Source organism: Lithobates pipiens, unplaced genomic scaffold, assembly GCF_037356315.1.
Source record: "Lithobates pipiens isolate NorthernLeopardFrog02 unplaced genomic scaffold, aLitPip1_a1.2 Scaffold_27, whole genome shotgun sequence".
Lineage (NCBI taxonomy): Eukaryota > Metazoa > Chordata > Amphibia > Anura > Ranidae > Lithobates > Lithobates pipiens.
The window spans coordinates 17687598-17759686 of record NW_027507788.1 but is presented as its reverse complement, the minus strand read 5'-3'; the positions used below and the strand labels follow the sequence as shown (position 1 = coordinate 17759686).

Below are 72089 nucleotides of genomic sequence, written 5' to 3'. Positions count from 1 at the left end.
AGCGATATTTTGAAAAAAAAAAACAATATTTTTTTACTTTTTGCTATAATAAATATCCCCCAATTTAAAAAAACAAAAAACACATTTCTTCATCAGTTTAGGCCAATATATATACTTCTTCATATTTTTGGTAACATAAAAACGCAATAAGCATATATTGATTGGTTTGCGCAAAAGTTATAGTGTCTACAAACTATGGGAAAGATCTATGGCATTTTTATTATTTTTTTAAAAATTTGAAATTTTTACTAGTAATAGCGGTGATCTGCGATTTTTAGCGGTACTGCGACATTGTGATGGACAGATCGGAGACTTTTGACACTTTTTTGGGAGCGTTGGCATTTATACAGCAATCAGTGCTATAAAAAGGGACCGATTACTATGTAGATGTCACTAGCAGGGAAGGGGTTAACACTAGGGGGCGATCAAGGGGTTAATTGCGTATCCCCTCAGTGTGTTCTAACTGTATGGGGATCGGATTGACTAGGAGAGGAGACATATCGTTTTTCCTACTTAGTAGGAACAACCGATATGGCTCTTCTTCCCTGACTTCACAGGGATTTGTGTGTTTACACACGCAAATCCCTGTGCTGGCGCTCGTGTACGCGATCGCACGTGGGCGGCAATGATCATGCCCGCCGGTCCCGTGTATTGGGTCCCCCCGCCGTGCAGCGGCGCACGCGCACCTTCTGGTAGCCGTAAAAGTGAAAGACGTACCCATACGGGATTTTGCCCAGGGGAACCATTCTGCCGCAGTATATCTGCGTGAGCCAGTTGGGAACTGGTTAATACAACAACAAAAATAATTTGTAATAATAATACAGAAGTGCAAGTATGAAAAATTATATGTCACATCAATAGCATTCCTTAAGGAGGATCTCCAGTCTTCCTCCAAAAAATGTAAAGTCAGCAGCTACAAATACTGTAGTTGCTGACTATTAATATAAGGACACTTACCTGTCCAGGGATCCAGTCGAGCTGATTCTTCAGTTGGCTACGGGTGCAGGCTCCGACATCGTAAGTAAGGGAAACCAGCACTGAAGCCTTCAGAACAGGCTTCACAGCTGGTTCCCTACTGTGCATGCTCACAGTAATTGCTTTGTGGATGGTACCCCCTTCTTCTGGGACCTGTGTGTGTCCCAGAAGACGGGGGGGGGGGGGGGTGAAGGAGTGGCCGGGCATACTCTGACTTGTCAGCTCCCCTCCCAGCCCCCCCGAAATATTTACCTAGGCCCGATCTCAATCCAGCGATGTGCCCAATTGCAGCAACACTGCTCTTCTTATACGAGGCTCGGTAGCAGCAGGAGCCATTGGCTCCACATGGGGGGGTGGGGTTGGGGGGGGTCAATAGACGTATACAGTGTGGTACGGGATGGAGCCCGCACGAGTGCACATCTCAGCAAGTGGCTTGCTTGAGGGGGTACTCAGAAGGCAGGGGGAGTCAGAAGCGCTGGTGGGGGACCCCAGAAGAGGAGAATTGTACAGGGCAGGTAAGTATAAAATTTTTATTATTTTGTAAACAAATTTCTAAACCTTTACAATCACTTTAACTAGTAACAGATAATAGTGAAGCGTCACCCCTGGAGGTGCCACTGGATTATATTGGATTCTTCTGTCCTGTGCCGGTGATAACTTCTCCCAACCTGTAGCTGAGTGGCGACAATACATGGGCTTTTTTGAAGGTTAAAGCCCAGAGAAAACAACATTTATAAGGTAAGTAGGCCTAACTAGGGCAATGTCTACACCACTGGCCAGGGTTATGCCAAGCAGCACTGGGGCCTTTAGTAGGTTCTATTGGGGTGTTTATGTTGGAGAAGATTTGGACTCCAAACAAGGGTGACCTAAAGCAGGCAGCCAACAACCAGTAAGATTTAAGCAAATCAGTTGGCCAGAAACTTCCCACCATCAGCAGGTCTGTTGGTTTCTGGAGATTCCTCCATGGCCAGCACAAGGGTCCTCTCTCAAGCCGGCTTCCTACTACTGTAACTGTTGGTCTTTTGCTTGAGTGTCAGGAAACAACAGGACACTGGACTGCATGGTAGCTTTAACACTGGACATCAGATTTCCAACAGTAGCACCGTAGTGGGAGCCTGTGGTCCTTTGGAGATCCCTATGGCAGCTGCCAGTCTTTGGGCACATGTGGCCTTGAAGCACCTAACATACTCGCCTCACCTGCATAGAAGCCATCTGGCAACACAAAGTGAAGTCCTCTGTTGAACTCTGTTGACACTTCTGCTCTCCCTACGGGTCCCGCACATCAAGGGAACACTTCCTATATCCTCTAGGACACATGCTCGCCATGCAGGTCCCCCAGTTCTGCCATTTATGGGCAGTGAGTTAGGTGTATCTCCCAGGCAACCACAACTCTTTTCTTGGCCCCAGGGCCAATCAGAAGTTTCCTTCCCAGGGTTGCCTGCCAGGGTGTGCTTTCCTGAGTGCACTGGCTGGCAATTAGGGTCCTAGTATCCTCACCACTCTTCCTGGCTTTTCTTCAAAGAGGATGGAGAGAGTAAAACAGTTCTGTGCAGCCCTGGGGGTTCAAGCGCACTACTGGGCAAAAATGGAAAAGCCCAGCTGGCGCTACATCAGCTTACAGTAAATCTTGGGTGGGTGCATTCATTAGCAGGGGACCAACTTACAGGCATCTTGCACTGCATGCTGCTGAGTTCATGATGGCATTTCTCCAATTTAGGAGCCCCTAACCAGTGGTAGCAGGTGCTCCACCGGTTGGGGGGGCGGGGCGGCAGACAGACCTGACCACTGCCCCCCCCCCGTCACTCCAGCCCGCCACCCCACACTAACCCCCCATGTCCGTCAATCCAGCCCACCACCACACACTATTGCCAACTATGCCCACCCCACCCCATTTGCAGGCTTGCCCACCAGGCCCTTGTCAGCCCAGCACTTACCCTGTGCAGTTCACGGGTGTGGTGGCGGCTTCCCTCCTCATCTCCTCTGTGTCCCGGCCATCTCTTCTCCTCCCAGCCAATTGGTTCTTTGAACTCCCGGCCAATGGGGTCTTAGGGTTCCCGCCCAATGGGGTCCCAGGACCTGCTTCCTGATTGGCCGGGAGGAGAAACAGGAAGACATTAGCGAATAATAATTTGCTAGTGTCACACAACAGCGTGGGCTCAGGGCGCAGTGCTCTTTTTTGCCAGAGCCCGGCCTTTTTTGAAAACAGAGCCTCAGTCTCTAATCATGTGCTTCTAAAAAAAAAATCCATAGAGATTCATGCGTCCGGCTCCCTGCATTGAGATTAGGGGGTTGGACGCATGGATTAGGGAGAGCGAGACCCGTGTGCCCTTAATGGACAGCCGACACTGCTCCTAACTGAGCCGGGTGTGAATTGCTGAATTATGTTACTCAAACAAATGACTCCGTATCCACACAGTAGTGTATTGTAATTTATATATTTAGAACAAAGCAATAATTACCCCCAGAAGCTTCAAGCAGTATGAAACCGAGAAGCCAACATTTATTATACTGCAACTTACCAGTTCTTAGCCCCTGTACACACGGTCGGAGATTTCCACAACCAAATCCGTCGGATTTTGCCCGTTGGATTTTGCCCGTCGGATCTTGTCCGAAACTGTTGCATACACACGGTCGGACAAAGTTGGTCGAAAAATCCGATCATTCAGAACGTGATGACGTAATTTCGTTACGATGGGACTACATTCAGACTAGTAGCCAATAGCTTTGATGTAGGAATTTGATCTGAGCATGCGTGGCACTTTGTCCGATCGTAATTCTCTACACATGATCGGAATATGTCCGATCGGCCCAGTTGGTCGGGAAATATTTCCAACATGTTGGAAAATTGGGTCCGACGGATATTCCGACGGAATCAGTTCCGATGCATACCACACACAGTCGGATTATCCGACGACACGGTCCGATAGGACACATTCTGACACATTCTCCGACCGTGTGTACAAGGGCTTAGACGTGATGGCCGCATTCGTTTTCTTTTTAGTCTTTCTTTCCTTTATTTTCATCTGGTGATCCAGCCATCAAGTCTGTTGTTTTTCAACAGTACAAGCTCTCCTGAAAATATAGAAGTTTAAAGCTTTGAGACAAACCTTTTGCCACTGACAGGGGTGCTTACAATGATCAGCTTTTATTTATTCGTATAAAAACTTTTTCCCAAAAGAAGGGGAAAAAAAAGAAAACGTAACTGTAAATGCAGCGTTAGCTGGAATTTGGCTTCCATTTGTTAGTGTATTTAAATCTGCTAGTTCATCTAACACTCCACTCCAGATTGACAATGCTGCTGTCCAAAGGTGTCTCTGTGCTCCTTCATCCAGAGTGGAGGGGGTCTAATACAGGAGGTGTGTTATTGGCCAAATCACCAGGTGAAAACGGAGGGAGCAAAGCCTAAAAAAAGAAAAATTGATGTAGATACGTCATCTAACGATTGGTAAACTGCAATTAATTACATGTTTGCTTTTGGGTTTGATGCCCACCGATCTACATGGTAAACGAGCTGATCATTTCATTCATTAGGCAGTTTTCTATGCAAACTTTATTTCCACTAGGGGTGCTGTTCAAGCTAATAATTGTTACATAAGGATTTGATATCCATCTAGCATTACAAAAGATGGGGTTCAGGAGGGGTTTAGTATAACTGGTCAATTACAAAAGTGATAATACTTATTTTTCTTTTTTTCTTACAGTTTTTACATTCAGAAACAGATATTGAATACTCCACCATCGCCCATACCCACCATGGAAGAAGGAGGCAAGATTTCATTGATGGAGACAATGTCAATTACGCTACTATAAAACATTAAAAATACACAATACAGTTCATTCTTAAGGAGAAAAGGGACACTTTACACAGGGATACATTATATAGATATACACACTCACCAGAACTCACCAGCCACTTTATTACACCTTGCTAGTACCAGGATCAGAGATTATGGTCCATAGTGACATGATGGCATCACACGGTTGCTGCAGATTTGTTGGCTGCACATCCATGATGGGAATATTCCATTCCACCACATCCCAAAGGTGCTTTATTGGATTGAGATCTGGTGAGTGTGGAGACCATTGGATGAGATCTGGTGAGTGTGGAGGCCATTGGATGAGATCTGGTGAGTGTGGAGGCCATTGGATGAGATCTGGTGAGTGTGGAGGCCATTGGATGAGATCTGGTGAGTGTGGAGGCCATTGGATGAGATCTGGTGAGTGTGGAGGCCATTGGATGAGATCTGGTGAGTGTGGAGACCATTGGATGAGATCTGGTGAGTGTGGAGACCATTGGATGAGATCTGGTGAGTGTGGAGGCCATTGGAGTACAGGGACCTCATTGTCTAGTGGTGAGATGATTGGAGCTTTGTGACATGGTGCATTATCCTGCTGGGAGGAGCCATCAGAAGATGGGGACACTGTAGTCATAAAGGGATGGACATGGTCAGCAACAATACTCAGGTAGGCCGTGGCGTTTAATCAATCCTCAATTAGTACTAAAGGGCCCAAAGTGTGCCAAGAAAATATTCCCCTGCACCATTACATCCCCACCACCAGCATGAACCGGTGATACAAGGCAGGATGGATCCATGCTTTCATGTTGTTTACACCAAATTCTGACCCGACCATATGAATGTTGCAGCTGAAATTGAGACTCGTCACACCAGGCAACGTTTTTCCAATCTTCTGTTGTCCAATTTTGGTGATCCTGTGCGAATTGTAGCCTCAGTTTCCTGTTCTTGGCTGACAGGAGTGGCACCCGGTGTGGTCTTCTGCTGCTGTAGCCCATCTCCTTCAAGGTTTGATGTGTTGTGCGTTCAGAGATGGTATTCTGCATACCTTGGATGTAACGAGGGGTTATTTGAGTTACTGTTGCCTTTCTATCATCTGGAACCAGTCTGCCCATTCTCCTCTGACCTCTGACATCAACAAGGCATTTTGCTCCACACGCTCGCTGGATATTTTCTCTTTTTGGGGCCGTTCTCTGTAAACCCGAGAGATGGTTATGTGTGAAAATCCCAGCAGATCAGCAGTTTTTGAAATACTCAGACCAGACCGTCTGGCTCCAACAACCATGCCACCTTCAAAGTCACTTAAATCCCATTTCTTCCCTATTCTGATGCTCGCTTTGAACTTCAGCAAGTCGTCTTCACCACGTCTAGATGCCTAAAGGCATTGAGTTGCTGCCATGCGATTGGCTTATATATATATATATATATATATATATATATATATATATATATATATATATTTATACACATATATAGATAGATAGATAGGTAGATAGATAGATAGATAGATAGATAGATAGATGTGTGCATATATATATATATATATATAGTGTAAATATAGAGAGAGAGCAATAGAGACTATATAGATGTTGCCACTTTTATTTCTAACTTTGTACAAATTTTCTATATTTTTATGATTATTAAGTCAATACAATACAAAAATAAAATGCATATTTCTGGATAAATATCTTTGCCCATGCTGTTTTTCAAATTTAAAGGGTAACTCCACTTTTGTTGAGAAAAAAAACCCTTCCCGCTGGGTGACTTCTGTACATTACAGGGATTTTAACAAACTTTTTTTGCAGATTCTTACCTTTTTGTTATTCTAACAAAATAGCTGGTTGTTTGTCTGTGTCCATGTGAAAAATGAATGGTTATGGGAGTGATTGTATAATTATCAATCAGCTGCTGCACCTGCAGGGTTCTAATGAGGAAAGTGTCAAGGTCTGCATCCCTTTAGATGTGATTTCCCTTTGGGAGTAGCTCACCAAAAAAATAGCATTTTTGTTGCAGAGGATGCCCAAAATCTGACTTGTATCTTGTAATTTGCAGTCTTTGAGCCAATCACAGAAGCAGGAAATTACATTTTCAGGGGGTGCTCTGTACATCATCTGTGTCCAGAGCGCCTCCAGGTGGCCATATTGTATTCTACAGAAAATGACAAGCGGCTGCAGATTGAAAAGGAAAGGACATTTTTAATAAGATTCAAATACAATATGACTTGTGTAGCAATTGTAGTCGCTATATTATTATTATTATTATTATTATTATTAATAATAATAATTTGCTATTTTTGCTATTGTTTCCCCACAAAAGTGGAGTTACCTTATAAAATATAAAGTAATGCAATCTGATAAGGTTGACATCATGCATAGGGTTGCCACCTTTTCATCAAGCCAAACCCGAACACTTTAGCGGTGCACAACAATTTCGTTTTTTCAATTTACACTATAGGGTCGTAAAAGGCCTGGGGCACCTTTGGGTGCCCCGAAAAAGAGTAGCGTCTCATGAGGAACAGTAGGTGTGGCCAAATTGTGTTAATAATGGGAGAAGTTTAAGGAGCATAGGTAAATCAAACAAGGTCAGTCTGTCCCCCAGTGAAGTCCCCCTAGGTCAGTCTTTACCCCAGTACAGTCCCCCTAGGTCAGTCTGTACCCCAGTACAGTCCCCCTAGGTCAGTCTGTACCCCAGTACAGTCCCCCTAGGTCAGTCTGTACCCCAGTACAGTCTCCGTAGGTCAGTCTGTACCTCAGTACAGTCCCCCTAGGTCAGTCTGTACCCCAGTACAGTCCCCCTAGGTCAGTCTGTACCCCAGTACAGTCCCCCTAGGTCAGTCTGTACCCCAGTGCAGTCCCCCTAGGTCAGTCTGTCCCCCAGTGCAGTCCCCCTAGGTCAGTCTTTACCCCAGTACAGTCCCCCTAGGTCAGTCTGTACCCCAGTACAGTCCCCCTAGGTCAGTCTGTACCCCAGTACAGTCCCCCTAGGTCAGTCTGTACCCCAGTGCAGTCCCCCTAGGTCAGTCTGTACCCCAGTACAGTCCCCCTAGGTCAGTCTGTACCCCAGTGCAGTCCCCCTAGGTCAGTCTGTTCCCCAGTACAGTCTTCCTAGGTCAGTCTGTACACCAGTGCAGTCCCTCTAGGTCAGTCTTTACCCCAGTACAGTCCCCCTAGGTCAGTCTGTACACCAGTGCAGTCTCCCTAGGTCAGTCTGTACCCCAGTGCAGTCCCCCTAGGTCAGTCTGTACCCCAGTGCAGTCCCCCTAGGTCAGTCTGTACCCCAGTACAGTCCCCCTAGGTCAGTCTGTACCCAAGTACAGTCTCCCTAGGTCAGTCTGTACCCCAGTACAGTCCCCCTAGGTCAGTCTGTACCCCAGTACATCTCCCCTATGCCGGTCTTTCCTCCAGTCTAATCCCTCTTTAGTCAGCCTGCCCCCCAGTATTACCCCCCCAGGTCAGCCTGTTCCCCAGTATAATAGCCCCCCCCCCACCAAAATAATTAAAAGCACTGAAAACTGACGAGAGAGAAGAGGGGGATAAGAGGTCTGGTTCTGCAGAGCTGTCATTGATGTGTCCAGGTTTCAGGTGGACTGAAACCTGGACACAGGATCTAAAACCCGGACTGTCCGGGTGAATCATGGACAGGTGGCAACCCTAATCGTGCATCGCACTGAACCCCCGCTGGCCAGAAATGTGTGACCGATCTATTTTAATTTATAATTTTACCTGCATGAGTTCTGATTTTAGACCCAAAGCCTTTTATCAACTATCTTAAAGAGGAAAAACAAAGCCATGTGATTTTTTTTTTCTTGTCGCATGGTAAATCCCTGGAAACCCCGCCCCTTGTATATAACAACTGTCAATCACTGGACTTTCTATTCAAAGTGTGTCAAGTGAACAGGCGCAACATGTCATGACGGTGGTGGTTTTTTTTTCCTGGCGGATGTGGATCTGCATCACTGGACAATACGGCCGATGATTGATTTACAACGAGGGACATTTTTTGTGATTTTTTTTTTTTTTTTTTTTTTTTAATAAAAGACTTGTCAAACTGGGTGTCTTCCTTTCTATGGTTACAACATTTTTTTTTTTTTTTTGTGAATGTTCAAAGTTTCCTGGGCCATCCAGGCTACATGTTCTGATTAAGAAATTTGGATAGGGATAGAGAGAGGGGATTTTGATGGTGCCAGAAAAATATAATCGGTACAAGAAATACATAAAAAAATTCTTTATATTTTATTTCATACATTGATAAAAGAACAAAAACATAAATTTCATATACATACATGGGGGTGTGGAGAAAGACAACGCAGGGAATATACAAATGAGAACAAGCCATGATGCTTAACCGCTTCCTGACCGCCTCGGCAGAATCATGTACCTGTACGTTGCCCTTTAACCACTTAAGCCCCGGACCAATTTGCAGCCAAAGGACCAGGCCCCTTTTTGCGATTCGGCACTGCATCGCTTTAACTGACAATTGCGCGGTCGTGCGACGTGGCTCCCAAACAAAATTGGCATCCTTTTTTCCCACAAATAGAGCTTTCTTTTGGTGGTATTTGATCACCTCTGCATTTTTTATGCATAAAACAAAAATAGAGCGACAATTTTGAAATAAATGCAATATTAGGTCCTCCTCCGATCCCTACCTGTGTCCTCCTCCGGTCCCCCTCTGTGTCCTCCTTCGGTCCCTGTCCGTGTCCTCCTCTGGTCACCTTCTGTGTCCTCCTCTGGGTCTCCCTCTGTGTCCTCCTCCGTGTCCCCCTCTGTGTCCTCCTCCGGGTCTCCCTCTGTGTCCTCCTTCGGGCCCTGCCCGTGTCTTCCTCTGGTCACCTTCTGTGTCCTCCTCTGGGTCTCCCTCTGTGTCCTCCTCCGGTCCCCCTCTGTGTCCTCCTTCGGTCCCTGTCCGTGTCCTCCTCTGGTCACCTTCTGTGTCCTCCTCTGGGTCTCCCTCTGTGTCCTCCTCCGGTCCCCCTCTGTGTCCTCCTTCGGTCCATGTCCATGTCCTCCTCTGGTCACCTTCTGTGTCCTCCTCTGGGTCTCCCTCTGTGTCCTCCTCCGGGTCCCCCTCTGTGTCTTCCTCCGGGTCTCCCTCTGTGTCCTCCTCTGTGTCCTTCTCTGGGTCCCCTTCTGTGTCCTCCTCTGGGTCTCCCTCTGTGTCCTCCTCTGGGTCTCCCTCTGTGTCCTCCTCCGGGTCCCCCTCTGTGTCTTCCTTCGGGTCTCCCTCTGTGTCCTCCTCTGTGTCCTCCTCCGGGTCCTCTGTGTCCTCCTCTGATCCCTGTTCGTGTCCTCCTCCGATCCCTGCCTGTGTCCTCCTCCGGGTCCCCTTCTGTGTCCTCCTCTGGGTCTCCCTCTGTGTCCTCCTCTGGGTCTCCCTCTGTGTCCTCCTCCGTATCCCCCTCTGTGTCCTCCTCCGGGTCCCCCTCTGTGTCTTCCTCTGGGTCTCCCTCTGTGTCCTCCTCTGTGTCCTCCTCCGGGTCCTCTGTGTCCTCCTCTGATCCCCGTTGGTGTCCTCCTCCGATCCCTGCCTGTGTCCTCTTCCGGTCCCCGGCAATGTCTTCCTCTGGTCTCTGTCCGTGTCCTCCATCGGCCCCAGTCTGTGTCCTCCTCCAGGTCCCCCTCTGTGTCCTCCTCTGGGTCCCCCTATGTGTCCTCCTCCGGGTCTTCTGTGTCCTCCTCCGGTCCCCGTCCGTGTCTTCCTCCGGTCCCTGTCCATGTTCTCCTTTGGCCCCAGCCTGTGTCCTCCTCCAGGCCCCCCTCTGTGTTCTCCTCTGGGTCTCCCTCTTTGTCCTTCTCTAGGTCCCCCTCTTTGTCCTCCTCCACTCCCCGTCCGTGTCTTCCTCCAGTCCCCGTCCATGTTCTCATTCGGCCCCAGGATGTGTCCTCCTCCAGGCCCCCCTCTGTGTCCTCCTCCGGGTCCCCCTCTGTGCTCCCCGGGTCCTCTGTGTCCTTCTTTGGTCCCCCACCCCTCCAGATCTGTTAGGATGGAGAGCGAAGGAAGGAGCCAGTAAATATGTCAATTACCGGCTCCTTCCTTTTCTGAATGCACAGTCAGTGAGCACTGCCTCTGTCCATTCATAACTGAGCATCGTAAACTGTGTTCATCACTTCCCTTTCTCAGCAGCCTCAGCTGCACTGAAGCTTTACCTCTTGCAGAATGCACAGTCTATTTACCTTTACTAAATCAACTCCTTTGAGTTTAGGTCTACTTTAACCACTTACCCACCAGGCAAATACCAGCACTCATCTCCTACACGTGAAAATCATAATTTGTTTGGTAGAAAGTTACTCAGAACCCCCAAACATGATATATATATATATTTTTTAGCAGACACTCTAGGGAATAAAATGGCGGTCATTGCAGCTCTTTTTGTCACACGATATTTACGCAGCAATTTTTCTAACGTTTTTGGAAAAAAAAATTCATGAATAAAAAAAAAAACAGGATTCTATTCTTTCTATTTTATTCTGTTCTATTTTTTTTATTATTCTATTCTATTCTTTTTTTTTCATTCCATTCTTTTCTATCCTATTCTTTTCTTATGTATACAAATTCAATTTTATTCAAATTCGAATTTCAGAAGATGGTTATATTATTTCTATTTTATTCTATTTTTTTATTATATATTTTTATATTTTTTTTATTCTACTCTATTCTATTATTTTCTATTCTGTCCTGTTCTTTTATTTTCTATTCTATTTTGTTCTATTCTATTCTAATATATATTCTATTCTATTTAGTTCTGTAAAGTTAGCCCAATTTCTTTGTATAATGTGAAGTGTGATGTTACGCCAAGTAAATAGATACCTCACATGTCACGCTTTAAAATTGCGCACACTTGTGGTATGGCGCCTACAAAATAGGGGATAGTTTTATGGCATTTTTATTATTATTTTCTTTTTCTTTTTTTTTACTAGTAATGGTGGCGTTCTGCGATTTTTATTGTGACTGCGACATTATGGCGGACACATCAGACACTTTTGACACATTTTTGGGACCATTGTCATTTATACAGCAATCGGTGCTATAAAAATGCACTGATTACTGTGTAATTGACACTGGCAGGGAAGGGGTTGAACACCAGAGGGCAATCAAGGGGTTAAGTATAAGTATAATTTAATATAAAAAAATAAAAAGAGAACTAATATTTGCTGGATATCTATCCCGTCATAAACTGAATGTCAGTACAGTATACAGTGGCAGACAAATGTAAACGACCATGTTTGGGTGGTGAGGAAATTGCATAAAACAAGAAGAAGCTACAATTTATTTATAACATTGTGGTGGACCACTTACTGTCTAGTCCAGGCTTTCTCAACCTTATTACCCTAGAGGAACCCCAAAAATAATTTTCATGTCTCGAGGAACCCTTCCTAAAACCAAATCAGCAGGGCTGAATAGGAACAATGCTCCTTATATGTGTGGTTAATAGGAAGAATGTCCCCCTTAAAGTGGTGTTCAGAATGCCCCCCTTAACCACTTCAGCCCCAGACCATTTTGCTGGCCAAAGACCAGAGCACTTTTTGCGATTCGGCACAGCGTCGCTTTAACTGACAATTGCGTGGTCGTGCGACGTGGCTCCCAAACAAAATTGACGTCCTTTTTTTCCCACAAATAGAGCTTTCTTTTGGTGGTATTTGATCACCTCTGCGGTTTTTTATATTTTTTGCTCTATAAACAAAAAAAAGACTGACAATTTTGAAAACAAAACGCGTTATTTTTTACTTTTTGTTATAATAAATATCCCCCAAAAATATATAAAAAAACATTTTTTTCCCTCAGTTTAGGCCGATACGTATTCTTCTACATATTTTTGGTAAAAAAAAAATCGCAATAAGCGATTATTGATTGGTTTGCGCAAAAGTTATAGCGTTTACAAAATAGGGATAGTTTTATGACATTTTTATTAATATCTTTTTTTTTTACTAGTAATGGCGGCGATCAGCGATTTTTATTGTGACTGCGACATTATGATGGACACATCGGACATTTTTGGCACATTTTTGGGACCATTGTCATTTATACAGCAATCACTGCTATACAAATGCACTGATTCCTGTGTAAATGACACAGGCAGTAAAAGGGTTAACCAGTGGGTGGCAGTGTAGGGGATTTAAGTGTTCCTAGGGGTGTGTTACTAACTGTTGGGGGCTGGGCTTTCTTTTAGTGAACACTGATCTCTGCTCCAATCACATGGAGCAGAGATCAGCGTCACTTGTTGCTAGGCAGAACGGGGAGATGCTGTTTACAACGGCATCTCCCAGTTCAGCCACCCCGTGAGACGATCGCGGGTATTGATCGGACTCACGGGAGTCCCGACTGGCACACTTCTTCCTGCCCAAGCCAATTTTCATTTATCAATGCTGTCGCACTTTGAATGACAATTGCGCGGTCATGCAACACTTTACCCAAACTACATTTTTATCATTTTTTCCCCCACAAATAGAGCTTTCTTTTGGTGGTATTTGATCACCTCTGCGTTTTTTATTTTTTGCGCTATAAACAAAAGAAGAGTGACAAGTTTGAAAAAAAAAAAAAAAACATAATGGGGATTATTTACTAAAAGCAAATCCCCTTTGCACTACAAGGGCAAACTACAGTACGAGTGCATAGTGCATTTGGAATTGCACTGAAAGTGCACTTAGAAGTAAAGTTGCTGTAGATCCGAGGGGGGCATGCAAGGAAAATAAAAAACAGCATTTTAGCTTGCACATGATTGGATGATACAATCAGCAGAGCTTCCCCTCATTTCAGATCTTCCCCTCAGATTTACAGAGACTGCACTTTCAAGTGCACTTGTAGTGCAAAGTGGATTTGCCTTTCGTAAATAACTCCCAATATCTTTTACTTTTTGCTATAATAAATAATAAAAAATTTTTTTAAAATTTCCTCAGTTTAGGCCGATACGTATTATTCTACATATTTTTGGTATAAAAAAAATCACAATATGCATATATTGATTGGTTTGCACAAAAGTTATAGCGTCTACAAAATAGGGGATAGATTTATGGCATTTTTATTATTATTTTTTATTTTTTTTACTAGTAATGCCGGGGATCTGCAATTTTTATTGTGACTGCGACATTACGGCGGACACATCGGACAATTGTGACACATTTTTGGGACCATTATCATTTATACAGCGATCAGTGCTATAAAAATGCACTGATTACCATGTAAATGACACTGGCAGGGAAGGGGTTAAACACTAGGGGGTGACCAAGGGGTTAAGTGTGTCCTAGGGAGTGATTCTAACTGTGGGGGTGGGGGGGATGGGCTACCAGTGACATGTGACTGTTCCCGATGACAGGGAGCAGTAGCTCTCTGTCCTGTCACTAGGCAGAACATGAAAATGCCTTGTTTATATTGGCATCCCCCTGTTCTGCCTCTCCTGACCGCAATAGGAGTAGTTAATATAAAAAGAAAGAAATTCTTCAAATACTAACTAGAATGTTCAACCTGTTCAGATCCGGGCTATAGACGAATTACAGCTACAGAGCGGACCTGCTTTGCCGGGAGGATGTCTATTGATGTGCCCGAGCAGCCTGCGTGCCTCCTGTAGGGTGCGCGCGGCGCGCTTTGTGATCAGCGAGTCTATGAGATGTGTTGGATCACAGAACGGACTAAAGGTTCGATCCCGACTCCTTACCACGTGATCAGCTGTCAGCCAATGACAGCTAATAATGTGGTGTAAACAGAGCCGGTAATCGCCTATTTTTCCCCTTGTGCTGAAAAACAAAAGCCGATCACCGATGCCGCCTACCAGTGCCCACCGGTGCTACCCATCAGTGCCCACAGTGCCACCCATCAGTGCCCACAGTGCCACCCATCAATGCCCGCCGTGCCACCTATCAGTGCTCACAATCAGTGTCTCATCAACAGTGCTGCACATAAGTGCCCATCAGTGTCACCTACCAGTGCCCATCAATGTCACCTACCAGTGCCCATAAGTGCCCATCAGTGCCACCTATCAGTGCCATCTATCAGTGCCACCCATCAGCTCCCATCAGTGCAACCTTATCTGTGCTCATCAGTACCGCCTTATCTGTCCCCATCAGTGCCACCTTATCTGTGCCCATCAGTGCCGTCTTATCTGTCCCCATCAGTGCCGCCCTTATCTGTGCCTATCAGTGCCGCCTTAACTGTGCCTATCAGTACCCATCAGTGCAGCCTATCAGTGCCCACCAGTGCAGCCTATTGGTGCCTACCAGTGCAGCCTATCAGCGCCGCCTTAACTGTGCCTATCAGTACCCATCAGTGCAGCCTATCAGTGCCTACCAGTGCAGCCTATCAGCGCCTATCAGTGCAGCCTATCAGTGCCTACCAGTGTTGCCTATTGGTGCCTACCAGTGCAGCCTATCATTGCCTATCAGTGCAGCCTATCAGTGCCGCCTTAACTGTGCCTATCAGTACCCATCAGTGCAGCCTATCAGTGCCTACCAGTGCAGCCTATCAGTGCCCACCAGTGTCGCCTCATCAGCTCATATCAATGAAGGAGAAAAATTACCTGCTTGCAAAATTTTATAACAAACTATGAAACATGATTTTTTTATTTATCTTTTGAAACATTTTTGTGTTTTTTTTTTGTGTTTTTCAAACATCTTTTTTTGTTTGTTTAGCAAAAAAAATAAAATCTCAGCTGTGATTAAATACCACCAAAAGTAAGCTCCACTTGTGTGAAAAATATGCTAAAAGTTTATTTCGAGTACAGCGTTGTATGACCGCGCAATTGTCATTCAAAGTGCGTCAGCACTGAAAGCTTAAAATTGTCCTGGGCAGGAAGGGGGGTTGTGGGGGGGGGGGGAGGGAGGGGTTAAGTGCCCGGTTAGCAAGTGGTTAAAAAGGCTTTTCCTTCTTAACATTAGATGCACTTTGTATTTAAAATATTTTCGTCAACCTTGTACTTTTATGATTGTACTTCTTCCCTTCTATTTGATTTATCAATAAAAACAACTGAATCGAAAATAAACAAATAAATACATTTTCCTTCTCGAATCGTAAGAAAGATCTTTTGCGAAGAATGAAACCCGCTTTGTCCAAATCTCTGGACTTTCCTTTATTCGCTCATCTTTGGAGGTAAACAAGATTCATATTGCAGAGAAGTGTTGTGTTGTATGTTATTGCAACAGAGAGTGTTTATAGGGAAGAAGTGGAGGGTGGGGTGGGGGGAGGGGGGGAATAATTTAATATAAAAAAAAAAAAAGAGAACTAATATTTGCTGGATATCTATTCCGTCACAAACTAAATGTCAGTACAGTATACAGCGGCAGACAAATGTAAATGACCATGTTTGGATGGCTGAGGAAATTACATAAAACAAGAAGAAGCTACAATTTATTTAGAACATTGTGGTGGGCCACTTACCAGTCTAGACTCTAGAGAGGACAAGTAAGACAAGTAAGTACCAACCTGATTTCCATCTTTTTTTTTTATTGTTTAAAGTGTTACAGGTTTTCAGTTTTGTTAAGTTTGACAATTTTATTTAACCAATTCAATACCAGGCATTTTTACCCCCTCTCTGCCCAGGCCAATTTTAATTTTTCATCGCTGTCGCACTTTGAATGACGATTGCGCGGTCGTGCAACACTGTACCCAAATTACATTTTTTTTCCCCCCCATAAACAGAGCTTTTTTTTGGTGGTATTTGATCACCTCTGCGGTTTTTATTTTTTGCGCTATAAAGAAAAGAAGAGCGACAAGTTTGAAAAAAAAAAAAAAAAACACATTGGGGGTTATTTACTAAAGGCAAATCCACTTTGCACTACAAGGGCAAACTACAAGTGCAAAGTGCACTTGGAATTGCACTGAAAGTGCACTTGGAAGTGCAGTTGCTGCAGATCCAAGGGGGACATGCAAGGAAAATAAAAAACAACATTTTAGCTTGCACACGATTGGATGATAAAATCAGCAGAGCTTCCCCTCTTTTCAGATCTACCCCTTAGATTTACAGCAACTGCACTTTCAAGTGCACTTTCAGTGCAATTTCAAGTGCACTTTGCACTTGTAGTTTGCACTTGTAGTTTGCACTTGTAGTGCAAAGTGGATTTGCCTTTAGTAAATAACCCCCCATTGTGTTTTTTTTTTTTTGTTTAAACTTGTCACTCTTCTTATGTTTATAGCGCAAAAAATAAAAAAACGCAGAGGTGATTAAATACCACCAAAGGAAAGCTCTATTTGCGGGGGAAAAAATTAAAAAAATGTCATGCGCAAACCAATCAATAAACGTGATAATTGTGATTTTTTTTTTTTTTTTTAACCAAAAATATGTAGAAGAATACATATCAGCCTAAACAGAGGAAAAAATATATATTTTTAAAAATGGGGATACCAAGTGCACTTTCAGTGCAATTTCAAGTGTACTTTGCACTTTTAGTGTAAAGTGGATTTGCCTTTGGTAAATAACCCCCAATATTTTTTTTATTTTTTGCTATAATAAATATCCCAATTTAAAAAAAAAAACACATAATAAATATCTCAATTAAAAAAAAAACACATAATAAATATCTCAATAAAAAAAAAAAAACACATAATAAACATCCCAATTAAAAAAAAAAAAACATAATAAATATCTCAATTAAAAAAAAACATAATAAATATCCCAATTTAAAAAAAACATAATAAATATCCCAATTAAAAAAAAAAACACATAATAAATATCTCAATTAAAAAAAAACACATAATAAATATCCAAATTAAAAAAAAAAACATAATAAATATCTCAATTTAAAAAAAAAAAACACATTTCTTCCTCAGTTTAGGCCAAAATGTATTCTACATATTTTTGGTAAAAAAAAAAATCACAATAAGCGTATATTGATTGGTTTTTGCAACGTTATAGCGTCTATAGCCATAAAAAAAAAGTTTTATGGATGTCATATTATAGTGGGTGGGATGTGAAGTGGTTAAAAAGAAAAAAGATGCTTGGAAACATTTTTTTTTTAAGATTTCAGCCAATGAACACGTTGAATCAGTTTGCACATTGTTAACCAATGGTATGCTAAAGCTTCATACCAAAATATGCTATAATAATAATAGGGACTCTAGGGATGAATGGAGTGATTGCAGTAAACAGATTTTGCTGAAAAATTTCAAAGTTCACAGAAATGGGATCTCTCTATCTCGTTCTCTGAGTATAGAAGAAATTTACTTGGAATTTTTTTTTTTTTTTTTTTTGTGATTTTATACTTGTTTGTGTATTGAATGATTATTTTTACTGTGACTTCAAATTTTTATTTCTACTTTTTTCACGGTCTCATGTTTCTTGCTTTCGAATAATTTAAAAAAATATATACATTTCACTAATCACTTATAACCTATAATGAATTGTCAGTTATAGGTAATTATAATTATAATTATAATTTGTATAGCAAGAATGGATACAGAGAGGGATTGCTGTACTTCAATGAAAGAATTAAAAAGTCTCAAACATTACAAAATTCTGTGTGCAGGTAGACTCCATGGGGTGGATTTACTAAATGCAATAGGCCAGGGATATACAATTAGCGGACCTCCAGCTGTTGCAAAACTACAAGTCCCATCATGCTTTTGCCTCTGGGTGTCATGCTTGTGGCTATTAGAGTCTTGCTATGCCTCATGGGACTTGTAGTTCTGCAACAGCTGGAGGTCCGCTAATTGCATATCCCTGCAATGTGCTGTTCACTGTGCAGAGGAATTTTCCATAGCTTATTGAAAGTGGTGAAAACTCGCTTTACAAAGAATACCCAATCACGTACATGAAAAAAAACAAAAAAAACAATTTGTATGCATAGGGTTCAAAGATGGCAGTCCTCAGACTTTCACCTCGTTTACCAAGCTAAAGGGACATTCCCAGGGCAGTTTTTAAGGCCGGGCAAAAGGGGCAGCTGCCCTGGGCCCTGTCATTGTTGTGGGGCCCAAAGCGGCTGCTTCATACTTGCCAACTATCCTGGTTTAAATTCCCTTGCCCCTTGAGGTTTTAGTCCCGTGCTGTGTCCCAGAAGACTCACCTGGAGACCCTGTGTTTACATGTAAATTACCGGCATTCATATGTAAATAGGGGTGGCCGGCAGCATTGATATGTATATCATGCCCCCCTGAGATCATATCCACAGTAATCTCTAGCAACCAATCAACAAGCAGAAATCATGTGCTGTAACCTCTAGCAACTAACCAGTGAGCTGTAATGTGTTCTGTAACCTCTAGCAACCAGTCAGTGAGCGGTAATGATACACTGTAACCTCTAGCAACCAATCAGTGAGCGGTAATGATACACTGTAACCTCTAGCAACCAATCAGTGAGCGGTAATGATACACTGTAACCTCTAGCAACCAATCAGTGAGCGGTAATGATACACTGTAACCTCTGGCAACCAATCGCAATAGCTGCCTGATCTGATTCAGTAAACTGATTTTGAGTTTAGCTGCTATTTATTGTATGTCTCAGAGCAGGTGGAGAGCGAAACTGCATGGGGAGGGGGCCCCCAAGAAAAGTTTTGCCCAGGGTCCAATCAATATTAAAGACGGCCCTGGACATTCCCCTTGTAAAGTGAAAATTTCCTTGCAAAGTGAACAGCCTATTTGTTTTTTTTAGTAAATCAACCCCCATAACTACAGAAACAATTGATAAGGATTCTAAGTAGCAGAACAATATCATGTAATGAACTGTGCTTTATATACTGTTGCTTGAATTATGCAGTTTTTGTAATTTGTTAACATTATTATTATTATTATATTTTAATAGGTGAAGATTCATTCAACTAAAACTAGGAGCGTAGAACTTTTCACATTTGTTGGTTCACAGCTATTTTATGCGTCAGCATGAATGGGAAAACTATTTGTATCATTTTTCTCCTTCAAGGTAATGCGTTGTGTCTTATTTCTTTTACAAAAGGTTTATTGAAAAAATTTCACATCAGTGAGACAATACAAAGAAAGCATAAAGCTGCCAATAATAGTACAAAGACATGTGAAATGTTGCATAGGAACATAACAATGGTGGACTCGTGTCCGGCCTAAAATAGTCACATAGAAGCTTCTAAATTGGTCGCGACACGCAACCACACCCCATAGAGCAAAGCTAAAGGGGCATAGGGACGGACAGAGTCCAATTATGCGATGAGGCGCCAATATCTGAAAACCATACAACAGTTAGAAAGAAAAAAAAAAACGAGCAAAAATTCTTACACCGCGAACAGACGGAGTTGGGCTGTTTTCAGAAGGGGAATAAGAAGAAAACCCTACTAATGGGCATTGGTGCCAGCGAACAGCCTGAGTGCATTGCGAGACAGATATGATAAGAGAAGGAAAGAAATGAGAAAAGAGATAGCAATAGAGAAATAAGAAAAGGAGAGAAAGGGGGCAGAAAGAAAGAAAAGGGATAAAGAGGGGGGGGGGAGAGAAAGGGAAGAGGGGGGGCGGGGGGGGTCCCTGGAGCGGGGGAGACATCTAACGATCAAAGGGAGAGAAGTACCGGATCAAATCTGGATGGGCGGGTATAAGCCACCCAGGGCTGCCAGACCCGAAGAAATTTAGCATGGGTGTCTGATGTTATCGCCGTCAGTTTTTCGTTCACCATTATATCATTCATGCAGTTTTTAACAGCCTCATAGCTAAGGACTCATAGCTAAGGACTCGTTGTGTCTTATTTCTAATTGTCCTGCACTGCGAAACTGGAATGACATAGGGGATTTGGATGTGTGTTTAGAAGGGTAACGTGTATAAATTGTGTGTACAGCACAGAATTCAAGAGTAGAAGGTGGCCGGTGACATTAACCACTTTCGGACCGCCCACCGTGGCTTTACATTGCTACTTTGATGGTAAATACCGGGGTTATGGCAGAAGATAGCTGCCATAACCCCAGTATTTTTGTTAAGGGCAGGCATTCCGCTTTAAGATAAAAGTGGTCTCAGTGGCGGATTCACCGCAAGATCACTTTTATAGGCGGCAGGAGAGGTGCCCACCCCCCTTTGGTCAAGTCACGGTCCTCTCCACTGCTTAACAGATCCGCCGTCGGTAGCATTGGAGACGATCCAATGTTTTCCCCTTGATAAGCAGGAAGTCGAGTGAGGGGATGACGGCCCCCCACTCAACTCTATGCCATCGGATAACGGGAGCGACATCAAACGTCACTTCCGCCCAACGACCTTAAAGGGACAATTTTTTTTCATTGAAAAAAAAAAAAAAAAAAAAAAATATATATATATATATATATATATATATATATATATATATATTTTTTTTTTATTCGTTACTGCATTTAACGCGGAGGTCCACCCTAAAGTGGACCTTCCGCTCATTGGAATCCCCCCCCCCCCCTCCGGCGCCACAATTGGCACCTTTCAGGGGGGAGAGGGGTGCAGGTACCTGTACAGTACAGGTATCTGCACCCACTTCCGGCGTAGATTCTTCAGAAGGTACGCCCCTTTCCACAGAATCTACCCCCCTTTCCGAAAGTCCCCCCGCTGCCTGCTGGGAAACACATGGATCCCAGAGACAACGGGGACCATCCTTATTGCGCAGCGCGACTCGCGCATGCGCAGTAGGGAACCGGGAAATGAAGCCGAAAGGCTCCACTTCCTGATTCCCATACCCAAGATGGCGGCGGCAGCACCCGAGAGATGATCGAGAGATCGGCTACGGGTGCCGACATCGCGGGCGCGCTGGGCGGGTAAGTGTCATTATTTTAAAAGTCAGCAGCTGCAGTATTTGTAGCTGCTGGCTTAAAAAAAAAAAAAAAACGGCGGACTCCCGGCGGACTCCCGCTTTAAGTGTAAATATGAGATGTGAGGTCTTTTTGACCCCAGATCTCACATTAAAGAGGTCCTGTCATGCTTTTTTTCTATTACAAAGGATTTTTTTTTTTAAATGCACAGTGTAAAAGAAAGAAAAAAAGTAAAAAAAAAAAAAAAAAGTAAAAAAAAAAAATGAAAGAGTCCCATCCCTCTCTGCTTGCACACAGAAGTGAACGCATACGTAAGTCGCACCCGCATACGTAAACGGTGTTCAAACCACGCATGTGAGGTATTTCCGCGATCGTTAGATCGAGAGAAATAATTCTAGCAAAAGACCTCCTCTGCAACTTAAAACTGGTAACCTGTAGAAATTTTTAAACGTCACCTATGGAGATTTTTAAGGGTCAAATTTTGTCGCCATTCCACGAGCGGGCACAATTTTGAAGCGTGACATGTTGGGTATCAATTTACTCAGCGTAACATCATCTTTCACAATTCTAGAAAACAATTGGGCTAACTTTACTGATATCTTATTTTTTAATTCAAAAAAAGACTGCTGAACAAATAGGTTGTGTAAAGTATTGCAATGACCGCCATTTTATTCTCCAGGGTGTCTGAAAGAAAAAAAAATATATAATGTTTGAGGGTTCTAAGTAATTTTCTAGCAAAAGAAAATGATTTGAACCTGTAAACACCAAGTGTAAAAAATAGGCTTGGTCCTTTAAACTTTTACTCATCACCATTGCAGCTGTTTGTATTTTTTTTTGGCCCTGCACCAAAAACTTCCAACAAGAAAGGAGACACTGAACAAGAAATGAGCAAATGGGCAAGTTGGCTTGAAAATGCTATGACAAATCAGTATATATATATATATAGCTATATCTATCTATTTATATATATATATATATATATATATATATATATATATATATATATATATATATATATATTGCTAACTCATCCAGAATCCAAAAAACTTCTCTTATTTGTTCTATTTTGATCTATGACAAATATTGTTGAAAGGGTTTTTTTATATCTATACGCTGATTGCAATAAAATAAAAAATTCCGGTTGATACTGCCAAAAATATAGTGTTGTCCTGTACACGCTGTAGTCTTATCTTATGGAGAGAAGGAAAGTAACCTCTGTTTGTAGTCCACATCAAGAGAGCAAACTGGGGTGATAATGCTGCTGCTCCTCCATAAATAAAATATAGTTGTCACACTAGGGCAGGAAGTGTGTTGCTGGTGGGATCACCAGGTATAATTAAAGGGGAAAAAATCTAAAAGATAAGTTTAGGATTTGGCTTTTTCCCATAATCATACTTACCTAGGTGGATGCAGCATTGGTCCGATGCCGCATCTGTCCTCCGGCGTCTCTGCTCCGAGAACCCGAGACGCTGAACACTACCGCTGGCGCGGTTCTCTCGGCTCCCCAAGAGGAGAGCTGATGACTGTCAATCAGCATCTCTCCTGCTCTGCTCCTCCTCGCTCACTGGAGGGCGGAGCTGTGGAGGGGGCGGAGAGCGGTCATCTCAGTGGCTGGCTGAGAGGCTGAGACTGCCATCAGTCCAGGCACCTGGCGAATCCGGACTTTATGTTGTGATGATGCGGTGCCTGGACTGATCTGTGTGTTCAGCCCGCTCTCTGCTAAAAACGCGCCACGCAAAACGAATTGCACTCCTGTGACCCATAGGAGAAGCCCAGCCGAATGAGCTCAGGCTGGACTTCTCCTTTAAAGAACCACCTGCCTGGAGTTTACATGTTCTCCCTGTGCTTGCGTGGGTTTCCTCCCACACTCCAAAGACATGCTGGTGGGTTAATTGGCTCCTGTCTAAATTGGCCCTAGTATATGTATGTATGAATGTGAGTTAGGGACCTTAGATTGTAAGCTCCTTGAGGGCAGGGGCTGATGTGAATGTACTATATATATATATATATATATATATATATATATATACATATATATTTATACCTCGGATTGCAAGTAACGTGGTTAACGAGTGTTTCGCAATACAAGCTATTATTTTTTTAAAATCCTGACTCAGTTTGTGAGTGTTGCCTCGCAAAACTAGCGGGATTTAAGCCTCTGGGGTGTGCAGTCCCGCATTTGGCCAGAGGTGTGGGGGGCACCGGTGATACTCAGAGCCGTTCTGAGTCATTCTGAGCCGTTAGGATGCACTCAGAAATACTCGGAAATACTCGCAACATTCGTGAACAAAGCCTTTCCGAGGGTTTCCGAGTGCTTCCAAGCAGTCTCTGAGTATTTCTCGGAGTCTCTGCGGCACCCCCCCCCACCTCTGGTCACATGCGGTACTGCATGCAATAGAAGTCAATGTGGAACGAATTAACTTTGTTTCCATTGACTTCTATGGGCAAACTTGCTTTGATATATGAGTGCTTTGGATTACATGCATTCTCCTGGAACGGATTATGCTCATAATCCAAGGTTCCACTATATATATATATATATATATATATATATATATATATATATATGTAAAGCACTGCGTAAATTGGCCGCACTATATAGGTACAGTACATGAAGTAAATAAATAAAGAAGAAAATGTAATTTCAGAAGTTGCTTTCAGTCTTTTAAATCTGCAGTTTTCATGAGAAGAATACCTAATGATCCTTTTATGAAGGTCCTTATTCAGGGCAACACCCTGTTCCTGTCTCCTAGTTGCTCTAATGCATTGTCACATTCTCCCCAGGTTGAGACTGCAAGCTGCTATGCCAATATAGACTGTCCAAGCATGTTCCATGTTGTAATTAGGAAGCCCGTCCAGACCAATAATGTGCAGCTTATACTGGAGGGAGTGCATGTAGACTGAAAGTAATTAAAAGAAGCTTGGGGAGATCAGCAGCACTGAGTTCCAACAAGGCCCCTTGCAGACAGGGTGGACTTTGCCAAGCAGATCAGCCTGCTCAACGAGGGATCTCTCCGCTGATCCCCGCTGGGCAGGCAGATGACAGGTCTGCGTTTGCTTCGCTATGCAGAGCGGACATGGACTCAGCCTACTTTTTACTATGGGGCAGCCACATGGAAATGGACTGCCGATCCAATTTGCTCCACTGGACAGATGGAGAACGGATCCCCAGGCGTCTGTTTTTAGCAGACCGAATCAGATGCCGGCGGGAGCCAGTGAACACATGAACACACGTCTGCTGATAACTGCCTTGAGGCGATTCAGTTTGCAGTTGCAGCGTTATACATTCATTCATTCAACCATGGATGACTATGGATGGTCTGATTGAGTCCGTCTGAAAAACTGACAGTACGTCAGTGTGAAAGGGGCCTAAGGAATAAAAAATGGATGACAAGTGTTTTTGTTCATGGTGATTGATAGCGATTTCGCGAATTAGGAATATGTCATCCATTGAGGGTTTAAGACTGTTTTTAAGGATGCTATTTCTACTTTTCTACTATGTTCAAGTCTTACTGAGAACGGACGCATGATTTAAAAGAGATATTTTAATTTTCACATTTTGTGGATGAGCATTTTCTTGTGTGTCAATAAAATTTTTGTTGTAAAATTCGCAAAAGTAACAATTATACAAATGTAAGAACATTTTTGTTTGTTGTGGATGAGCATTTTCTAACCGAAAATTATTAGTATTATTTATTTTTTCTTGTTTAACAGCAACTTACACTGTTCAGCAAAATACATTTAATTTCCCATCTGAGATCCAAGCATTGATTGGCTCCTGTGTGGAGATCCCTTGTACAGTCAGAACATCTGAAACAGAACCAAAGAATGAGAAGGTGGTGTGGCACATAGTGAAACGTATTCCAGGTTCCAGGATTATATACAGCTCAGATCCCTCTGAAATATCAACAAAGTATAAAAACCGAGCAGCACTCATAGGCAGTCCAGAGGACAGCTGTACTCTCCGAATTAATGAAGTGACGAAAAAAGACGAAAAGATGTATTATCCAGGCGATAGGAAGCTTCCGTTTAAAATTAAAGTTCAGGAGTATGTTCAGTTACGGGTTACAGGTAAAAAATATTGAACATTTCATTTGGTGTTGTGCTTTTTAGAGGAACAAAAATCTCAAACATTTTCCATGTACCTATGTACATGGGTGTGAAGGACCAGAAGGGCTTGTGACCTTAAGGACACGGGCTGGGCACCAGGGTCTCTGAGATGACTCAAATGTTTGGTGATGACCAACTATACATTTTAAGGCTTGCGCAAAACTCATATTAATTTAAAGGAAATCTCTTGAAGAGCAGGTATACACCAGGGCACATACATTCATTGGTTTTCAAGGCACCAGGGCACATACATTCATTGGCCTTCAAGGCACTGGGGCACATACATTCATTGGCCTTCAAGGCACCGGGGCACATAAATTCATTGGCCTTCAAGGCACCGGGTCACATACATTCATTGGCCTTCAAGGCACCAGGGCACATACATTCATTGGCCTTCAAGGCACCAGGGCACATACATTCATTGGCCTTCAAGGCACCAGGGCACATACATTCATTGGCCTTCAAGGCACCAGGGCACATACATTCATTGGCCTTCAAGGAACCAGGGCACATACATTCATTAGCCTTCAAGGCACCAGGGCACATACATTCATTGGCCTTCAAGGCACCAGGGCACATACATTCATTGGCCTTCAAGGCACCGGGGCACATACATTCATTGGCCTTCAAGGCACCAGGGCACATACATTCATTGGCCTTCAAGGCACCAGGGCACATACATTCATTGGCCTTCAAGGCACCAGGGCACATACATTCATTGGCCTTCAAGGCACCAGGGCACATACATTCATTGGCCTTCAAGGCACCAGGGAACATACATTCATTAGCCTTCAAGGCATCAGGGCACATACATTCATTGGCCTTCAAGGCACCAGGGCACATACATTCATTGGCCTTCAAGGCACCGGGGCACATACATTCATTGGCCTTCAAGGCACCAGGGCACATACATTCATTGGCCTTCAAGGCACCAGAGCACATACATTCATTGGCCTTCAAGGCACCAGGGCACATACATTCATTGGCCTTCAAGGTCATCGCTTTCTGCCTCCTGTGTAGTCCTAGCTGCCAGTGATGCTGCCCATCCTAGTGATAGGTCAAAAAAAATGTTGAGGGCAAGCCTAGTGGCTAGCTCCAATGCTAGTCAGAAGTGTTGGAGCTTTGCCTGCCAAAAGGATCCTGCATTTGGCCACAGTGCCGGATTTACAAGGGTCAGAAAAGGAAATTGCCTCAGGCCCCCTTTCTAGGTGTATTCTGTATATAGAATGAATTCTCTGGAGAAAAGGAGAAGGCAAACAGCCCAAAAGGGATTCTTCAAGGAGGAACAAAATCTGTTTTTTTAGCAAAAATAATAATGACTTTATTATAAATAATTCCACCATATACAAAATTTCAAAAATATAAGATACCTACGCCCCATAATAATATAACCTGTTAACGTTATTAGAACATGGATAGCAATACCAATCACACATTCATTCAACCCAATCAAACAGAAGTCAGCTGATTAATGGTAAATTCCTAGCAGATAAGGTGTCCACGAATAATTGTAGTTTGTATGAGCACAAACATTGGCCAATTTGATCAGCACTTTAATTACTTGTGGATCTGAATGGGATTTCCACAGTTGAAAAGTTTCTGTATGGTATAGATCAGGCATATGCAATTAGCGGACCTCCAGCTGTTTCAAAACTACAAGTCCCATGAGGCATGGCAATACACTGACAGCCAGAAGCATGACACCCAGAGGCAGAGGTATGATGGGACTTGTCGTTTTGCAACAGCTGGAGGCCCGCTAACTGCATATCCCTGGTATAGATGAATGTCACTTTCCACAGATCTGTGATTGAGGACCACAGAGTAAAAAACAAAAAGTAATCAGATAAAGAAAATACTTGCCAGGTGTATTCTTATGCCGCGTACACATGACCGGACTTTCCGGCAGACTAGGTCCAACGGTCTTCCTGACGGACTTTCAGCGGAGTTACGACAGACTTTCCGAACGAACGGATTTGGCCACACACGAATGCACAAAGTCCGTTTGAAAGTCCGTTTGTTTTGAGCGTGATGATGTAAGACGGGACTAAAAAAGGAAGCTCAATGACCAGTAGCCAATAGCTTCCCTTGCATCGTATTTGGTCCGTCGGACCAGCATACAGACGAACAGTTTTCCCAATAGGAATTGAGTCCGTCGGACAGATTTGAAACATGTTCTATTTCTAGGTCCGTCTGATTTTTTTTAACGTAAAATGATCGGAGTAGCCCACACGCGATCGGATTGTCCGACGGACTGATTTCAGTCGGACTTAGTCTGCTGGAAAGTCGGGTTGTGTGTACACGGCATTACAGTCAATAAAATTGAGGAAAAAATCCGAATAAGTGTCTTCTTCAGAACCATATACATAGGACACAGAACATAAATATATATATATTTTTAAAACAAATGCAGTTTATCATTAATTTCAGTTCACTTTTTTATTTGTCATATAACTTAATATCTATATTGAGGTCTAAATTCGGTACTGTTTGGTGGTGGTATTCCTGTTCTTTTTGAAGGTCAAACATTTCATAATAATACTAATTGTGGTATCTCATACTTTGATTTTTATCTCAGCTGCAAGCTTTGAATCTTTACTTTCCTTCAGAAATGTTTAAACATAAGATTTAACCATAACTCTTTAAACTACATCAATAGATGTTCCACCTCAGCCGGTGTTGTCCGTGCCTGGAGAGATGATTGTCGGAACACCAACTTTGCTCAGCTGTTCTGTAGAACATACCTGTGCCACCAGTCCACCTTCTTTGAACTGGAACATCTCAGGATTGCCCTTGTCAGAGTATAACAAGGACCTTGGGAGTGGGAAGTATCTAAAAACATCTGAACTAACCTATCTAGCTTCTGGAGATCATAAGGGTTCAAGCATCTTTTGTACAGCAATATTCCGTAACGGACAAACAAGTCGAACGGCAGCTAAACTCAACATTATTCAAAGTATGTTATTCAGTACATTACTGTGGTAGAGTCTTAAGCCCTGTACACACGAGCGGACTTTTCAACATCCAAAGTCCGACGGAATGATTCCGTCAGACTATTCGATCATGTGTGGGCTGCAACGGACTTTTGATTCGCAAAAGTCCGACAGACTTTAGAAATGGAACATGCTTCAAATTTTTCCGACGGAACTCCGTCGGACCCGGTCCCTCCGAAGAATTTGCTCGTGTGTATGCTATTCCGACGGACTAAAACCGACGCTAGGGCAGCTATTGGCTACTGGCTATGAACTTCCTTATTTGAGTCCAGTCGTACGTCATTACGTTCGAATCCGTCGGAGTTTGGTGTGATTGTGTGTGGCCAAGTCCGCTCAGTCGAAAAGTCCGTCAGAACTCTGTCGGAACTCCGGCAGAACTCCGGCAGAACTCCTTCGGAAGTCTGTCGGACATAAGTCCTCTCGTGTGTACGGGGCTTTAGACATTAGTTTGTTGGTAACATTTGTTTGGAATTTTTTTTTTTTCCTCTTTTGGTGCATCTCAGTGCTTCTTATGTCCTCTACCCTCTTTCTGACACTTCCTGTCTTCATGCTCTAGTTTCAGTTTTGGCTGCCCAACACAGCTCTGTACTTGCTTCCTGTGACAATGGTGGTCCATGTCTGCATAATGTGTGTTGGTATGGCCGCTTTTAGTCTCCCCCAAGGGCTCATGTGAAGAGGAAATAATATAAAGTAGCAGTGCTAGAACAAATGTGACCAAAATAATTGATAAAATAAAAATTAATATGTCCAAATCAATAATTCGGTATAAATAACATAAAATAGTGAGGATAACAGTCCAAAAATAGCACATAAGTGAGTGCTAAAATGTGACACCTCTTGCCGACAGTGCACCGCCACCACATAGATTATGCGCTTACCAGAAGGCAAGCTTTAAAGAGCCTGCGGCTAAATACCCAGCCAGGGCCTTTATCCAAACGGAAGATGATATTCCACCACTAGTTAGGGAAGGAGCTTGTATAAAACCTCAATTTAGCCAAATGTACTCGAGCGTCAACCACCAGGAATCAATTGAGATATTGCTCAGAAAATAGAAAGAGAGACTCCATAGCGTGTATTGTACCATAAAGGATTTAATATAGTAAAAGTATTGCACGTACAATTAGGAATATAAAAACAGTCATATCAAAACAGCCTGCAAACAATCGAACACCCATCCACTGAGAAGTGCAATGACGCCAGCACGTCCAACTCCCTATGCTTGTTTCGTCACAATCTGATGTCGTCTCAGGGAAGATGACAATGCAGAAGCAGAGACAAGGACAGAACAGTGTCACCCTATAACAGGAAGTGCCTGAACAAGGACATTCATGTTAGGATCACCAGGGATGAGTAGTCAAATAAAAGATGCAGATTTAAAATGATTAAAGTGGAACTTTAGTCAGAAAAGTAAGTCCTGCTAGATCAGTTCAGGCTGGCCCCTTTTGCAGGTATAGATATGAAAACATTTTTAAAAAAACCTGAAGATTTGAGTCACAAATGGGGCTTTATAAGCTAAGCAACTTTCATTCACAATATAAGGAAGTGCAATTAATATTCAAATTTTAGGCTAGGATAAGGTCTTGAACAAATCATTACCTAAAGATCCAAAATTCATTTAAAGAAAGGGACCTTCATTTGGAGATAAAATCGCGAAAAAGATATCGAACCCTACAGTGAAACCCATAATGTTTTGGAACATAGCTGGATTTTACTCCTGCCGAAGATGTATATCCTGCAGACAAGTTAACACCCATATGAGAGGAAACATTTGTCATTTAAAATGAAAGACCTTATTACATGCAATTTGACCTACTTGGTATACGCATTACAACGTCCATGCGGGTTAATGTACATAAGTCGCACAAACATGTTACAGTGGGGAAAAGTGTATCGGAACACATTAACAACATCGATATTGGTTTTAAGGACCATAGTGTATCAAGACACTTCAGGTATAAGCACAATTGGGACCCCAGTGGTCTAAATTTTTGGGGCATTGAAATCTCTAAGCCTATGTGGAGAGGAGCAAATACGTGAACTCCTAAACGTGAAACTAAGTGGATCTATTCCACAGACACTCTGCAGCCCAAGGGAATAAATGTAGAGCTAGATCTTAATCGTTTTATAAATGATTATTAATTTTTATAAAATAACCCCTCCTCTAAAAAAGTACTCTCTTTTAGCGCATAATAGTGTTGTGACCATTTTACTATTGCTATCATTTTAACCTTTGTATTTCACCATCTGGCTTTATTAATAATTTTCTCTAACAAATTATTAAGAAATGTGGGTTTTTTTATTTCTTATTTATTCAACCAGCCGTTTTTTTTATATAATATAATTTTAAGGATATATTTCATGTAGTGAACCTTTAACGTCTTTGATGAAGGGTTAGTATTATCATACCATGAATATTTATGTAAAACACCAATATACACATTTAGTATGGGATTTTTATATAATCAATGATGAGAGTTTGGAACTAAAGTATGATATACTGTGTAAAAAAGTAAAGTGGAAGTAAACTCCCCTATCGTTTTCAGCCAAGGAAGCTGCCATATTTGCCTCTGTTTAATCTTCAACTGCTATGGTGCTGCACATGTGATTCGTTATGACACCAGCCATTGGATGGTTTGATAGTTTGGCTGAGAGCACAGCCAATGTGCAGTTTGCATTCCCGGCATGCCTTTTTTTTTATCTGTTTAAATCGATGGGTTTACTTTCACTTTAAGGTAAAAATGAGCTATATTATATAATATTGAAAAAATTAATTAAAACAAATTACTGCACTCTTTCGAAGTATATAGTAAACGTGAACCATGCAAAAAAGTGCTGAAAATTGCATAAACCGGTGACCACAAACACAACAAAAAAATGATATATCATATATATGTTTCTTAGTGTAAGAGTCTGAAATGAAGAAACAAAAAACACAACACAAAAAATCTAAAAATCGAGGATCACAACGGCAAAATAGAGTGTCCAAAATAAATAAAAATTTGTATAATATCTTCCAATATTCGGTAACCAGCAAAGGAATATGTCTTCCACCACCATCACCAGCCACACATCCTACTCACCAGAATCCGATGAGCCCCATTACAGGTAGTCATAAACGCTTAACAGAAGATGCCAATGAAGAGTCTCATGACCACGGCTTCAATCCAAATGATATGTAATCAGGATTTCTGTGGACCTATGCAGATACTAGTGGATGTGTTGCGGGGAACTCGATGTGGAATTGGTCATGACAAACCATCAGTGCCGTAGATTAAAAGGAGAAAAAGGCTCCTATGGTGAAGTATGTCAAAAATGTTATCGAAAAACGGAATAAAAAGTAAAAGTAAAGTAAAATCTTCATAGCATCTATGCAGTAAACACAACCATGTGTATGGAAAAGCTGCGTTTCAAACGGCGGAAGTGACGTACCACCCTCAAGCCACCCTTATGCACTTCGTCAGCACACCCTGACATCATCAGGAACCCTCAACACATCCACTACTACCTGCATAGGTCCACAGAAATCCTGATTATATATAGTTCAGATGGAAGCGGTGGTCGTGAGACACTTCATTGGCATCTTCTGTTAAGCGTTTATGACTACCTGTAATGGGGCTCATCGGATTCTGGTGAGTAGGATGTGTGGCTGGTGATGGTGGTGGAAGACATATTCCTTTGCTGGTTGCTGCATATTGGAAGATATTATACACAACACAAATTGTTTATTTTGGACACTCTATTTTGCTTTCACATTATACAAAAGCATTGGGCTAACTTTACTGGTTCATTTTATTTTTTTAAATTCATTAAATTATAATTTTTTTCCCCAAAAAATTGCATTTGAATGACTTCTGGGCAAATACAGTTTGACATAAAATATTGCAACAACCACCATTTTATTCTCTAGGGTAGGGATGGTGAACCTTGGCACCCCAGATGTTTTAGAATTACACTTCCCATGATGCTCATGCACTCTGCTGTGTAGTTGAGCATCATGGGAAATGTAGTTCCAAAACATCTGGGGTGTCATGGTTCGCCATCACTGCTCTGGGGTCTCTACTAAAATATACATATATATAATGTTTGGGGGTTCTAAGTAATTTTATAGCAAAAAATAAATAAAAATTGTTTAACTTTTCAGAAAAAGGTTTAGTCTTTAAGTGGTTAAACTTTCCTCATTTACACACCAAAGTCTATTCCTTTGATCTAAAGGACAAATTGTTACAATGTTTATACTTATGTTCCACTGCTAAAGAATGTTGTGATTCTTCGCAGACTGCCTAGATTTTTTTTCTTCCCTTTCTTTTGACAGATGTCAGCTTTAGTAGAGCAGAGAGGATTCTCTGCATAGAAAGAATCGAGAAATACTTTGTCAAAATCTCAACGGGAAAAAGATTGCGATAACGATTCTTAACGATTAATCGTGCAGCTCTATGCTTAATGCACAGCAGTGAGAACCAGGGGCATTGCTAGGTCTACAAAAGATCTGGGGCTAGAGCCAGGGCAGGACTTAGGGTGGTGGGGGCCCCTGGGCTTGAGTCACTTTCGGGCCCTACCTTCTATACATTACCGTATTTATCGGCGCATAACACGCACCCGAAGTTTAGGAGGGAAGTTTAAGGAAAAAGCTTTCATTTAAATTTCCATCAATGCAGCCTTATCAGTGTCCGTCTGCAGCCTTGCCCATCCATCTGCAGCCTTGTCCAGTGTCATTTGCAGCCTTGACATTGCAGTCTTGAAGTTTAAAAATGGCGCCGCGGAGATACAGAGTCCTGTGTATCTCGGTGGCTCTCGGGCCTCTCGCAGTCCCGAGCGAAGCCAAGAGTAGCCGGGTGTACTCGGCTCAGCTTATAGTCACGCCCAGTCCCTGTATTATGTCCATCGCAGGGCGTGACTGTGAGCGGAGCCGAGCCGAGTACACTCGGCTATGTATCTCGGTGGGGCCCACAGGGCCCCCTGTTGGGCGGGGCCCATGGGCTTGAGCCCAGTCAAGCCCAATGGTAAGTCCAGCCCTGGCTAGAGCCCATAGCAGCGTAGTAAAGAAAGTCATACGCGTGGGCGGGCATACACATGTATATAATATATATGTGTGTGTGTATCCCTAGAGAGCCCCACCCCTTACAACAGGGTCCCCAGAGAGCCCCCCTTACATCAGGGTCCCCAGAGAGCCTCCTCCTTAAAACAGGGTCCCCAGAGAGCCTCCCCCTCAAATCAGGGTCCCAAGAAAGCCCCCCCTCCCCTTGGGAACCCCTGCACAGACTCAGGGCTATGGACCCCAGATTCGGGGCTAGAGCCCCAAAAGCCACTCCCTAGCGACACCACTGCTGCGAACCAACAAATTTGGAAATCAACCTGCCCACAAAAAAAATTCTGGTAGTTGTTATAAATAATAGCAATGAAAATTAAAATCACAAAATAAAGGAAGAAATGTAATGTAGTCAGAGGGGTGCTATAACAAAAATATACAGTATAATGATGATTACTACATTGGCAGCCTATAGTCAACACAGGTGATGGTAAAACTAGCTGATAAAACTATAATTTTGATTTATTTTTATAAATAAAAATATAAAAGATTTAATGATGGTTTGAACAGCTGGCAAACAAATTTAAAGATGCAAGGAAAACTGACCAATTCAAGGTGATAAGGTTGATGATGATATTTTTGTTTTTTTGTTTTTTTACAGTGGAAAAAAAAAATGTGAACAAGAATATTAGGGTGATTATAATTGTTGCATGCTTAATCTCATTGTTACTGATCACCTTCTTCATTTGGAGGTACAGTATACTATTATCAATTAGTAATATTATACAGAAAACGATCATGGAAATGCTGTATTTTTTTATTTTTATTAATTGACACAATTGATTGAGAGCTGGAAGTCAACATTTTTCAGCCCACCATTTCTTCTTCAGGAATGGACAAAACTTCCTGTGTTCAGTACACAAGCAGTTGTGTGAATTATGTTTGATATTTTTTGCTCATTCTTGTTGTGACCATTATTAAATTCTATGAGGTGGGGGGGGGGGCTCTTGTTGTTGAATTCTGGCCATTTGTTGGACCAATAAGTAAGGTATTGCCATTAGGGACTGCAGGGGAGAGGACATAACACTCAACAATGGCTGGTAATGCCTGGGAGCGGTGACGTCACCCATAAGTTCTGATGGCCCATCCATTGTTGGCATTGCTTCCTTGCCCCTGTGGGGGGGGCGTGTCTTGTTGTTGAATTCTGGCCATTTGCTGGACCAATAAGTAAGATATTGTCGTTAGGGACTGCAGGGGAGAGGACAGAACACTCAACAATGGCTGGTAATGCCTGGGAGCAGTGACGTCACCCATAAGTTCTGATGGCCCATCCGTTGTTGCCATTGCTTCCTCTCCCCTTGGGGGGGGGGTCTTGTTGTTCAACTCTGGCCATTTATTGGACCAATAAGTAAGATATTGTCAAAGAAAAAAAAAATGGGAAGCTGAACATTGCCATTAGGGACTGCAGGGGAGAGGACGCACACTCAACAATGGCTGGTAATGCCTGGGAGTGGTGACATCAACCATAAGTTCTAATGGCCCATCCATTGTTGGCATTTCTTCCTCTCCCCTGCAGCTGTTGTTGACTGACACAGGGGAGCTGGATCATTTGACCAGACTGGACCCAAGTGGGCTAAAAATCGGTAGGTATTTACATCTTTCTTACACGGGTTAATCAGCAAAGGCGTTAGGCTATGGGGGGAGGGGGGGGCATTTTTAAGACTAGTTAGGTCTAGCCTGAAAATCTACTTTAACCTCTTCAACCCTGGGAGATTTTACCCCCTTCCTGACCAGAGCACTTTTTGCGATTCGGCACTGCGTCTATTTAACTGACAATTGCACGGTCGTATGACGCTGCACCCAAACAAAATTTATGTTCTTTTTTCTGACAAATAGAACTTTCTTTTGGTTGTATTTGATCACCTCTGCGGTTTTTATTTTTTGCGCTATAAACAAAAATAATCAAAAATTTTGAAAAAACGCTGCTTTTTACTTTTTGCTATAATAAATATCCCCCCCAATATATATATATATATATATATATATATATATATATATATACATATATATATATATATATATATATACATATATATATATATATATATATATATATATATTTTTTTTTTTTCTTCAGTTTAGGCTGATATGTATTCTTCTGCATAGTTTTGGTTAAAAAAAAATTGCAATAAGCGTATATTGATTAGTTTGCACAAAGGTTATAGCGTCTACAAAATAGGAGATAGTTTTATGGCATTTTTATTGTTATTTTTTTTTTTTTTTTAATAGTAATGGCAGCGATCTGCAATTTTTATTGGAACTGCGACATTATGGCACACACATTGGACACTTTTGACATATTTTTGAGACTATTGGCATCGATACAGCGATCAGTGCTATAAAAATGCATTGATTACTGTAAAAATGTCACTGGCAGTGAAGGGGTTTACCACTAGGGGGCGATTGAGGGGTTCTCTACTGTGTGTTCTAACTGAAGGGGGGAAGGGACTGTGTAGGGCAGATGAGAGATCACTGTTCATACTCTGTGTGAACAGCCAATCTGTCTCTTCTCCCCTCAGAGAGCCGGAACCTGTGTGTTTACACACACAGATCCTGGTTCTCCGTGAGTCAGCAGCGATTGCGGGAGCTTGGGGTTGATTGCGACCGCCTGTCACTCGCTTTGGCTCCGGGGGCAAGCAGCCAGTGGCCACAGGGCGAAGCGACATAACATAATGCCATGCCATTCTGCTGCAGTACAACTGCGGCGGCTGGTCGGCAAGTGGTTAAAGCGATTGTAAAGCTTCAATTATTTTTTTTAAATAACAAACATGTCATATTTACCTCCACTGTGCAGTTCGTTTTGAGAGTGGCCCCCGAACACCAACTTGTTGTCAGAAATTCCGATTGTGTGAAATTCCAATCATGTGTCCACAATTCCAAAACACAATGTTCCACGCATGCTCGGAATCAAGCGGAAGAGGCGCACTGACTACTGAACTTTGCATTATATGTCACCGCGTTTTTGACATTTGTAATTTCCGACAACATTTGTGTGACCGTGTGTATGCAAGACAAGTTTGAACCAACATCTGTCAGAAATAAATCCATGGATTTTGTCGTCGGAATGTCCGATCATGTGTACACGGCATTAGAGTCCCCAGAGTTCTCCCCAGAGTCTGCAGAGTCCCCCCTTACAGTGAAAGGGGACACGCAGATTCTGAACATGCGAGTTCAGATGTAAAAGGGGAATTCCACAGATTCTGATGCCAGAGCATAGTGCTAAAAGTTTGTTTCTTCATTTTTCACTGAACTGTTATGACAATTATGTCTCATGGTGTTGCCAAATATCAAAGTTTCTTCCTTTTGCCCACAAAAGCATATTGCCAGCTTCTCCCTACAAATAACACCAAACCCTTTCTCTCTGTTTAAGATTCCTTCTAGGTAACAAAGCTTCCACATCCAGAGCCCCTAATTCATTTAGAAGAAAAAAGGATTATTTTGAGACAAAAGGTACCAAGGTAAGTGTATCTGAAGGAGTGGCAACCTAGTTAAAGGCACAACCCTCCAACCTATTAAATATACAACTTGTTCATTCCCTAGGACAGTGATGGTGAACCTTGGCACCCCAGATGTTTTGGAACTACAATTCCCATGATGCTCCACTACACTGCAGAGTGCATGAGCATCATGGGAAATGTAGTTCCAAAACATCTGGGGTGCCAAGGTTCACCATCACTGCCCTAGGAGGTTCAAGTACTTGGGTCCATAACCAATTAAAATTCACTCTGCTAAGGTCCATTAAAGACCATTAAAAAGTAAATTCCGATTGGTTAAATTGGTTCCTGCACTTAAAGTCGTGTTCCATCCCAAAAAAATAAAAAAACAAAATCATGAATAAGCCTAAAAAAAAAATTTAAAAAACAAATTGGAAATTTACTTACTTTTTTTACTTTTTTTTTTTTACTCACCTCTACATGGCTGTTGCTAGGGGTTCCCTCGTAGTCTGCCTCCTTCAGTGCCTGGGCTCTTGACGTCACTTCCCCTTGGCGCAGGAAGGGCTCAGTTTTGCCCCCTCCCTCTTGTCAATCATCCGGGACTTGTAACAGATGTCCCAGATGATTGCACGGCCAACCACGGCACGTGGAGCCGCTTGTGCATGCGCAGTGGGTGCCCGGCTGTGAAGCCACAGCCGGGCGCCCACAGCTACAATGACGGCGCCGCCGAGCGTAGGGGGAGACGAGCAGGGCTTCGATCCCCCTGCATAGCTGGACCCTGGGACAGGTGAGTGTCCAATTATTAAAAGTCAGCAGCTGCAGTATTTGTATTTTTTATGTGGGAACCCCGTTTTCAAGTGACCCTGTTACTCATTCACCCAAGTAAAATGTGTGATAGACTCACCCGTGACAGAGGCCTTTGAAGGGAACTGAATGCTAGCCTCTACCCTACCGACTAAGGGCGCTGGCATTTGAGGGAGCTGCAAGCATTTGGGAAGATGTTCTGTTATGTAATACAAAAGGGCTTATTAACCACTTAAGGACCGAGCCTCTTAAAAACAGTTAAAGGGGTTGTAAAGGTAAACATTTCTTCACCTTAATGCATTCTATGCATTAAGGTGAAAAAACATCTGACAGTGCCAGCCCCCCTTTTTTACTTACCCGACCCCTCGAAAGTCCCGCGCTCACCCCCGCCGTCGTCTTTGCCACTCAGCCTGGTCGTTGATTGGCTGGAGTGGATGGATTGAAAGCAGCGCAGCCATTGGCTCACACTGCTGTTAATCACAATGACGCGGCGCACCAGGGGGAGGGGCCGAGTGATACAGCGAGCGGCTATAGTCGTCGGCTGTATCACAGGAGCGCGCTCGCAAGTACTCCTCACCATGTGAGGAAGCTCGCATGAACGTGAGAAGTACTTGCGGGAGGAAGCAGAGACAGCTCCCGAGGGACCCCAGAAGAGCAGGTTCGGGACCACTCAAAACGAGCTGCACAGTGGGGGTAAGTATAACATGTTTGTTATTTAAAAAAAAAAAAATCTCTTTTTTTTTTTTGCTAGAAACCCCCCAAACATTATACATTTTTTTAACACCCTAGAGAATAAAATGGCGGCCGTTGCAATACTTTCTGTCACACGGTATTTGCGCAAGCGGTCTTACGAGTGTTTTTTTTTTTTAATACACTTTTTTTATTTTTTTATGTTTCTTTTTTTTTTTAATTCATGAAAGTGTCCCTTTTCCCGAAAAGTTGCGTTTAAAACACCGCTGCACAAATACCGTGTGACATAAAATATTGCAACAATCGCCATTTTATTCTCTAGATTCTCTGCTAAATATATATATATATATATATATATATATATATATATATATATATGTCTATATATATATATATATATATATATATATATATATAATGTTTGGGGGTTCCAAGTAATTTTCTAGCAAAAAATACGGATTTTAACTTGTAAACACCAAATGTCAAAAATAGGCTTAGTCATGAAAGGGGTAAATAATATTTCCTATACACCTATTTCTGTAAATGGCAGAAGACTCAGTGGGTGCAGTAGTAGCAACGACCAGCTGGAGACCGGTAACATTATAAGCACACCATGTATCTTGGAAATGTTGTCCAAACATATCTTTTCAAGAGATGACATCACAGAGGTAAAATGTAACCTTTCAGAGCCACGCAGGACCCCTTTGTCAAGCATGATCACATGTCTGACAAAGGGGTCCTGCATGTTCCTGAAACTGTGATGTGATCTTATGAACAAATGTTTAGATATCATTTATATTTTTAAAATGTGTGGCGTGCTGGCGATATAAACTCACCAGCCACCATTAGGTACACCTGTTCCATTGCTTGGTAACACAAATGGCTAATCAGCAAATTACATGGCAGCAACTCAATGTATTTAGGCATCTAGACGTGGTGAAGATGACTTGTTAATGTTCAAACTGAGCATCAGAATGGAAAAGAAAGGGGATTAAAGTGACTATGAATGTGGCAAGGTTATTGGTTCCAGACGGGCTGGTCTGAGTATTTCTAAAACTGCTGATCTACTGTGAGTGAGTGGCAGTTCTGTGGAGCAAAATGCCTTGTTCATGTCATAGGTCAGAGGAGAATGGGCAGAATGGTTCCAGATGATAGAAAGGCAACAGTAACTCAAATAACCCCTCGTTACAACCAAGGTATGCAGAATACCATCTCTGAATGCTCAACATATCAAACCTTGAAGCAGATGGACTATAGCAGCAGAAGACCACACTGGGTGCCACTCCTGTCAACTACAATTCCCACAGGATCACCAAAATTGGAAAATAGAAGATCGGAAAAACGTTGCCTGGTCTGATGAGTCTCAATTTCAGCTGCAACATTCAGATGGTCGGGTCAGAATTTGGAATAAACAATATGAAAGCATGGATCCATCCTGCCTTGTATCAACAGTCCAGGCTGGTGGTGGTGTAATGGTGAGGGGGATATATTCTCAGGACCCTTGGGCCCCTTAGTACCAATTGAGCATAATTTAAACACCACTTTATGACTACAGTGTCCCCATCTTCTGATGGCTCCTTCCAGCAGGATAATGCACCATGTCACAAAGATCCAATCATCTCACAACTGGACTATGAGGTCCCTGTCCTCCAATGCCCTCCACAATCACCAGATATGAATCCAATAGAGAACCTTTGGAATGTGGTGAAATGGGAGATTGGCATCACGGATGTGCTGCCGACAAGTCTGCAGCAACTGCATGATACTATGATGTCACTATGGACCAAAATCTCTGAGGAATGTTTACAACACCTTGTTGAATCTATGCCACGAAGAATGAAAGGCAGTTCTGAAGGCAAAAGGGGGTCCAACCCGGTACTAGCAACGTGGACCTAATAGTTGGCCAGTGAGTGTATACTCTTTATGCCCCGTACACACGGTCGGAAAATATTGGATGTGAGCTTGTTGTCGGCAAGTCCGACCATGTGTATGCTCCATCGAATATTTGCTGTTGGACTTTCCGCCAACAAATGTTCGATGGCAGGTTCTCAAATTTTCCAACAACAAAACTTGTTGTCGGAAATTCTGAGCGTGTGTACACAAGTCTGACGCACAAAAGTCAACGCATGCTCGGAATCAAGCAGAAGGAGCTGCACTGGCTATTGAACTTCCTTTTTCTCAGCTCGTTGTACGTCACCGCGTTCCCACGTTCGGAAGTGTTGGCCAACATTTGTGTGACCGTGTGTATGCAAGACAAGTTTGAGCCAGCAACCTTTGAACAAAAATCCACGGTTTTGTTGGTGGAAAGTCGGATCGTGTGTACAGGGCATAATAGAGACATAGGGGTCAGCACTTGAAATCACTGGGTCCAGTAGGGACACACCATCCAACACATCTGGAAGGGTCAGATACAATTGGTGCTCAGGGCTCTTCAATAGAGTGAAGGTGTAACTCATCACCTGCCAGAAGGGTGTGTGTTCATCTTCTTTACAAGGGACTGTTGGATTAACTTTATCCACCTAGGGCAGTGATGGCGAACCTTGGCACCCCAGATGTTTTGGAACTACATTTCCCATGATGCTCTTGCTCTCTGCGGTGTAGTTGAGAATCATGGGAAAAGTAGTTCCAAAACATCTGGGGTGCCAAGGTTAGCCATCACTGACCTAGGGGCAGGTTCATTTTAAGTTAATGAAAGGCCCACTTTAGGAACCCTTTAATAAATAAGACCAGGACTATATTTCCATCACTGGAGTCTATAGGCACGCAACTTCTGGCATCCAACTTCTTCATTGATTTTGTTTGGGTACAACGTCGTACGGCCGTGCAATTGTCAGTTAAAGCGACGCAGTGCAAGAGATGTCCTGGACATTAAGGGGGAAAATTTCCTGGTACTTAAAGTGGGGTCCTAAAAAATAAATAAATAAAAGTCAGCAGATACAAATATTGCAGCTGCTGACTTTTAACAATCAGACACTTACCTGTCCCAGGATCCAGCGATGTGGGGGAACAAAGCCCCCCCCTCGTTCCCCGCTCCGCTCGCGGTGCCGGTATTCTTGCTGAAGCCACAGCCGGGCACCCACTGCGCATGCGCAAGCGGTGGTGCGCGCCGTGATACGCCGCACAGTCATCTGGGACACGTGACAGGCCCCAGGTGACTGTGCGGCACCGAGGAAGTGATGTCACCAGCCCGGGCAATGAAGGAGGCAGACTATGAGGGACCCCCTAGCAACAGGCATTTAGAGGTGAACAAATTCTTTTTTTTTATTTATTTTTTTATGAATTTTAAACAATTTTTTATTTTTTTTGCTGGCAACACCACTTTAAGTGGTTAAGACACAGACAAAACAGTGAAAAGGGAACTTGGCTTGCATTGATGTAATTTTTTTTTCTTATAAATGTCATGACTTCTCTGTGACTTGGTATTTCGCCATTGTTTCTCATGTTGTTGCAGCATATTGCAAAGTTGGTATTTTCCTCATATCTTTTTGATGCCTAGAATTATTATTTTTTTATTTTGGGAAAATCGCTATTGACTGAAAGAGATGTACAGAAGAAGCAGAGGCTGTTGATTTCCCAAAATAATATTTTCCCTTAACCACTCGCTTAATGGGCACTTTTACCCCCTTTCTGCCCAGACCAATTTTCAGCTTTTAGCGCTCTCACACTTTGAAGGACAATTGCACGACCATTCAACATTGTCCCTAAATGAACTTTTTATAATTTTCTACCCACAACTAGAGCTTTCTTCTGGTGGTATTTAATCTCTACTGGTTTTTTTTTTTTTTTTTCATTTAGCAAAAATAAAAAAAACGAATGGTGATTTAATACCGCCAAAAGAGAGCTCTATTTTTGTGAAAAAAATAAAATAAAAATATAGTTTGGGTACAGTGTATCATGACCGCATTGGCCTGGGCAGAAAGGGGGTAAACGTAAAAAAGTAGGCAAGTGCCTAGCTCTGAGGAAGGGGGTGTGCCCCCGAAACGCGTTAGTTTGGGACGTTAGTACCCCGCGTTCTGTGCATGTCCATGCATTGTTTTTATGGCATTTTGTGAGTACCCACTTTTATATAAAACATTTTTTATTATTTAATTATCTTTGGTAATGCACTAGGTGTGCGTGCCTTCCATTTCTTTTTTTCTTGTAGGCAAGATAAATGTTAGTTAGTGTTAGTGTTAAATACCCAATCCCGTGCAAGGATTTTATTTTATTTTTTTAAAGTTGATTTTTGCTTGCATATAATTTGATTGTTGAAGTGACTATGGCTTCACCCAAAAAAAATAAAAAATCTTAGAAAAAGAGTGAAATCCCTATCAGGTTATTTTTCCCTTTCTCCCCCAGATATGCAATGGGAAATGAGAGGAAATCTCTCCTAAATCACTGGAACAAGCATCCCCATTGGAATATTTTCTCTGGATTTCTAGAGACGTCACAAAATGTTGTCTTTTCTTACACATTCAATCCCAATGGTCAGCAGCAGTGGCGTCACTAGGGGGTGGCTACTGGGGCTATAGCCCCGAATCTGGGGCCCATAGCCCAGAGTCTCTTACCTAGGGTTGGCTCCAGGCTCCATCTCATCAGCTGGTGGTTGGGAGAGGAACATGACTAGTTAATGTTATCAGGCACAAGTTCTTATCTATATTCAGCAGTTCCGACAATTTAATCACTGTCCAGGTGTTCACTTCTGTACCAATCTGCCGGGCAATGCAATTGTCGGGAACCACAGTCCCCCCTGATGTAAGGGGGGGCTCTCTAGGGACCCTGTTGTAATGAGTTGGACCCTGTTGTAAGTGGAGATTGTATGTAACAATATTATATATATATATATATATATATATATATATATATATATATATATATATATATATATATATATATATATATATATATATATAAAATATCTGTAAGTATATATATATATATATATATATATATATATATATATGACAAGTAGTACACAAATAAAAAACAGTCCAAGTCCTGTAAATATCGACACTAAAACAGCACTATATCTATATATATATAGATAGATAGATAGATAGATAGATAGATAGATAGATAGATAGATAGATAGATAGAAAGAGCTATATATATATATATATATATATATATATATATATAGATCTATATTTATCGTGGCGATAAACTGTTAGTTTAAAAAAATGGTGATATTGTAGAGAAAATGTGTACACACATATCTATATATACAGTACACATATATATATATATATATATATATATATATATATATATATATATATATATATATATAGAAAGGCCAGTATGGTGGCCTGAAATTATGGGAGGAGCCCGGTGGAGTATATAACCAGCCCGTTCGCCTATCTTCCTCGTCGGTTCCGGTGCGCGATACCTGATACGTCAGATATCAAGGGCCGACTATCCAGACCAGACGCAGTGAGCCCGTTCGTGAGTCCCGCGTTATTCGTCTCCGTCTTGACAACTCGTCTTCTCGTTCATCAGCGTCCGTGGGTTTCGCCGTCGGAGTGTCGTCGTACCCATCGAATTTGTCGTTATACGTTGGGCCGGCTGTCGCAGGTAGGGCTTCGGCCCCCCCCTTTTCAATTCATGTATTTCAATGTTCCATCAACATTCCCTGTACTCACGAACCGCTCGCTTCTTTTCAAATCGAATGTTTTCTGTGGCCCTCGTATGCATGTCACTGTTTTCTACTTTCGATGTAGTCGTTATCACCTTTCGACACGTTCGATTACGCCACGTCAGGCAATTCATTCGCAGGTACGGCTTTCGGAACCACTCGACTGCCCGAGCATTTCTATTAGTATCGGTCGAATCGTTCGACTCACAGCCGACTGCTTGTTACGACAAGGCAAGCAGTCCGCACGTTTCGCTTGGTCTGCTCCAGTTCGAATATGTCTCTTCATTCATGCAGTTATGTTATGTATCTCATTTCATCTCATTTCAAGTCATTTCAGTCCCAGTCATTTCTACCGTTTCAAATCATTTCTGTCACTAGCCGCGCTCCGGCGCGAATCCTGTCGCACCTCTGGTGCACCGATTCTCTTTGAAGTGCCCCAGGGTTCGGCCTCATTTCTGTACATGCTCCAGAGACTGAGTCACTCGCAGGTTCACGCACGGTCCCTGATTCTTGTCTTTGTCATGGCATACCATTTCTGTCACTTATTACGCTCCAATTCGAATCCTGTCGCATTCTTCTATGCACCGATTCGTCCTGGTGTGCCCAGCTGCTACGCCTCATTTCGGTACATGCTCCAGAGACGGATTCTTTTTTTCGTAACCTGCAGTCCAGTCGTTGAATCCTGTCTCTGTCATGGGATATCATTTCTGTCACTTATTACACTCCAATTCGAATCCTGTCGCATTCTTTTATGCACCGATTCGTTCTGGTGTGCCCAGCTGCTACGCCTCATTTCAGTACATGCTCCAGAGACGGATTCTTTGTTGTAACCATCAGTCCAGTCGTTGAATCTTGTCTCTGTCATGGCATATCATTTCTGTCACTTATTACGCTCCGATTCGAATCCTGTCGCATTCCTTATGCACCGATTCGTTCTGGTGTGCCCAGCTGCTACGCCTCATTTCAGTACATGCTCCAGAGACGGATTCTTTGTTGTAACCATCAGTCCAGTCGTTGAATCTTATCTCTGTCATGGCATATCATTTCTGTCACTTATTACGCTCCGATTCGAATCCTGTTGCATTTATTTATGCACCGATTCGTTCCGGTGCGCCCAGCTGTTACGCCTCATTTCAGTACATGCTCCAAGGACAGGATTCATCTGTTTGGTTCGAGGGCTCGTCCTCTGATTCTTGTCTTTGTCATGGGTTTCATTTCATTTCACCTATCTCGTTCCGGTACGAATAGTCACATCTGTGTACCAAATTCATCCCGGCGTGCCCCAGGAATGGCCTCATTTCAATACATGCTCCAAGGACAGGATTCACCTGTTTGGTTCAAGGGCTCGTCCTCTGATTCTTGTCTTTGTCATGGGTTTTCATTTCATTTCACCTATCACGTTCCGGTTCGAATAGTCACATCTGTGTACCAAATTCGTCTCGGCGTGCCCCAGGAATGGCCTCATTTCAGTACATGCTCCAGAATCCGTTTCGTGCTCGGTCGCAAGTTGTGGCATGGCGATCCGGATCTCTGTCATGGCAGGTTCTCTCATCTCACTGTCACATGCCGCTCCCCGGTTTGGGTCCAGTTGATTTTTCAAGGTTTGGATGCCTACCAGGGGGCCTTGCTCCTCGGCCTCATTTCATTATAAAGTTGCCACAAAAGGGAAGAACACAGCTTCGTTTAGGCGTGTCTTGTTGTTTTTCTCCACATACAAGCGTAGACTTCGTGCAATCGTCGTAAATACACATCCAAGCGTAGACTTCTTGCAATCGTTGCAAGCACGCATCCAGATATAGCATGCATTCGAGCATAGACCTCTTGCGATCATTGCAAGCACGCATTCGAGCATAGACCTCTTGCACTCGTTACAAGCACGCATTCGAGCATAGACCTCTTGCACTCATTACAAGCACACGTTCGAGCATAGACCTCTTGCAGTCGTTGCAAGCACGCATTCGAGCATAAACCTCTTGCAATCATTGCAAGCACGCATTCGAGCATAGACCTCTTGCAATCGTTGCAAGCACGCATTCGAGCGTAGACCTCTTGCGATCATTGCAAGCACGCATTCGAGCATAGACCTCTTGCAATCATGGCAAGCACGCATTCAAGCATAGACCTCTTGCAATCATTGCAAGCTGATGTCCAGGCACAACTTATGGCAATCATTGCTGGCAGGCACTTCTGGCTGCTCAATAGATTGCTTTGGGGAAAGCCTGGATACCTTCCTAAATGTTCGTTGTATTACAGGGTACTTATACTTATAGGTATAGTTGATCCAGGGAAAATCCAATTGCCTCTCGAGGGGTCAGGAAGGAATTTTTTCCCCTACTGTAGCAAATTGGGCTATGCTCTGTTGGGGTTTTTTGCCTTCCTCTGGATCAGCTGCGGGCGTAGAATTGGGTGTGTCGGGTGGTGTGATACCTTATTTTGATTTGTGGTTGGACCGGATGGACTTCTGTCTTTTCCGGCCTGGCTACCCATGAAGCCTACTGTAATTCCTTGCAATCATTGCAGGCACGCATCCTAGCATAACATCTTGCAATCATAGCAAGCACGCATCCTGGGTAACATCTTGCAACCATCGCAAGCACGCGTCCAAACATACATTCAAGCACAACTCCCGCAGTCTTCGCAGTGCACATGCGGTAACACGAATTGCTCACAGTCACCACGTACACATCTCCTGTGACAAACTCCTGGGCAATTGTCGCAAGCACACGTTCAAACACAACCTTTAGTCATGCCAAGGCTCGCGACTTAGCATAACTTCTTGCAATCATTCGTTGCAAGCACGTTCGCAGTGGCACGCTAACTGGCTACACGTCATTTTCAGCAGCACTTAATTGGCCACTCGTCTCCTGTGGCTTTTCTTACAAGCCACTCACTGTTGCCTGTCTGTCCGTCTCTTCCTTGGGACAGTTGAGTTCAACTTCCGTCCCGCACCAGTATCATGTTGACACACGCAACTGGCTTCTTCCTGTAGCACGCCCAGGCTATTTCTAGCCAGCGTTCAACATTTCTTATCCTTACAGTGCACGGAGAGCCATCTGTCGTTACGGCCCATACAGCAAGATCCCCACTACGAGGCATCCAGAGACATCAGCCCATAGCCATCGGCCAACGCTCGCCCATTACAACTGCCATCTTTACGGGCATATAATATCCTCGCATATTCCCCAGGTTAGTCATCCAAAAGACACCTACAGTCCCTTCACGGCATGTCGAGTGTCGCTATGCACATCATCCCTCAGGGGTCGCGCCTTTGTGTCACGCCTATTGGTCTTACTGTCCCTCTCACAGGATCCAGAGCAAGTCCTCAGCCGGGATCCCGCGGCAATAGCAGTTCTTGCTATGCGGGAGGAATTCCTATCGTCTGGGAGTGGCGTCTCCCTGTTCATTCCCTCCGTGTCTTCCCTTTCTCCCCAGGTGATGACCAACGCAGCGGCCTCCACGGGCTTGCGGCTGTTTTTGGCCACCTCTGGCTCGCAGCTCCCTGGCCTCCCCAGTTACTGGCAATTCCTGGCTGCGCCAAGGCGTCCTCTCTGTTGGTTATGTCCTTCCTACGTCAACTGGTCCAGCTCTTGTTGTTGTTTCAGTTCAACATCCATTGTTCCTTTATCCCCGGTAAATTCAATCAGGCAGCGGACGCCCGCTCCCGCTTTAACCTTGTCTCGTTTTCGATCAGGTACCCGGAGCCGGACCAAGATCAGCAGCTATCCCGGACTGGTCTCAACTGACCCTGGATTAGCCCCTCACCTCCTAGCGGCTACCCAACTCATTTGATCACTCCCTTTCCCGCAATACCCTCAAGGCCTATCAATCAGCCTGGAGGGCCTTTAACCAACTTCATCACGTATCACAGTACAGAGACGTCCCGTGTCAAGCAAGTCATAGCCTTCATTTCCTACTGCCACTCGCAGTTGGCGTTATCCTTTAATACGATCCGGCTATACCTGACCGGTGTACAACATTTCACGTCCCTCCAGGACCCTACCGTACCCTTCCTATTTTCTTACCACGCCGTTCGGGCTGTTATGCGCGGTATCCAGAAGCGCCAGCCGATGGCCGGCACCAAAACGACTGCCTATCACAGGAGACGTTTAGAAATATGTCAGATATCCTGGCCACTTCACCTTTTCGGTCTCCACATTAGTGTCATTTACAAGCAGCCATACACCTGGCCTTCTACCGCTTCTTACGGCCAAGCGAGTTTACTTGTAGTAGCCTCACAGCACGCATGCTGTGCAAGCACCACCTGGTCCGACACGAAGACCATTTCGTCTTACACTTAGCAGTCTCCAAGACGCAGCAGCTTGGCTCGGGTACGGACATACACTTCTATAAGTCCAACAACCGCTGTTACCCGGTCGCCATTCTCACTCGCTTGTTGACCCTTTTGGCTGATCAACCAGGTACTAGTCCGCTTCTGCCATTTCTCACTAAACCTCTGAACGCTGCCCGATGGAACATGTCAGGATACTCCCGGGTATCCTTCACCTCTATCCTACTCACATTATCAAGAAGTTGGGCAGATGGAGGTCCACCTGTTTCGCCCGCTACATACCCAATCCGCAAGCGGAGATGACCCAGGCCTTTGTCGAGCTCACCCAGTAACAAACTTGAATCAATAAAATGCAACCCCTACCTGAATGTTTTTGCCCCCTTATTTTGGTATACCGTACGTCAGACCAGGGCACACTTTCAGGTCCATTTCAAGTAAGCGAGTTTATGTTAACCTTGTTTTTCATCCTTATCCGTATCGGTCAGAGGGCTCCACACCATAAATAGAAAGGCCAGTATGGTGGCCTGAAATTATGGGAGGAGCCCGGTGGAGTATATAACCAGCCCGTTCGCCTATCTTCCTCGTCGGTTCCGGTGCTCGATACCCACCCACCCATCCCCTTTTTCAGGGCATTTCTCAAGCATTATACTCCTCATGAGAGTACTCATTTCACTCCATTCATATTCATTTCATTTATCACCCACTTTCTATCTAAGGTATGCCCCCTTATTTTGGTATACCGTACGTCAGACCAGGGCACACTTTCAGGTCCATTTCAAGTAAGCGAGTTTATGTTAACCTTGTTTGTCATCCTTATCCGTATCGGTCAGAGGGCTCCACACCATAAATATATATATATATATATATATATATATATATATATATATATATATATATATATATATATATAATTATTATTATAATTATTATTATTATTATTTTTTGTCCCATTTAAAATGATGCTAAAAACAAATTTCTGGTACAAGCAAGCCAATATATTTACAAATTAAATAAAGTTTTTTTTCCCCAATTGTATAATAAAAAAGATTTTAAAAAATGCATTGAATAAAAACAAAAAGTAAAATGTTAGTTTTTTTTTTTTCTATTTTTTTTAATCAAAAATACAAAGAAAAACATAGAAATAAAAAGTAGCAGATAAATAATAGCTGAGGGAAGAAGGAGGGAATGAGTTAGGACCAACTGATAGTTATTAAAGGGTTATGAATTTTATGCATTTTATTAAAAATAAAAATATTTGGGATCTGACCCAGCTAGATATCTCCTACGTCTCTCAGATTTTTCAAATCGCAAATACTGAAACTTGTTGGTCGCTCATTTGTTGCACGCAGCAAAGGCGTGTATCCCGGCCTTATGGAAGCAGAGAATACCCCCCTCAATCTCACTGTGGTTTAAAAAAAAGCAGCTAATATATATGCTATGAAAAAAAGTATTGCAACTACGCAGAGTAAAGAGGAGAGGTTTGAGTCAAAATGGGAACCTTAGTCCCATTTTGTATCTACCAGAGAATATGCCAGTGTACTTGTGGAGGGAGAACCGGTGGGATAGGGAGGAGAGAGAACCTAACTATTTTGTTGTTTTTTGGGGGGATTTTTTTTCTCTTTTTTTTTTTCTCCATATAATGCGCTTATGTATAACTGGATGAAAAATGAAATGATATATATTTAAGATATGTTTTGTGATATGCATGCAATGAAATTGTATAAAAATTGTTGAAAATAAAATATAGAATTAAAAAAAAAATTAAAAATTTAAAAAAATAATATTTTGTAAAATTGTGGGGGGGTATTGGGTGGCAGGGGAGGGAGGGCAAGCCAAAGACGTGCTTTGTATGCCCTCCATAGTTTGGTAAATGTTTTTTGGGCATATGTAGCATTCCTATGGTATGAGATTGGTTAAGATATGTGAATATTAAATTTGCTATGAGAGTGTTTTTTTTTAGAAACTCACTCAGAAAATCGACAAACCTCCCAATAAATCATTGTTTAGCAATTTTTTTTTTCTTATACTATATTTTATATAGGATAACAGGTATACAGATCTTATGGAGAGAGAAAATACAGATTATTGTATATTAGAGGTAAGCAAGTTAAAATAATCCTGATTTATTTAATGTATTTTCTAATGATTTCTGGTATAAATACCCACATGTGAAAAGGACACATTTCTATAAATGTAAATCACATATTGATATTGTAATTGATCCAACTGTTCTTATTTTCTACAGCCAGCAACTCGGAAGATGATACAAGGAAAGAACAATTTGACTGAATATAAAAACACATATGAGGATATGAGGCCTTTACCTGCAACTCAAAAACACTAAATACTGTCCAAAATATCAAATAAAGTTATTTTCAATATTAACACACGAGTAATGAAAGCGGATTTGTATTTTCCTCTATTTTTTTTTATTTCCAGGGTGGGTAAGTCTACACCCTGATTTGGGCTTTCATAGGTGATTATGTACAACCATAAGGGAAATTGTTATATATTCTAAATTCTGGGGAAATTGTTATATATTCTAAATTCAGGGGAAATTGTTATGCCTTCTAAATTCTGCATGAAACATCAAAGTTTCAAGAATTTAGATCTTCAAACCTACCTCTAAAAAAAAAACAATCTTTCTCTGGCTCCTAGAAATGTTGTTTCTCATGTAAAATGTACATTTTCCACCTCTGTACGGCATGTATAGAGCCAGAGAATGGAGTTGGGTCCCGAGACAACATAAGTCATGTGCACATAAAGTATCTGGCGTTGTGGAAATTTTATGAAGATGTATTTTAAGTATAAGCATTGTCATAGTGTTAGTTCTCCCGCAGCCCGCTCTAAAGAGGCAGACTGACGCTGGTTGAGATCCGTTTGGTGGTGGAAAACTTCCTGAGGTTGGAGAGAAGTGTTTGTAGAGTGGGGATATGTCCGGAAGCGACGGGCCCCTGTGCGATGCACACAACGATCGTCTGGGGGGATGTGTTCTCTCTGCAAAGACATTATCGGTTTAGCGGATGTGCGCCCGTGTCACCCCTATATGCCTGATCAACATATTTGGGGTGCCATGGACTATACCTGCAGATAATCTCCCATCAGCAGGAACAGATCCATCCTGTTGGAAGGATTTCCTGTGTTGACATTCATATCCTGTGTTGTCATATCCTGTGTTGTCATATCCTGTGAGGTCATATCCTGTGAGGTCAAATCCTGTGAAGGAAGTGATTGGCTGTTGGGGCCAGGACTTCCTTTGTGATTGATTTTGTTGTCTTTGAATAAAAGAGTCAGTGTACTGCTTGGCAGGCAGTTGTTCTGAGAAGAAGGAGCAATAGAGCTAAGATGGTTATTATGTCTGTTTACTGGGGAAATGCGGGAGAGATCTGGGTTATTTAAAGATGCATTATACCATTAGACTGAATGTGTGCTTATTAGCGCAAAAGAGTATGGTGGGTTTTTCCGTGACACTGCCAAATTAATGGTCAAAAAGTAGTGATGGGAAGCTGGAAAAAGGCAAGGAGAAGATGGTATCGGCAGTGGATGGATCATTTAGTAACAGTGAAGGACTGCTCTGATCTGTCGGTGCTGAAAGAAGGCAAACAGCTAAGTGAAGATGCCAAATGGGCATTATGTGCCATATTTATTCCAAAATGTTGTTCTAGCTCTCCAGCTTAGCCTTAGCCTTATGGTGGCCATACACCAACCGATAGAATCGGACATCAGTTGAGCGCACAAATATGACATGGCCAAGCAATGAGCTGCAAATAGTGATGGTTTTGACTGAACCAAGTCAATCAGTTTTGGAGGAAAAAATAAAAAATAAAATGATATCATATGGACTGGAGTTGGACATTGTTAAATTGCATATCAATTGTTCAGTTTTATCACACTGCGCATGGCCTCCATTAAAGTATAATACCGCGTACACATGGTCGGACTTTCCAAAGGGAAATATTGGGTGTGAGCTTGTTGTTGCAATTCCAAGATGTTCTTTTGTGGTAAAAAATTGTGGGGTCTAAGGAAGAGGGCTTGACCCTTGAAACACGTTAGCCATTCGTAAACCCTATTAGGTCTTCCCTATGGTGATTTGGTGCATCTCTAGTTCTGCTTGTGCATGACGTGTTTGTATTCACTCATTGTTTATTGCTTATAAAATTGATTTATGGTAATGCACTAGGTCAACGAACCATTTCCTTTGTTGTTTTGTGTTCTTTTTGGTACCCAGTGCCGTTCAGTATTGTCTATGTGACCCACGTTTCAGTGTGTGCTTCTTTTAGTGCTACAGCCAGCTACTTGTTCTCGGATCTGTACTTCCCTGATCCTACACACCCGCACCCTGCATCCTGTGACCCCTTTGTGATTCTGTGCAACTCAACCCATTCTCCGTGCCCCTGTGTGTTTGTGCACTCCTGCTTGCCTGTTCTGTGTTACCCAATGGCCTGTGAGTCCTGCATTCCAGAACTGCTAAGGACTCTCTCCAGCAACCTACTCACAGTTCTCAGTAGCTGCCTGCTCAGGTGAGTCAGAAGGCCGCAACTTGGATGTCGCCTGCAGGCAAGTCCATATCCACCATTAGGGGCTCTAGTGAAGACAAGACAGCACCTTAGACCCTGTGCCTTAGTCATTCTAAAGGCTCTCACTTCTACTGTTGAGTATCCACAATGGGTTCACTCCATCAGTGTCTTCAGGTATCCAACCCAGATTCCACATAGTCACCTGTGTCTCCTCTGTGGCCAACGCTGCTGCCTAATTTCAGCTGCTGCTATCAACTCCTGATTGCCTAGTCTTCTTCCTAGTGGGAGCAAATTCCCTGATCCATGACAGATCCAATCCACAATTAAAACTGGTTGGGAGTAATGGAAATAATCTGAAATTAGCCATGTTTACAGACAGCATATGGACTTTTTTCACATTGGACCTGCTTATATACCCATGTCCATGCCAAAGCTGCTGGAAGCAACCTAGAATGAGAATCTTAAGAATCTTAAAAAGAACTCAGACATTTTTTTAAAAGTATTCACTGAAGTACACAGTCCTTTACTGTCTATGTTGTGCTGAGTGTTATGAGGAACAAAGCATAAGTGCATGTTGAAGGGCAACAAAGGTCATCTTTGTCATAGCAGAATCTTTCACAATCTTTTGCAACATCACCTTCTCATACTTATACATTTTCCATCAGCTGATGAGGGCGGTTAAAATGGTTGTAAGCTCTCCCCCATAACTTTGTCCCATGTAAATCAGCATAAAAAAACCCTAATGAACACTGCTTGTAGATATCTCTTTACCTGCTTAGTATTGTTGTAATCTTTTTTGTTCTTTAGAATGACGTCACTGAGCATGCCCAGATCTCCCCTGATTTATGGCACACTCTATATGTGCTTATCTATCTGTTATCAGGACTTCCTACAGCACACCACTGATATCCCAGGAGGCCGCAGAATCATTCAGAGCTTCCTCCTACACTCCATGGGACCATGTGACATCACATGCAGTGTAAACCTGGCCATTACTGCAGTCTTATCAGTTGAAGCTGATAAGACTGACAAAGGCAAACATTAGACAATCAGCACAAGTAAATACTATGAAATAAAACAAGTCAGCTATGAACAGGGAAGCAGGGTTGCTATAGAAAGGTTGGATTGAGAAGGAGGCTTGATTAACAGTACAGGAAGTGCTCAATGTAAGGGCGGTAATACACTCCACTGTGGACTCAGAAAACAATACTTAAGATGGCGCTGCCTAACCCCTGGAAACAAGTTTTTTAAAGTTTCTTTAAACAGTAAGTAATATGCAATTTGCGCTGGATTACAGTGGCTATAGTCTGATAATTACTTATTATAATGGACTAAATGAAAAGAAGCATCAGAGTGGGAGATTTTACTTCCTCTTTGACTGAGCTGCACAAAAAGGTCATGGAGCCATCTGGCAGTCCGGCTACTCTTTGCATAATTCAAACTTTCTTAAAACCTGAATTTGTTTTTACTGAGTGAGGAAGTTATGGTGAGTTAGTAAGACATATTTTTAGATTCCATTGCCGCCTTCTGTTTCTTCCATAAAGGGAATGTTTAGTGTGTTTCGTACAAATTTAATTTTCTTTCATTATTATAGTCAGGACAAAAAAAAAAATTGCAAATAATTTTTCCTTACCTTATACAATGTTACAATATATTGTTGATGTAGCGTTACCCCCAAAGTAGCTACTGTAGATCATTTTACTCTTTCCTGGCTCAGTGAAGAGACAACTGGGAACACAACCCCATCTCATTGATCACTCCAGCTCATTGAACAGTTTAGGGGTTTGTCTATTTTGTATTTTATGGCTTGTAGAGGGGATTAGGGATGAAGTGGATTATTCCAAGTGCTCAAGCACAATTTTGCAGAGGACATTTCTCTCTCTGTAAACACCAGTAGAACAGTCTTTCACTCACAGCTGGGAACCATGAGATAGTTTTGTAGAACAGGTGTAGCTAGTGTAGCAAGGTCCCGGACCTCCAAAGGCCTAATGGTGACCTCCAGAGTCAGCTTACATCTGTTTTTGTAGAGTAGTTTGGTGTGATGCAAGAAGAAGTGATGGGTGCCAGACACTTTTTGAATGCAAAAGAGATTTATTGTCTCTTAACAGAAGTATGGGAGAGCGGGTTAGGGCCGGTACACCCTTAAGTAGATGCAATGGTAATTGGCAGACTCCGAGACTTCTATAGGTAGACAGCTATACAGTAAAAGGCTTCCAGACAGATATCACTTCTGTATAGGTAGGACCGCTGTCTCCTATTGCAACATATCTTGTAACAGTCACTAACGGTATTGTATTTAACTATTGGCAACACAGAATAGTTCTCCTTGCACTCTACAGTCTCTAGCTGTAGTCTTTTTGTCATTGAGCTCCCAGTCTCTCACTAGACTCTTGGACCCAATAGCCACTGGATCCTCTGAGCTCTTCCAATTCCATAATTTTGTATATTCCTCACGCGTCACCACCGCTTCCCTGCTGGGTCCCTGGCTTGGCAGACACAGATACTCTTCAAGCTTCACTCCTGCTGACCCACTGGCTTGGCACTCACGGATGCTCCTCTAGCTTCCCCTATGCTGTCCCACTGAGTCCCTGGCTTGGCACTTGCTGAAGTTTTCCCATTTCTTCACTTTCCCTGGCTGGTGAGAAATCTACTCTGGTACTGGCTCCAGCTTACTCACAGTTGTCACAGGTACCAAGGTGGATGGTCCCTTAGTGGTGACAGCTTTCCCTCTACCTCTGACCACAACTGGTTCCCCATCCGGCTAAACCTTTACTGTTGGTTGGATTCCAATCCTGCAGGCCTAACCCTGCGCTGCTTCTCCTACTTCTGGATAGGCCCTCAGACATCCTAGCAGGCAGATGTCCCCGGGATAGGCCTCAGGATTCCCGCCTAGCAGCCTAACACACGTCCATCAAGACAGCCCTCCAGGTGGCACAGAACCCCGATCACCTGACACCACCAAATAAATAGGCTCTCCCAGCAGGCCAAGGGGCTTAAAGAAACCCCTGCCCATTGGCTGAGACACCCCATCCATTCATAACCTGACCCTGCAAAGCCCTTGTATAGCTAATGTCACCAGCATAACGTCATCTAGCGACAGAAAAGAGAAGGTGCAGCAAGTCCAGAACTAGAGAGGAATTAGGGGGATCTACTAACAATTAACAGGGCAACTACTGCCTGGCAAACTAAATTTTCTAAACACCAGGGTTCTACACTAGAATGGAACAGTCCATAGATTAATGGCTGGGGACCATGAAGTAGCTCTACCACAGGTACAGCTAGTCAGATTCACAGCTGGGGACCATGAAGTAGCTCTAGCACAGGTACAGCTAGTTAGGTTCACAGATGGGGATCATGAAGTAGATCGAGCACAGGTACATCTAGTAAGGTTCACAGCAGGGGACCATGAAGAATTTTGAGCACAGGTACAACTAGTCAGGTTTACTAAAAAAGTTGAGTACTCCAGGAAGTGTCAAATTCCGAGCACAGCCCTCCTTGCATTTTATAGCCATCTCCTCTTCAAGGAGTGTCTAATTACTCTCTGTGCTGTCCCAGCTCCTTTCTGCCTTCCCTCACCTCCCTACATAACCATCTATGTAGCTGCCTTGGGGAGAGTGACTGACAATGTTGGAATGTATAACGCTAAGTCTGCTGAGTCCGCAGTCTCAAGGCTTTTTTGGCTTTTACAGGTAAAAAATAAACAAACAAATCAATTTACCTATTCCCAATTTATTGTATCTTTCTATTTTGTATTTTTGATAAGTTAATGGCTTGGGCCTATTGCAAATAAACAAAAGTTGCAATAAAATTATTTGTATGTTTTTTTTAAACCAAAGTCATCCAAAAAAAAGGAATACCGCCTATAGACATGTGCAAAAGGAAAAAATTTGTTTAGTTTCGTTTCGTTTTAATTCGTTAATTCATTAATTTCGTTTATTTTCGTTATATTTGTTAACTTCCTTAAATTTGTTTTCGAATTTCGTTTAGTTTTCTACCGAATTCGAAAAATCGGCCACATTCGAAAATATTTCAACCAAATTCGAAAATATTTCTACCGGATTCGAAATGATTTCAACATGATTCGACATTATTTCAACCACATTCGAAAATATTTTGTGACCCGATTTTAGGGCCATGTATCTCGGGGTCACTTAGCGCTAGACACTTCAAATTTGGATATGTTGTAGTGCTAGTACCATTGTGTTTGCATACCAAATTTGGGGTTTCTAGCTATAAGTGACCCAGAGATATAAGGCCCCAAAATCGGATCCCAAAATGTTATTCTCTGCTCTAATAACTAATAACATTTTGCGACCCGATTTTGGGGCCACATATCTCGGGGTCACTTATAGCTAGAAACCCCAAATTTGGTATGCAAACACAATAATAGCACTACAACATATCCAAATTTGAAGTGTCTAGCACCAAGTGACCCCGAGATACATGGCCCTAAAGTCGGGTCACAAAATATTTTCGAATGCTGTTGAAATAATGTCGAATCATGTTGAAATCATTTCGAATGCAGTTGAAATAATGTCGAATGCGGTTGAAATAATTTCGAATCATGTGGAATTCATTCGAATTCATTCGTTATATTTCTTTCGTATTCGGTATTTTTTTATTCGGACATTCGGATGCATCCGAGTGTCCGAAAGATGCAAAATTCGGCCGAATTTCGATTTGTTACGAAACGAATTGCACAAGCCTAACCGCCTATTCATTTACGATATTACCTTGAACAATTCCCCAAACAGATTGATATATACCGGATGAGATAAATAAATTAGCGTATTAATATTTATAAATATAGAAAGTCAAATTTATTGTCTTATACAAAAAAAGAAATAAAAAAAAAAATTTACATAAATAAATACAAAAAGGAGACAAAAAGCATAAAAAAACATAAATACCCTTCTGGATACCTGTGGCCAGAATGAAAAAAAATAAAAAAATAAAAAAAGTCACCTACTGTATACCAACAAAAATAAATGTAAAAAAAAAAATAGCTGAACTAAAGTAAAAAAATTGTAGAATCCTGAAGCATGAAAGCTAATAGAATAAGAAACAAATAGGAACTCCCTATTGAATTCTTAATATGATGTTCAAAATAACATCCATAGTTGGATTAAAATACATTGAGTTCATTGTGCAAGGCTTAAGTAACCGGCATAGTCCATTACCATTCCTGGGACCAATCTGTATTTATTGTTTATTGGTAAAACAATGAATAATGGAAACTATAAAAGTGTTTGTAAAAAATAGAAAAAGAAAAAAAAAATATATATAAGAATTACACAAATCCCTTCACTATCCTAAAGGTAAATACATTATCCAGTAATTTTTAGATGTACTGAAGGTTTTCATATTTATTGCATTTAAATGACTCTCTTCCTTGGGTAATGGGTCGTCCTGTAAAATAAATTAGACGCATCAAGTGAATATCGAGATAATAATTAAAATTGCAAACTAATTTCTGTGCTCTGCAGTACACATATACAATATTTGTTTTCTGTACACTTATTGAATAAATTAATAAAATAAACAAATAAATCTCATATATACTCACTAGATGGCAGTAAAATGCCTATAATTTATCATCCACACCGGGGTCCTTTTAGGACTGATTCAAACTTTAGCGTTCTGCGATTTAACAGACATACATCACCTGCCCTGCACTAAGGCAGCCCATTCTTTATGAACGGGTTGCCAACGCACCATAATGGAATCAATAAACAGATCCTTAGGTCTGTCTAGTGGCCATAATGTGGTAATTTACCAAACCATTCTAAGGTGTCTGAATGAAATCTAACCTGTAGAGGAATTAGGAGAACATTTGATTTTCCCCAAGCACACAAAATGAATGTACTATCAGTTTTACTGGATGAAAATCTACGAAATATACACACACTATATTACCAAAAGTATTGGGACGCTTGCCTTTCCACGCACATAAACCTTAAAGGCATCCCAGTCTTAGTCCATAGGGTTCAACATTGAGTCGGCCCATCCATGGCTATAACATGTTAATGCAAACAAAATATTGAGATTAAAAATGCTCACCCAAAATGTGTATTAAGATGAAAATACACTGTCACCTGATTGGCTGAAACAACAGGTGCTGTGATTGGACACCACTTATCAGGCGTCCAATCATAGCAGAAGAAATCAAGGAGTGTGGAGTGCATTGCAATTGATGGGCACAGTGTCAGCAATTGATGGGCACACTGGCAGGAATGAATGGGCACATTATCGGCAATTTATGAGCACATTGGCAGCAATGGATGGGCACAGTGTCAGCAATTAAAGGCTACAGTAGCTGCTTTTGATGGCACAGTGGTGGCAATTTTTGGGTACATTGGCTGCGTTTGATGGGCACAGTGGCTGCGTTTGATGGCACAGTGGCGGCAATTGATGGCACAGTGGCTGTGTTTGATAGGCATAATGGCTGCATTTGATGGCACAGTGGCGGCACTTGATGGGATTCTTTTGTCAGTTTTTTGCGCCCCCCCCAAAAAAAAATTTTGAGCACCAGCCACCACTGCCTCACATGGCTTCTCGCAAACTGCAAATGGAACTTCTCATGGCTTTCTTTCAGCAGTGTCTTTCTTCTTGCCACTCTTCCATAAAGGTCAGATTTGTGGAGAGCACAACTAATAGTTGTCCTGTGGACAGATTCTCCCACCTGAGCTGTGGATCTCTGCAGCTCCTCCAGAGTCACCATGGACCTCTTGGCTCTTCTCTGATGACTGCTCTCCTTGCCCGGCCGGTCAGTTTAGGTGGACGGCCATGTCCTGGTAGGTTTTCAGTTGTGCCATACTCTTTCCATTTTTGGGTTATGTATTGAACAGAGCTCCTTGAGATGTTCAAAGCTTGGGATATTTTTTATAACCTAACCCCCTGCTTTATACTTCTCCACAACTTTATCCCTGACCTGTCTGGTGTGTTCCGTGGTCTCCATGATGCTATTTCCTCACTAAGGTTCTATAACAAACCTCTGAGGGCTTCACAGAACAGCTGTAATTATACTGAGATTAAATTACACACAGGTAATTTTTACTTTATAATTTGCTACAATGTAAAGTAGTGAGTGTACAGCTTGTATAACAGTGTAAATTTGCTGTCCCCTCAAAATTACTCAACACGCAGTCATTAATGTCTAAACCGCTGGCAACAAAAGTGAGGACACCCCTAAGTGAAAATGTCCAAACTGGACCTAAAGTGTCAATATATTGTGTGGCCACCATTATTTTCCAGCACTGCCTTAACCCTCTTGGGTTTGGAGGTCACCAGAGATTCACAGGTTGCCATTAGAATGCACCTATGATAAAAATTATAAACCCTTAACCTCCCTGACGGTATTCCCGAGTGTGGCTTGGGGTAATTTTTCATTAGCAAAAGTGGCATCAAAGCTACTTTACTTGTCCCCAGGATCCTTCGTTGTCTCCCCGCGGTGTGTGTGAGCCGTCATCCGTCAGATCTATCACAGTGCCGAGCTCCGTTTCCTGTGAACACCGTGACGCATGGGGATAGAGCATGGCGCCAAATTCAAAAAGTTAAAAACACACAAAACATATATAGTACACTGTAATCTTACAGATTACATTACTGTATTAAATTATTTCACATCCCTTTTGTCCAATGTCCTACATGCAGTTTTATATTATATATACTGTTCTTTCTGCCTGGAAACTGGCAACCAAAAAGTGTCCCTTACATCAAAAGTGGTTTTAGACCAGCTAGAAAACAGTGATAATGAATGATATATATATATATATATATATATATATATATATATATATATATATATATATATATATTAGAATCACTTGCAGAATAGAGCGATAGTGATTTGTTGGGAAATACGGCATCAAACAATGAAAGTAATGTCAGCGACAATTCTGCAACTGAGAACATTTCTGTGTTTTTGATTTGATTACATTATTGACTAATTTTTATTGTTATTTGTTATAATTATTTATAGTTCTATGTCCGTCTCCCCCATTCACCCCCTTCCCGTCCTCACCTTTTCCTTCACCATGAGAGTTACTTAGCGGTGACTCACCCGCGTCTTCCTTCACCCCCTCACATACTACTTCCATATTCAAACTTTTCCCAAGAATCAACCACCCCTTCCCCCTCTCCTCATGCTGGATATCACCGTAGCTAAGTGTTCACATCGGCATACAGACTAACATGCAATAGTGATAGGCATAAAAATATAACCTAAATATAACCCGTCAAGTCCCCCCTGAACCCCCTTACTCAGATGGCAGTTCTCCCCCATCCACAGTGAGTTCCCATTAGGGGTGGATGAATATGAAAGAGACTTGATGTGAGACTTAGTGGTTTCACATGCATACAAATCAGACCCCCAACGACATTTCATGCTAATCATGACCGGGGTTCTCATCGACACGGGTTACGTAACATCAGAATTTGCTAACCCCCGCACCAGGAATCCGCAACAGACCACGACATACGCCCCATAAAAGCTCTAATAATTTTTGTTACAACTTGAGTGCTAGCCCCTCATCTCTCAGAAGCCAACACGAAGACCAGACGATAGATGAACCTTGTACACTTATGTTTGGCCTGGAATTCGGATACAAACTATACTGAAGTTACCAGTATGCTAATTTACAATGAAAATTGTAATATAACTTCTTTGCCTATATGGTTTTCTGTTTATGTATTTTACTGTATTTGCATTTGATTTGTATTGAAAAACTTTCAATAAACTCTTTGGGAAAAAAAATATATATATATATTTATAGTTATTTATTATATTATAATTTATGATTTCGTGTTTCAAACTTTATCATACCCGGGATGTCTACGAGACTCTTGTTTGGACAGATTTAATGCCACGTACACACGACCAGACTTTTCGAGGGACTAGGTCTGATGGACTTTCGGCGGAGTTCTGACGGAGTTCTGACAGAGTTCTGACAGACTTTCCGAATAAACAGACTTGGCCACACACAATCACACCAAAGTCCGACGGATTCGAAACGTGATGACGTACGACCAGACTAGAATAAGGAAGTTCATAGCCAGTAGCCAATAGCTGCCCTCGCGTCGGTTTTTGTACGTCGGACTAGCATACACACGAGCTGATTTCTCGGTAGGAATTGGGTCCGGCGGAGTTCCAGTGGAAAAATTAAAAACATGTTCTATTTCTAAAGTCCGCCAGATTTTTGGCAAGCAAAGGTCCGATGGAGCCCACACAAGATCGAATTGTCCGACGGACTCGTTCCATCGGACCTTTGCTGTCAAAAAGTCCGGTCATGTGTATACGTGGCATAAGTGAGTTATTCCTAAGGGAATTACAGGCCTACAATATAAAACGCCAAATTTCCATGCAAAACAATTGTACCGCATCAAAAATCTGACTTACTCATACTGCCAGGGAGGTTAGCCCTCTTTGGCATCGAGGTCACCAGAGCTTCACAGGTTGCCATTAGAATGCATCTATGATAAAAAAATTATAGACCCTTAATTTCTTTGTAAGTGGGCAAACTTATAAAATCTGCTGGGGATCAAATAATTATTTTAGCCACTGTATGTTCAGACAGCTGCCTTCTGGTAGGTAGTTCAGAAGTCTTGCCTTCCACACCACCAAGTTACAAAATAATCTCTCCGTATGGCTTTGAAACTCAGGTGGGTCATTAAGATACATTAGATTATGGGTGGGTATTTTTATGTTTTGTGTACATATTGTGTACTTTTTTTAAATGTGGAAATTGTGTTTTCTATGCAATATTAGGACGTTTTTATGTGTCGGGGCTACAGCTATATTTCATTTTATTTAAAATAAAAAAAACGTATTATGTTATTTGTTTACATTCATTACGTAAGTAAAGAGAATAAATGTAAAAATGTACAGTATATTCCCAATATATTACATTTTGTGTACATATTTTGTACTTTTTTATATGTGGAAATTGTGTTTTCTATGCAATATTAGGAAGTTTTTATGTGTCGGGGCTACATCTATATTTCATTTTATTTAAAATAAAAAAACGTACTATGGAATTTGTTTACATTCATTACGTAAGTAAAGACAATAAATGTAAAAATGTACAGTATATTCCCAATATATTATGTTTTGTGCACATATTGTGTACTTTTTTTAAATGTGTAAATTGTGTTTTCTATGCAATATTAGGAAGTTTTTATGTGTCGGGGCTACATCTATATTTAATTTTATTTAAAATATAAAACGTACTATGGAATTTGTTTACATTCATTACGTAAGTAAAGACAATAAATGTAAAAATGTACAGTATATTCCCAATATATTATGTTTTGTGCACATATTGTGTACTTTTTTTAAATGTGGAAATTGTGTTTTCTATGCAATATTAGGAAGTTTTTATGTGTCGGGGCTACATCTATATTTAATTTTATTTAAAATATACAACGTACTATGGAATTTGTTTACATTCATTACATAAAGACAATAAATGTAAAACTGTACAGTATAGTCATAGGATGCTGAAGATTAATAGTATCAGAAGCATAGGTGTGCACACCATCAGTATATATGCACACACACACACATACAGTACGTATGTGTTTGAGCTTTGGGGTGCACACCCTAATGCAATAGCCTGGGCATACCTATGATCAGAAGCAAACATCATTGATTGCTAAGCAGGTACAGCTGTGGCCAAAAGTTTTGAAAATGACAAGTATTAATTTTCACAAAGTCTGCTGCTTCAGTGTTTATAGATCTATAGTATAATTACAAGCATTTCATAAGTGTCAAAGGCTTTTATTGACAATTTCATTAAGTTTATGCAAAGAGTCAAGATTTGCATTGTTGCCCCTTCTTTTTCAAGACTTCTGCAATTCGCCCTGGCATGCTGCCAATCAACTTCTGGGCCACAGCCTGACTGGTGGCAGCCCATTCTTCCATAATCAATGCTTGGAGTTTGTCAGAACTTGTGTTTTTTTATTTGTTTACCTGCCTCTTGAGGATTGACCACAAGTTCTCAATAGGATAGTTCCCCAAGCCACTTAGTTTTTACTTTTGCTTTATGGCAAGGTGCTCCATCATGCTGGAAAAGGCTTTGTTCATCGCCAAACTGTTCTTGGATAGTTGGGAGAAGTTGATCTCAGAGGCTATTTTTGTACCATTCTTTATTCACGGCTGCAAAATTGTGAGTGAGCTCACTCCCTTGGTTGAGAAGCATCCCCACACATGAATGGTCTCAGGATGCTTTACTGTTGGCATAACACAGGACTAATGGTAGCGCTCACCTTTTCTTCTCCGGTCGGAAACGAGATTCGTCAGAGAAAATGACTTTACCCCAGTCCTCCGCAGTCCAATCCATGTACCTTTTGCAGAATATAAGTCTGTCCCTGATATTTTTCCTGGAGAGAAGTGGCTTCTTTGCTGCCCTTTGAGCAAGTATTGATAACATGTTGCGCACATGAGACCATTTAAGTCACTGCCAAGGCCAACTACCAGCTTCATATGAGAAGTACAAAGCAAAATGAGGGGTAAAACTAATTAAATATAGCAGAGAACTGGTGAATCCACAAAGATACAAGTGGAAAAGTTGAAAGCTAGAGCATGGAGCCTCTCGCCTCTTTCGGAACTTACTGTTGGCATTACCAGACTATTATTGGACAGAGCAAGCAGCCCAGTGTGGTTTGGAAATTGTTAAAGATTTAAAACATCCAACATCCATGGCATCTATTAATTCTGTACGTCTTCCACCTGATGAAACTTTCAAGCTTGATCGAGAACAGGATTTCGAAGAAATGATCAGTAGCCTGGAGTTTTTTGGCCATTTGTGTAGTTCAAAATTTGTTGAAATGAGAAGTTGCTTTTCCTGAGGAAGTTACAGACTGACCACAAAACACACAGTAGTTATTTCTCATCACAGTCAAGTTCCTTCTCTACCATTGCCATATTCTCTTCCTTCTCCGAGTTTGACTGCCAAACCTCTGTGAGTACAAGTTTTATTGTTATTATTTTACTTAATATTCTTTCTATTAATTCTTGGTGACTGTAGAAAGTGCTATCTTTTTTTCCCTGCAGTTCTTGGAAAACGTACTCTAGCTTCACACCATAGTATACCATAAAAACGTACACTTATGGTGTATATCTGTGAAGGTTCTCATTTATCCTGGTTGTGGTATATCTAGTAGAAATTAGTCACATTCAGCTGGACTTGTTGAAGACCTTAAGTAGCTTCTCCAATTCACGTATTCAGTCCATTTGAAGTACTGAAGAAGTGACTTGGAGAAGCTACAAATTGACCATAAATCTGTTTTCGAGCTATACTATGGTGTGAAGCTAAAGTAAGGTTTCCAGAAACTTCAGCCCAAAAAAACAATAGCACCTACTACATTCACCAAGGATTAGGTAGAGGCAATAGCACAAAACATTTGCATTTAATGTAGATTCGGGTCGCTTGTCTACAAGGAATGTTATTGATTTCTGCATCTCCTTGTGCATTCACAAAGCAGAAACCAGTAGACTAATTATTTTTAACTGGTACAGTTATGGTAGCCATAGAAGGGAGGACGTGGTTACAAGAGAGGTTACAAACATGGTCTGACCTACCACAGGAAGCTTTGATGGCAAATGCAAAAGTAAAAACAAATACTTTACTCATTATTTATGGCTATATAGAAAGGGAGAAGTGAATGTAAGCACCGATGTATTACAGATTATATGTTTAGGACCCGGACTATCTTTACATACATGCATTTGATTGGTAAACTTGATAATATTGTTGGCAAGAGTTTACACTATAGCGGTAAGTGCTTCTGCACTGGCAGGTTATTTTTAATGTGCTAAATGAAATGTTTCCTATTGGACCGTTTTGCCGGATATTCCGACTGTGTGTGGTATGCATCAGACTGTTTTACGTCGGAATATCCGACGGACCAAGTTTTCCAACTTGCCGGTAAAATTTTCAGACAAAATGCTCCTATCGGACATACTCCGATCATGCTCAGATCAAATTCCTAGACCAAAGCTATTGGCTACTAGCCTGAATGTAGTCCCGTCATAATGAAATAACGTCATCACGTTATGTACAATCGGATTTTCCGGCCACTTAGTCCGACCGTGTGTATGCAACATCACTTCCGGACCTCTTAATTACTCTGACGGATTTGGTTGTCGGAATCTCTGACCGTGTGTACAAGGGCTAAGAATGTAAAAGATCGTTGGATGCAGGGCTGGTGCAAGGATTTTTGGCACCCTAGGCGAAACCTCATTTTGCCGCCCCCCATTGGCCCCGCCCCTGACTCCACCCCCAGAATACCGCTTCACCAGCGCTCAACAATTCCGCCTCACCAGCGAATAAAACGGCGATTGTTGCAATATTTTATGTCACACGGTATTTGCGCAGCGGTGTTTTAAATGCAACTTTTTAGGAAAAGGGACGCTTTCATGAATTAAAAAAAAAAAAAACAGTAAAATTATCCCATTTTTTTTGCATAATGTGAAAGATAATGTTACGCCGAGTAAATAGATACCAAACATGTCACACTTTATAATTGCACGCACTTGTGGATTGACGACAAAGTACGGTACCTAAAAATCTCAATAGGCGACGCTTTAAACATTTTTTACGGTTACCAGGTTAGCGTTACAGAGGAGGTCTAGTGCTAGAATTATTGCTCTCGCTCTGACGATCGCGGCGATACCTCACATGTGTGATTTGAACACCGTTTACATACGCGGGCGTGACTTCCGTATGCGTTTTCTTTGCTTTGCGAGCTCGCGGGGACGGCGGGCGCTTTAAAAAAAAAAAAATTTTTTTATTTATTTTAAAATGACTAAATTGTTTAAATTAAAAAAAAAAAAAATTTATCACTTTTATTGCTGTCACAAGGAATGTAAACATCCCTTGTGACAGTAATGGGTGGTGACAGGTACTCTTTATGGAGGGATCGGGGGTCTAAAAGACCCCCCACCCCTCCTTTACACTTCAATGTATTCAGATCGCCGAAAACGGCGATTCTGAATACCGGATATTTTTTTAAATCCGGCGCCATTGGCAGCCGAGTAAACAGGAAGTGACGTCATGACGTCGCTTCCGTGTTTACTAGGAGGAGACTGGAACGAAGCCGATTACGGCTTCGTTCCAGTTCCTCCCCAGCGGCCGGAGGCGCCGCAATAGGAATCGGTGCTCCCGATCGAGCGGGAGCACCGGTGACAGCGGCGTGAGGCGGCGGGAGGGGGGGGGACGTCCCCTCCCGCTCCTCCGGCATAACAGCCGAGCGGCTTTTAGCCGCATCGGTTGTTATGGCTGGATAGCCAATCGCCCGCTGAACAAAAAGGTACCGGGATGATGCCTGCAGGTGCGGGCATCATCCCGGTATACCCCCGGCCGGGCGCCCTAGGCGGCAGTGCGCTCCAGGCGGTTGCCTAGTCCGCCTAGTGGTAGCGCCGGCCCTGGTTGGATGCATTGCTGCACCTGTATCAGTTAAAGTGTATGCCCAGAATAAAACTTTCTTTGTATGTCAGGATCGAGTGGGGGAAGGGTTAGACTTCCTATCAGCTTCTTACTGCTGTCTGAGACTCTTTTACAGAGATTTCCAGTCAAAGAGGAAATGAGGGTAACACAGGCAGACATGATGAAGTTTGTAAATAACTCACAACTACATTCTACCGTTTGAAGATTTTTACCAATGTGTAAGGCTCCATGCACACTGAAGCTCAAAAAAGCTTATTCTGGACGCCAGATTTCTGGCAGAAAACGTTGGTTGAAAAACCTGCTTTTAACTGTGTTTTGTACTAGCGTTTATGAGCGTTAGCGTTTATGGGCATTTTTAATCAAAATACACCGAGGACACTCCAAAAATCCCACAATGCAATCCAAACTCCCACAATGCTTTGAAAAAATAGAACACCGAACACTAATTAACGTGTGTTTAATTAGCATTTATGAGCGTTTATTAGCGTTTATCAGCGTTTGTCGTTTTTTGGCGGTGAAAAATGGCACTTTGAACGCAAATTTCTGCCGTTCAGAAAAAAGCCCATAAACTCCACTGCTCATTAAAGCTAAAAAATGTCCATATGTGCATGGACACATAGGCTAACATAGAGTGGAGTTTATGGGCTTTTAAAAAAAACGCCCAAACTCCAATAAACTGCAGTTTATGAGCTCCAGTGTGCATGGAGTCTAAAGATCTTCCCCTTGTATTGTAATCAACCAGTAACTAATTACGCTTTTATCTTTCTGTAGAGAAGTAAATATAGGTGAATGCAAGAAATGAAAGAGAAATAGAACTCTGAATAATGAAACCGGCGTCTTGTTACTTGTTAGGATACATTTTCATATTTATTCTACAAGGTAATATCAATAGAATATAATGAATGGTTTCTTATCAATTTCCAGCATATTTTATGTTGTTTTTTTTTTTTTGCTAATTTTTTATTGAATTTTCACATTGCAAAATGTAAAGAATATATAATAAAATAAACAAAATAAATTCAATGGCAACATGGTTGGTTATTGTCTAATTAACATTATAAAGTAAAGTCTTTTAAAGTTTTTTAAAGAAAAAGTGATAAGACTTTACTTTATCATGTTAATTAGACAATAACCAACCATGTTGCTGTTAAATTTTTTTGTCTGAGCTTCTGGCAAACAGTCAAAACCAAAGACTTTATGCATTGGTATACTGTATTATGAATACTCAAAACTAAGCACTGGTTTGCACCTAAGCATTTTTTTAGTTTTTCAGAAACACACTACGGTCCATTTAACATGGTTTCCTATGGGTCATGTTCACATCGGTGCATTTTATGGAAAGGGCCAGGGACCAGCAGGTTGTGTTTTTGTCTTTCATACACTTCAATGGATCAAAAATATATATAGAAAAATGAAAATCCCAGCTGTAAGCCTTGATTCACACCTAGGCATTTTTAGTGCTTTTTGCATTTTGCAGATTTGCACTACAGAAGGTGTTTCATAGGAAACCATGTTAAATGGACTGTAGTGCAAATCTGCAAAATGCAAAAAGCACCAAAACTGCATAGGTGTGAATCCAGCCTTATATACATCAACTGCAACCTGCATAGGTGTGAACCAGGTCTTAGTTAACCAAATACAAATCATTATAACCATGGTGGAAGCATGTGTTAGTAGACATCTTTTTTGCTCAAAAGATATAACTTTGCTACATAGTTACATAGTTAGTTAATAAGGTTGAATAAAGACACCAGTCCATCCTGAGTGAGTGTCTACAATTGTCCCTACCCCTGTACATTGCACACTCACATTGGTCCCTACCCTCAAGGAGCCCATAATCCAAGGTCCCCATTCATATACTAGGGCCAGATTTGGATAGAAGCCAATTAACCTACCTGCATGTCTTTGGAGTGTAGGAGGAAACCCACGCAGGCACAGGTAGACCATAAAAACTCCAGGCAGGTAGTGTTGTGGTTGGGATACAAACTTGCGACCCTTCTTACTGCTAGGTGAGAGTGCTACCCACTACACCACTGTGCCGCTAATAGTAGTAAAGACTTTTCCAGTGTATCTATTAAGGAAAAGAAAAGAAAAATAACATACATCAAATAAACCAACATTGACATCTTCTGTCTTAAGTAATAATAAATTGTGAATTATAGCTGTGAAATATAACCATCAAACCTGGCCTGTTAGTTGGCCCTGAGGACAGGGTTGATGATCACTGTCTTAAGGGATAGAAACTACAAGATGTGAGGGATGATTTTGTGAGATCTTTAATCTTTCTGGGCAGTTATATAAGTTTGCTTTAATATACCATTCAGGATAAGGCCCGGGTCACAGGGATGCGACAAGCGCTCCGACTTTGGAGCACTTGTCGCATCAGAAGCCGAACCCCATTCAGTGCAATGGACCCGCTCTAATCAGTGGGACTTGAGTCGCTCCAACTTAGAAAAAGGTTCCTGCACTACTTTTGGTCCGACTTTAGTCCAGTTTGCATTAACTCCTGTTAACCACTTCCCGACCAGCGTACGACGATGTACGTCGACAGAATGGCACGGGCAGGCATATTGGCATACAGGTACGTCCAATATTCGATGCCGCCCTGCCATCGGGAGCGCGCCGCCGGCGGCGCGCTCCCACACTGGTTGGGACCCCCGTGAGTCCGGTCGCGGGACCCGCGGACTCGATCGCCGCGGGCATCCCCGTGATCGTCTCACGGAGCGGCCGAATGGAGGAAATGCTGTGTAAACAACATTTTTCCATTCTGCCTAGCAACTAGTGACGCTGATCTCTGCTCCATGTGATTGGAGCAGAGATCAGTGTTCACTAAATGAAAGCCCAACCCCCCCACAGTTAGTAACACACCCCTAGGAACACTTAACCCCTACACTGCCACCCACTGGTTACCCTTTCACTGCCAGTGTCATTTACACAGGAATCACTGCATTTATATAGCAGGGATTACTGTATAAATGACAATGGTCCCAAAAATGTCTCAAAAATGTCCGATGGGTCCCACATAATGTCGCAGTCACAATAAAAATCGCAGATCGCCGCCATTACTAGTAAAAAAAAAAATAATAAAAAATTATTAATAAAAATGCTATAAAACTATCCCTATTTTGTAAACGCTATAACTTTTGCGCAAACCAATCAATAATCGCTTATTGCGATTTTTTTTACCAAAAATATGTAGAAGAATACGTATCGGCCTAAACTGAGGGAAAAAAATGTTTTTTTATATATTTTTGGGGGATATTTATTATAACAAAAAGTAAAAAATAATGCGTTTTTTTCAAAATTGTCGCTCTATTTTTGTTTATAGCGCAAAAAACTAAAAACCGCAGGGGTGATCAAATACCACCAAAAGAAAGCTCTATTTGTGGGAAAAAAAGGATGTCAATTTTGTTTGGGAGCCACGTCGCACGACCGCGCAATTGTCAGTTAAAGCGACGCAGTGCCGAATCGCAAAAAGTGGTCTGGTCTTTGACCAGCAAATTGGTCCGGTCTGAAAGTGGTTAAAGAAGTCTCGTGCAAATTGTGGCAAAGTCAGACTGAGGTCCGACTTCAAAGTCGCGCGGAAGTTGCCTGACTTTGAAGCCGCAGCAGTCTGAACCCGAGTTCAAGAAAGAATGTCATTAATTGAGAAATGTCAGAGTTCAATAATGTAAATGAAAGGTTTATATCTGGTGAAAAAGCATTTTGTGGGGCTGAAGGCTTGAGTTATCGTGTCTTGCTTTTCAATATACATTAGGGACTTCATCTCTTCTTTTACCAGAGTCAATTTAGGAACTACAGGTGATGTCCAAGACTTTAACTTCTTGCCGCCCGCGCTATAGCCAAAAGAGAGCTACAGCATGGGCCTTAATTGCCGGCAGGGCGTCTATAGACTTCCTCCCAAACATGCGCTGTCTGCGCGTCCCTGTGGGTCTATGAGACTCAGCTGATCACAGATCAGATCAAATCCCGGCCCCTTCCCACATGATCAGCTGTCCGCCAATGAGAGCTGATCACGTGATGTAAACAGAAGATCGATAATCGGTTTCTGTCAGTGGGACATCAGTCGATCACACAGAGAGCCACAGATGCCTCATCTGTGCCCACCAGTGCTACCTGCCAGTGCCACTTATCAGTACCCACTCGTGCCCACAGTGCCACCTATCAGTGCCCAATCTAGCCACCTATCAATGCCTACCAGTGCTGCCAATCAATGCACATCAGTGCCTCATCATCAGTGCCACCGATCAGTGCTGCCTATCGGTGTCACCTACCAGTGCCCATCAGTGCCACCCATCAGTGCCCATCAGTGCCACATATCAGAGCTGCTTATCAGTGCCACCTGTCAGTGCCCTTCAGGGCCACCCATCAGTGCTCATCAGTGCTGCCCCATCAGTGCTTATAAGTGCCACCTATCAGTGCCCATTAGTGCCACCTTATCAGTGCCTATCATTGCCCATCAGTGCAGCCTTCACAGCACACATCAATGAAGGAGAAAAATTACCTATTTTCAAAACTTTAGAAAACACTATGAAACGTTTTCGGTCTTTTTTCGTTTTTTTAGCAAAAAAATAAAAAACCCAGCAATGATTAAATGCCACCAAAAGAAAGCTCAATTTGTGTGAAAAAAAATTAGAAAAAAATTTCATTTGGGTACAGCATGGGTGTAGCATGATTTTTATTCAAAGTGTGACAGCGCTGAA

The 72089-nt window shown here is 42.1% G+C and overlaps 2 protein-coding genes across 2 annotated transcripts in view; both read left to right on the top strand.

Annotated features, from left to right (window-relative positions):
• LOC143933600 (B-cell receptor CD22-like) overlaps positions 1 to 4911 on the top strand; it is a 43193-nt gene extending 38282 nt beyond the window's left edge. The window contains exon 11 of the mRNA XM_077456548.1: positions 4677 to 4911. Coding sequence (XP_077312674.1) covers positions 4677 to 4793 — 117 coding nt within the window. The 3' untranslated portion in view covers positions 4794 to 4911. The remainder of the gene's footprint in view (positions 1 to 4676) is intronic.
• An 11114-nt stretch (positions 4912 to 16025) lies between these two features.
• On the top strand, positions 16026 to 50790 carry LOC143933108 (B-cell receptor CD22-like). The gene is made up of 8 exons (XM_077456047.1): positions 16026 to 16163; positions 19486 to 19602; positions 25121 to 25477; positions 28173 to 28469; positions 34194 to 34284; positions 36963 to 37050; positions 50464 to 50520; positions 50668 to 50790. The coding sequence occupies exons 2-8, from the start codon at positions 19563 to 19565 to the stop codon at positions 50764 to 50766; spliced, it is 1029 nt and encodes a 342-aa protein (XP_077312173.1). The 5' UTR covers positions 16026 to 16163; positions 19486 to 19562; the 3' UTR covers positions 50767 to 50790.
• The last annotated feature ends 21299 nt before the right edge of the window (positions 50791 to 72089 follow it).

Excerpts from the sequence above, each read along its gene's own strand:
- LOC143933108 (XM_077456047.1), top strand. The coding sequence starts at position 19,563 with ATGAATGGGAAAACTATTTGTATCATTTTTCTCCTTCAAG. Across the intron at positions 34,285-36,962 it reads ATCACCTTCTTCATTTGGAG|ATTCCTTCTAGGTAACAAAG; the intron begins GTACAGTATACT and ends TCTCTGTTTAAG. Across the intron at positions 37,051-50,463 it reads TTGAGACAAAAGGTACCAAG|GATAACAGGTATACAGATCT; the intron begins GTAAGTGTATCT and ends TATTTTATATAG.